Here is a 72,089-nt window from a genome sequence, read left to right as displayed (position 1 = left end):
AACGTGTAATGGAAATGGATTCAATATACAATTTTCCTCAGAAATAAGGTTTGTGACCATTTTATTCTAGAGTGAATGACGAATGAGTTCTCTGTCTGAATCATTGATGATTGTCTGGGCCCTGTAATTAATTGGGAAGTTTCAGCTGTGACGAAGAGCGCCTGCAATCTCTGAGTTTTTATAAATCGTCCAAAAAGGCTTCGTCCACATCTGAAATTTTAGATCTGTCGTAAACTGAACGAATTGTTCAAACGATCGATTTTCCCAACTGAATGCAGCGCTTAAGAATAATAACAAATGTAAAGATCTTTTCTAGCAAGCCAGCCGCTGAATATTAAGAGATTCTACTAGGCTGATTTCACGTAAATAATATATTTAAACTGTACACAGATAAATGACAGAGAGAGAGAGAGAGCGAATGAAATTCTAGAAATTACTCAGAATCCTCCATTAGCATAATTGTTTGTCTGTCTTTTCACGGATCAGCCTGATTATAAAACACGAAGCCCTGACTTTATTGTACCGATTTATGTGTGAGAGTGAAAGAGTAATAAAGGTGACAGATACACCTCTGTACAGACAAAACATTACACCAAGTTAGCGGCAAGCTGCATTCACATACTTTCATCATTTACAAAGTAGAGAGAATTCATTATAGGTCCTGTCGACTATGCTGTAAATGTTCAGCTCTGCTTTCATCTTGCAAGCAAGACTGGCAGCCTTTACCACTTCTGTTAGCCGATCTAGACTAGAGAGAATCTCTTCTGATCCGAAGTGACACACATAATTGGTACCGACGTGAGCAACCACCTGCAGTGGGCTGCATCCTGTGCACCTGTCTCGCCCATCCTATCAACCTTCCTTGAGTTATGCCTGGAAAAAATGTGTCATATATTTCCCAACATGATCTTCATAATATACGTTACGTATGTAGAGCGTTCCCCTATAGCAAAAGTGTAAAATGTTCTTAAAACTGCCTTTCTAGAATGTTTAAGCTATGCTTCTAGTTTCCACGTCGGAAAGACATCTTTTACCCGACTGATCACCATCAGTTTCCACTTCTACTCTGCGTATCTAGAAAGCGGTTTATGGTCACTCGCACTGGCAGCAACACGGAGACTGGTGAAACAGAGTTTCCTGAGGTCGATGATGACACAGTTCACGAAGAGGACGGATAACCAACAAGTCCAGAGTGTAGAACAGTCATCTTAAGCATATACCAACAGTCCAGCGAGCAATCCGGATCAAAAATGTAAAATAGGGAAAGTCAGACTCTACTCATGAATGACGCGCACTTAATGCTTCACTGAACTATGGAGACTGAGTGAGAAGTGTCGGGCAGTGGTATTTACTGGCAGTCTCCTGTCAGTGGACGCCTCCAAGCAAGCTGCGGCTGAAGTGTGAAGTCTCAGTATCTCTGACTTGTTCTCCGTGTCCATACTCGGGCTCTACGGAGAATCCGAATCACTGTGGGCTGCTAGAATCCTAGTGGCGGCATAAAGTTCGACTTCCTATTAACAGCCATAGTAACGTCTTCGTGGTATCGGTACCTGAAAAGAGACCTTACGGTAATCTTCAGCAGTCAATACACATGGTGCTAATGAGTAACTCATCCGCAAACTTCTTCCTTTGTGAACTGGTAACGCATTATACAATTATAAGAGTCAACCTGCACTATATCGACAATATTTCGTTCGTTGTTTGGGTACATTTTCTGAGTATCTCGTAATAGGGACCCGCACTCTCCGGCGATTTTTACAGAGTAATTACATTTCGTTTGATTTCCTCCTCTCACTTATTCTCTGAAGGACAAAAGAATCTGGTACACCTGCCTAATATCGGGTAGGACCCCGCGAGCACGCAGAAGTGCTCCAACACGACGTGGCATGGACTCCGTTAATGTCTGAAGTTGTGCTGGAGGGAATTGACACTGAATCTTGCAGGGCTGTCCATAAATCCGTAAGAGTACGAGAGGGTGGAGAGCTTTTCTGAACAGCACTTTACAAGGCGCCCCAGATATGCTCAATAATGTTCATGTCTGGGGAGTTTGGTGGCCAGCGGAACTGTTTAAACTCAGAAGAGTGTTCCTGGAGCCACTCTGTAGCAATTCTGGACGTGTGGGGTGTCGCATTGTCCTGTTGCAATTGGCCAAGTCCGTTGGAATGCACATTGGACGTGAATGGATTAAGTGATCAGACAGGTTGTTTACGTACGTGTCAACTGTCAGATCCGTATCTAGAAGTATAAGGGGCCCCATATCACTCCAACTGCAGACGCCCCACACTATTACAGAGCCTCCACCTGCTTCAACAGTCCCCTGCTGACATACAGGGCCATGAATTCATGAAGTTGTCTCCATATGCGTACACTCCCTTCCGCTCGACAGAATTTGAAACGCGACTCGTCCGAACAGGCAACGTGTTTCCAGTCATCAACAGTCCAATGTCGGTGCTGACGGGCCCAAGCGAGGCGTAAAGCTTTTCTTCGTGCTGTCATCAAGGGTACGCGAGGGGGCCATCGGTTCCGAAAACCAATATAGATGATATTTCGTTGAATGGTTTGCACGCTGACACTTGTTGATGGCCCAGCATTAAAATCTGCAGCAATTTGGGGAAGGGTTGCACTTTCGTCACATTGAACGATTCTCTTTAGTCGTCTTTGGTTCAGTTCTTGCAGGATCTTTTTCCGGCGGCAGCGGCGTCGGAGTTTTGATGTTTTACCGGATTCCTGATATCCACGGTACATTCTTGAAATGTTCGTACGGGAACATTCCCACTTCATCGCTACCTCCGAGACGCTGAGTCCCATCGCTCGAGAGCGGACTATTACACCATGCTCAAACTCACATAAATCTTGATAACCTGCAATTGTAGCAGCAGTAGCCGATCTAACAACTGCGTCAGACTCCTTTTATCTTGTACAGGCTTGGACCGCAGCGCCGTATTCTGCCTGTTTACACACCTCTGTATGTGAATACGCATACCGATACCAGCTACTTTAGCGTTTTAGTGTATTTGTAACACTACTGCACTTACACTGAGGTGATAAAAGTCATAGGATACCTCCAAATATCATGTCGGAATTATCTACTGCCCGGTGTAGTGCAGCATCTCGACGTGGAATGGACTCAAGAAGAGACTTGCAGAAATAGTGAACGATGCTGCCTCTAGACAAGTCCATAATTGAGAAAGTGTTGCCGGTGCTCGATTTTGTGCAGGAGAGAACTTCACGATTAAATGTTCGACGGGATTATTGTCGAGCCACCAGGGTGTCTAAATCATTCACTCATATAATACAAAATGTTCTTCAAACAAAATGCGAATAATTATGGCCCGCTGGCATGCCCACTGTCTTCCATAAAATTCCATCTTTTTTTGTGAACATGAAGTCCATGAATAGCTACAAAAGGTCTCCAAGAAGCCGAACACAGCCAGTCCCGGTCAATGAATGGTTCAGTTGGACACATCTGAACACAGCACACAGCGTTGTGGAGTCACAACCAGCTTGCCTTGTTGACAACTTGGGTCAATGGCTTCGCGAAGTCTGCGCCACACTCGAACGTTACCTTCATCTCTTATCAGCTGAAAACGGGACTCGTCTGACCAGTCTACTGTTCTACAGGCATCTAGGGTCCAGCCCATTGACGCCATATTCTACCGCACTATCCTAACGGACAAGTTCGACGTACGTCTAACATTGATTTCTGCGGTTATTTCACGCAGAGCTGGTTCCCTGTTAGCACTGGCAACTCTACACAAACGCCGCTGCTTTCGATGATTAAGTAAAGGCCGTCGGATACTGCGTTGTCCGTGGTGAGAGGTAATGTCGTAAATTTTGTGTTCTCGTCATAGTCTTGACACTGTGGATGTCGGAATATTGAATTCCCTAACGATTTCCGAACAAGAATAGCCCACGCGTCTAGCCCTAATCACAATTCGCGTTTAAACTCTTGTTACGTCCCATCGTTTGGACACCATAATCACGTGGGAAAGTGTTTCACAAGGATCACCTGAGTACAAACGACAGCTCCGCGTATTAAATGACTTTTATACACTGCGTACGCATTATACAACCGTTTGTATACGTGCATATCGCTATCCCATGGTTTCTTTTTGTTTTCATCTCAGTGTAAAATACCTGCACAACATTGCCTATGTTGATATTCTGCGCTGTATTTTGTTCCATTCATACACAGCACTTGCTATTGACAACAGCGATTCCCCAAGTTTGTATTTAATATATCTCGGTTCTATCTCGGGTTTGTTTTTATTTCGTGCGTTGCAGGGAAAGTCCATTCCAGCAGATACAAATACGTTACATAACGATAGAAACACAATATCTGTGTGATATTACAAAAGGTAAAAAATACATCATCACAATTTGAATAAAATCCGAATTTATCTATTAGCGTCGTTGAACATAATAAAAATATAGCACCTCGTTTGTGTGGATACACTACATGCAATGGAAGAGCGCTACGAGGAAGCTACTTTATTCTGCTGCCGGAGCAACGGCAACCATATCACAGTGCTTATGTATCTGTAGAGACCGCCATAGGCAATTTCCACCATTTTCTACAGATTTTGTTGTTGACAGAAATGTGGTTTAATTTTTTGATTATCCGTAAGTACACTCCTGGAAATTGAAATAAGAACACCGTGAATTCATTGTCCCAGGAAGGGGAAACTTTATTGACACATTCCTGAGGTCAGATACATCACATGATCACACTGACAGAACCACAGGCACATAGACACAGGCAACAGAGCATGCACAATGTCGGCACTAGTACAGTGTATATCCACCTTTCGCAGGAATGCAGGCTGCTATTCTCCCATGGAGACGATCGTAGAGATGCTGGATGTAGTCCTGTGGAACGGCTTGCCATGCCATTTCCACCTGGCGCCTCAGTTGGACCAGCGTTCGTGCTGGACGTGCAGACCGCGTGAGACGACGCTTCATCCAGTCCCAAACATGCTCAATGGGGGACAGATCCGGAGATCTTGCTGGACAGGGTAGTTGACTTACACCTTCTAGAGCACGTTGGGTGGCACGGGATACATGCGGACGTGCATTGTCCTGTTGGAACAGCAAGTTCCCTTGCCGGTCTAGGAATGGTAGAACGATGGGTTCGATGACGGTTTGGATGTACCGTGCACTATTCAGTATCCCCTCGACGATCACCAGTGGTGTACGGCCAGTGTAGGAGATCGCTCCCCACACCATGATGCCGGGTGTTGGCCCTGTGTGCCTCGGTCGTATGCAGTCCTGATTGTGGCGCTCACCTGCACGGCGCCAAACACGCATACGACCATCATTGGCACCAAGGCAGAAGCGACTCTCATCGCTGAAGACGACACGTCTCCATTCGTCCCTCCATTCACGCCTGTCGCGACACCACTGGAGGCGGGCTGCACGATGTTGGGGCGTGAGCGGAAGACGGCCTAACGGTGTGCGGGACCGTAGCCCAGCTTCATGGAGACGGTTGCGAATGGTCCTCGCCGATACCCCAGGAGCAACAGTGTCCCTAATTTGCTGGGAAGTGGCGGTGCGGTCCCCTACGGCACTGCGTAGGATCCTACGGTCTTGGCGTGCATCCGTGCGTCGCTGCGGTCCGGTCCCAGGTCGACGGGCACGTGCACCTTCCGCCGACCACTGGCGACAACATCGATGTACTGTGGAGACCTCACGCCCCACGTGTTGAGCAATTCGGCGGTACGACCACCCGGCCTCCCGCATGCCCACTATACGCCCTCGCTCAAAGTCCGTCAACCGCACATACGGTTCACGTCCACGCTGTCGCGGCATGCTACCAGTGTTAAAGACTGCGATGGAGCTCCGTATGCCACGGCAAACTGGCTGACACTGACGGCGGCGGTGCACAAATGCTGCGCAGCTAGCGCCATTCGACGGCCAACACCGCGGTTCCTGGTGTGTCCGCTGTGCCGTGCGTGTGATCATTGCTTGTACAGCCCTCTCGCAGTGTCCGGAGCAAGTATGGTGGGTCTGACACACCGGTGTCAATGTGTTCTTTTTTCCATTTCCAGGAGTGTATTTCGAGTTCTATACATGTAAGTGCTGTATAACATGTTAAAGCAATTTGGTGTACTTAGTAAATTCTTCGGCTACTGAATTTTATGGCAAATAAAATTTTATATATTTTTAAGACTGGTTACTCGTATATACTGAGTTGACGCTGAAGCCATACTTCGTCGGTTGCGCAGCATCTTCTACCTTGGAACAGAAGAATATCTTTTACCATGGAACATGGTATATCAGAAATTTATATGAGTTTCATTAACGTGTTAATAATTTTACCAATCTCTTGCAAATGGAAAGTCTTTGTTAAATTCAAATAGCTTCAATTTCAAAATGTGTTTAACTTGTAACTAGTTTTTGGTAATACTTTTGCCCAGTTTGATTTCACTTACTGATTATTAGCGTGTAGTAGAGTAATAGTGTAACACCTAGACGACTACATACACTATTGACGAGACTTTTTCGATTGAAGCGCTTTTAAATTCCAGTAGTAAATTTGTTCCTGGGAATGTGATGATGTTTTGCCTCGGAACACCTTTTTCAATTACGAAAAATGGTAATTTTTCGGAGCAATTTTTGTAATTTCTAAAGAAGACTGCAGCACATGAAAAGTGAACGCCATCATTTGAAAACGGGATGTGAAAAAGTATTAAACTTCAAGTACAGTGCTAGCTAAAGGATAAAGTCAGAAAGCGTCCCATAGTACATAACTCTTCCTTAATGCAATGGACATAACGAGGAAAATGTATAAGGGAGAATGTTGGTTCAAATCCCGGTCCAGTTATCCAAATCTAAGTTTTCCATAATTTCTCTGAAACGCTAAAGGATGGTTCCTTTGAAAGTGCGTGGCTGATTGCTTTCCCACGTTTCAACAGTAAGAACTTGTACTCAGTTCCTAATGACCTCATTGTCGACAGGACGTCGAGCCCTGATCTGCAATTTACAGCGAAGATGGATTTTCTTGAAACATTTAACACAAAAGTTGTATAAGTTTCGCCAGATTGGCCACATTTAATTTCCTTGTTCGTCCCTAAATGCGGAATTTTTCTCTGTCTCTACAGACACTGACATATGTGGCACAAATCCCTGTCTGGTTATCCAGATTTACGGTCAATAAAATTTTTCTGGGCTCTACCCACCTATTGCTACGTACGCTGTTAGTACGTGGCCTGGGAAATATACGGATGTCCACTCACCCACGATGAAATTAAAGACACGGTTCACCAGTACATTCTTTTTTGACCTCTTCGATAGTACTGCAACGGACATAACGCTAACGAAATACTGACAAGGCAGACCAGAGTAAACAAAATTAATGGCTGTTAAAGGGTCACACAGAAGGATATATGCTACTTGTACGTATTCGTACATGCCACGTACAGGACATGTCACTGAACAATTGAAGCGATTCAGATGGTACAACGCATACATGGACGTATAGTAGTACCAACAAAACAAACATACGTCTTCTCCCGAGTACACAAAATGTACGCCGATGTGCAGTCACGTGTCTTACAGCCAAAACACTACAACGTATGTTCGAAGCTATCACCATTTGCTTGGCAACACCGCTGTGCGAGCTCCATCACGGATCCACTCAAGGCTATCACTGTTTTGGTGTTACTGCAGCGCATGCAGCGTAAATACGGGTTGTGATGTTTCCCATTGTTGTTGGTACCTGGTGACACACTACATCTTTCCCATGTCCCCAGAGAAAAAAGTCTAGGAAGGGGGGGGGGGGAGGAGTGAAGGCTGACGACCGTGCTGAAGGGGTAGGTCTTCCATCAATTCAGGCAAGGTATAGGAACGGCTCGTACTATGGCCCGTTAAGAATGCCATGGATGAAATAAAGGTGAATAATGTATGGTCGCCGGCCGAGCGGTTCTAGGCGCATCAGTCTGGAACCGCGCGACCGCTACGGTCGCAGGTTCGAATCCTGCCTCGGGCATGGATGTGTGTGATGTACTTGGGTTAGTTAGGTTTAAGTAGTTCTAAGTTCTAGGGGACTGATGACCTGAGATGTTAAGTCCCATAGTGCTCAGAGCCATTTGAACCATTTTTGAACCAATGTTGTGTCCTACAATACCATATCATGCATCGACACTCCGCTGACGTTGATGTTAAACCCGGCGAATCTATTGTGGGTTTTTTGGTGACCAGTAGTGCACGTTGTGTATGTTGGCGTTCCTAAGGTTCGCAAATGTGGCCTCATCGGTAAACAGTACACTACGCATGAAGTCATGCCCTTGCTGCAGAACCCACTGGCAGTATTCCAAGCGATTGTCAACGTAGTTTCCATGGAGCGCCAAGTGATGTGGATGGTACCTATGCATGTGACGAATACGCATCATGCGTATTCGAAGGCTTTCCATCTGTCACTCCATTTCACGAATTCTTGCATGAGGGTTTACTGCAGCTGGCTCCAGAACAGCGACCTATGCTGCCTCCCTCATGTGTTTCGACTGTGCTCCGGATCCGCGTTCGTGAAGACAACTGCCCTGCCGCGTGAAGCATCCTAGCAATATTTATGAGCAACTTACCCACACGCGCGCGGGACACCGCGGTGGCCGTACGTACACAGAGCTCAGGCACGCCGCAGCTAGCACTTGGAAACAAGTAAACAGCGCTACGTCACAGTTATCGTCCATTTCTTATTCGCCCCTTTCCACCAGTGGCAAGAAATAATATAAAATCCAATAATGATGCTTAACACGCCTCATCTTATCCTCAAGTACCATAACAAATTCCTCCGCTACTACTAAGATCAACAATCTCTCTCAATCAGCAGTCACCTCAGCAATAAGCACTGAGGAAGGCCACTTGCAACTGTGGTCGAAACGTCGGAAAATTTTATATGCGGTCAACAGCCCACAAGAATTTTATTGACAACGAAAATGGCCGAGGAAGCCTACGCTTACATCCAGACTTATGTTTACTGTGTTTTTCCAAAATCTCTCCAAGAAAATGCCGAGATGGTTCCTTGAGAATTGCATGGCCAATTTCCTTCCTCATCTTTGCGTAATCCGAGCTTGTCCTCCGTCTCTAATCACCGTGCTGTCAGCTGGACGTTGAACTCCAGTCTTCCAAGAATACTGTTTCTCTACTTTATTGCCATTTTTTTCATATTGGAATAGGAGAATAGTTCTGTACAATGAAGATAAGCACTGTGAGTTATAATCAACGTTACCTTCGTCAAACTAATGCCATGACAGACTGTGGAGAGTAAGTTATGAGAACATTTTCTACATCTACATCTACATTCCGCAATCCACCATACGGTGCGTGGCGGAGGGTACCTCGTGCCACAACTAGCATCTTCTCTCCCTGTTCCACTCCCAAACAGAACGAGGGAAAAATGACTGCGTATATGCCTCTGAACGAGCCCTAATCTCTCTTATCTTATCTTTGTGGTCTTTTCGCGAAATATAAGTTGGCGGCAGTAAAATTGTACTGCAGTCAACCTCAAATGCTAGTTCTCTAAATTTCCTTAGTAGCGATTCATGAAAAGAACGCCTTCTTTGCTCCAGAGATTCCCACCCGAGTTCCTGAAGCATTTCCGTAACACTCGCGTGATGATCAAACCTGCCAGCAACAAACCTAGCAGCCCGTCTCTGAATTGCTTCTATGTCCTCCCTCAATCCGACCTGATAGGGATCCCAAACGCTCGAGCAATACTCAATAATAGGTCGTATTAGTGTTTTATAAGCGGTCTCCTTTAGAGACTGAGATGAACCACATCTTCCCAAAATTCTACCAATGAACCGAAGACGACTATCCGCCTTCCCCACAACTGCCATTACATGCTTGTCCCACATCTTATCGCTCTGCAATGTTACGCCCAAATATTTAATCGACGTGACTGTGTCAAGCGTTACACTACTAATGGAGTATTCAAACATTACGGGATTCTTTTTCCTGTTCATCTGCATTAATTTACATTTATCTATATTTAGAGTTAGCTGCCATTCTTTACACCAATCGCAAATCCTGTCCAAGTCATCTTGTATCCTCCTACAGTCACTCAACGACGACACCTTCCCGTACACCTCAGCATCACCAGCAAACAGCCGCACATTGCTATCCACCCTATCCAAAAGATCATTTATGTAGATAGAAAACAATAGCGGACCTACCAGACTTCCCTGGGGCACTACAGATGATACCCTCACCTCCGATGAACACTCACCATCGAGGACAACGTACTGGGTTCTATTACTTAAGAAGTCTTCGAGCCACTCACATATTTGGGAACCAATCCCATATGCTCGTACCTTAGTTAGGAGTCCGCAGTGGGGCAACGAGTCAAACGCTTTCCGGAAGTCAAGGAATATGGCATACGTCTGATACCCTTCATCCATGGTTCGCAAGATATCATGTGAAAAAAGGGCGAGCTGCGTTTCGCAGGAGCGATGCTTTCTAAAGCCGTGCTGATGCATGGACAGCAACTTCTGTGTCTCAAGGAAATTCATTACATTCAAACTGAGAATATCTTCGAGAATCCTGCAACAGACCGATGTTAAGGATATTGGTCTGTAATTTTGAGGATCCGTCCTTCTACCCTTCTTATATACAGGCGTCACCTGCCCTTTTCTCCAGTCGCTCGGGACTTTACGTTGGACAAGAGATTCGCGATAAATGCAAGCTAAGTAAGGAGCCAATGCAGTAGAGTACTCTCTGTAAAATCGAATTAGAATCCCATTAGGACCTGACGATTTATTTATTTTCAACCCATTCAGCTGCTTCACAACCCCAGGGATGTCTATCACTATGTCCTCCATACCGGAATCTGTACGAGACTCAAACGGCGATATGTTTGCACGATCCTCCTGCGTGAAAGATTTCTCCAATGCTAAATTTAAAATTGATAAAATTTGATATTTCGTTGAGGCTATTGCAATTAAATAATTCTTTTTTCAAAAAACCTTTTTCTCTGAATTTCTAATCCCTCTGATGTACACACGAAACCGATCATTTCTGAAGATGTGTGTATAACCAAAATATAAAAAGTGAATAGAACAGAAAACTTTCAAATCCATCTATCTATCCGAACTTCTCGCCCTCCATGATGGAGTCTGTGACTAATTTGGCGCAAGAACTGAGCTGCTGAAAACCCGTTCCGTGTCAGTGCTGCATAATAGCGACCTGTATTTTAGTCGGGACAGCGCCATCAACGATACTGCAGTCATTCGATAGCAATAGGTGTTCAGGCGAAAAGCTTCTGGGATTAAAGAACTTAACGTGGCTGCAGCCCCGAAATTATGAAATCATATTCCTGTGACTCTATGCTTCCATTCTTCTCCAAGCACTCAATGCAGCACGGGTAGTTTACTATGAACTAGGACACGTGTTAACTGTTAAGAACAACCCCTGGAAAAGTGTGAGTAATTTACGAACTGTGCAAGTACTAGGGGAAAACTCCGGAACGTTTCGTGGAGATGGTCCTTGGATTCAGTCTCCTGATAGAAGCCGCTGTGAGCACTCTCGCTGAGTGTGAAATCGAGTACGGTGCTGCAAGAAAGTGAATACGTATTGGGAACCTCGATAAACGGATCGGAAGCCAAAGTGGTTCGTGTCATATATCAGATCGTACGGCAGTCTCGGTGCCTCACCGAAAACCTCTGTAGAAAAAAAAAAACAGTGCAATTCAGGGCCCCAGGATAAGCTCCTCGCTAGAACAGTGATGGTCATTTTCTGCTTATTAAATTTATTTAATCTCCAAGTTCATGATTTCAGCTTAGAAAACCATTTCAGGCGACAGCTGTAAGAATATGAATCGCGTAAACACTATGTCAACAAGGAATACATTCTATTCTTAAGATATTTTATAACAACCTATTTGTTTTAACTGTAATTCTTCCAATCTCATGAAATCAGTCAGTGCAGTATTCCTTTTAAGAGGACACTGTCCTCGCGTAAACCATGTTTAAATATTCCATAAAAATACTTAGACAGCACTATGCCACTTCCATAACAGAACGTAGCACATCACTCAATCGCGAATTTGATGTCAAAATGGGTGCAGATCCATGAATTCACTTCGGCTCTTGTAAACACGTTACTCACTGCAAGATGTAAAGTGAATTCATGCGTTGACACCCGATCTGACGTAATGAGGTAAGCATATGTTACAATTTTTGTTATAAAATTTTATAGCCTTGAAAGATAATAAATTACACTCATTTTTAAATCCAAACACAACTCAGAGTTGGGTTCCTGAAATATGATTTCCCACTCCTGGCAAATAGAAGTTATCTTGTAAAAGGAGCAATGACTTCAATTCCAATGTCAAAATTGCAGAAGTTTGATTCAATCAGCGCAAAGAAAACTATCTGAGCAGGTATTTGCCACGGATAAGCGTATCGAAACAAATTTTCCGAACAGGGAGACGAAGGTAATTTGATACGTTTCATTTCAAAGACCATATCTGTAACCACTGGATATTTCTGTTTCTGAATCTCTGTAACATGTATTGTTGAATAAAAAATGCGTTCTTACTGTTGTCTTCAGTCCAAAGACTGGTTGCATGATTGCGTATTATGCAGTATTCAAAATAGTGAGGCTAATGTATATGGACAATAATAGTTTATAAAATGCTAAAAGTTCAAATTTTATAACAAGAGATAATGGACGAAGCAATAAGAAGATGAAGAGAAAGAACGTTCTATTTAGTTGTAATACTATACGATACAGAACCAATAGAACCGAAAGAATGGGATAATCGAAGAGTGGTTAATATAAACACAAGATAAATGATGGAAGCTCTGAAATCAATGAAACAGCAAATTACTTGCTTGTTTTCTATTTAAGGAGCGAATGGACCGCAGGAATAACGCTTGTTCATATGTTTCTGAGTGACACATAATTGATTCACAATTCACACAATACAACAGGTGTCTAAATACAGGTGTTAAAATTATTTAAATATAAAAGTGAAAATCTATTAGTCCGCTGTAGCTGTATTCAGTTAAGTCGATTACAGATCCACACAAGCGGTTTCGCAAATTTTAAGTTGCATCTTCAGATGTATATAAATGCTATCTCATATAATATAGGGAGTTACAGAAGGCCGCGGTGTGGGCTCGAATCTCTCTCATTTTACCTTTACGGTCTTTACGCGACGAACACGAGTATATAGGGGAACCTAATATATACACTGATTCGCCTAAGGACGGATCGACATACTCTCGGAATTTTAGCACTAAACTACAGCGTGATACGTAACCTCTCCCTCGTTTCGTCTGCCAGTGTATTCGGATGAGCTTCTCCGTGATGCTTTCGCGCTTACTAAATGAACATATATATATCTTCAGGTATTTAATGGACAGGACTGCTACATAACAGTGTAATTAATCCAATAATTTGTCCTTCTGCCTATTTATAAGCAACATCGCTTTATGTCCTGGCAACCGACTGTTCCTACACCACCCATCGATCCCCTGCAGATTTTACAGCATTTGGCTATCTGAGAACAACAGCAGCATCACCGGAAACTCTCGTTGAATATCCGATGTTATCTACCAGGTCGTGCATATACATGTAAACTCTTCCTTAGGTTATACTCAAATTTGCTTTCACCTCTACCTGCTACTTTCTGCGTTAGGTGTACAATGTTACAGTGTGAGTTGTCTATTTAGGTTTGTACGTTGGTAACGCCACTCTGTGCTCTGTATGAAAATCACTGACTGAGCTGCGTGCAGTCTGTGGCTGGTTGGACTCATTGTTGGAATATTTGCTTGTGTAGTGTTAGGAAATTGTATGTGAACAGCGTACAGCATCGGGCTCGGGCAGTTTTTTTTAAAGTGTTCATGATGATATCCATCTTCACAAATTTCCTTTTTCTGGCGGACACACGTCCAGATCGTCCGCTTATAGCAACCTCTCAAAACTCTGGCATCTCTCCCTCCACATCCACCACTGCCGGCGGCTCACCTCCAACTGCCCAACGCTACACGCTGTTCACACCCAACTGCCCAACACTACACAAGCGAATATTTCCAACAATGAGTCCAACCAGCCACAGACTGCACACAGCTCAGTCAGTGATTTTCATACAGAGCGCTACGTGGCGTAACCAACATAAAAACCTACAACCTAAATAGCCTACTTACAACAGTTATACCGTAAGATGTGTTGATGCTGTTTGTTTTGTATTGTTAAAATTTACAGTTCTGCTTCACTCATAGTACAACTTTCAGTTGCCAAAATGAGGGTACCGTGTATGGTCACATAAATTATTTCTTCACACGAGTAAATGCAGTTTTTTTCGTCTCTCGAATTCGTCTGAGTGGACAAGTGATGTTAAACATAAGGTATATATATATATATATATATATATATATATATATATATATATATATATATATATATATATATATATATATATATATATATATATATATATAGGGCGATTATAATTAAAGTTAAACTTTCAAACCACTGTACAAATAACACCACTGGTCATTATGACGTCAAACTGCAACGGAATATTATCGGAGAAGGCGGAAACGTATGGCAGAAGAACAATAAATAATTACAAAATGTAGCAATAGATGGTTCTGTAACCATCATAATTTAATAATGGTCGACTACAAGCGACAAATGAATCATACAGCAATGCCTAAGGTGACAAACTGCCTGTTGGTTTCTTTCTCGGTTTCTTCGGCCGACGTTCGAAGAACCCGAGACAGAAGCCAACAGGCAGTTTTTCAACAAGTGGCCACGAAAGTCCTGACAATTTTGTAATGCCTAAGGCGTACGTCTGACGTTAAACAAACAGTACTACTCGCAGTGCATGGATGTACAGGTGTAATACTGTTACTTACGTAAGCCCATCTACCACGGCATTTCATATCACATCGGATGGGCAAAATCGTTTTTAATTGTCTTGAGGCCAAAAACCGCATAAAAAGTATGAGTCAAAATCAAATCGGATTATTAACTTCCGTGTGACTGGCGCAAAACATCTTCCGTATGCCATCGAGAAACAGCATGTTCCACAACTGATCGAAGTGTTTCTCGGGTCACGTTCAGAACGTGTTGCGCAATGCGCGCCTTCAATGCAGCTAAGTTCGCAATCGGAACACCAGCACAACATCTTTCAGATAGCCCCTCAGCCAGAAATCATACCGATTAAGATCAGGTGATCGAGACGGCCAGGCTGTAGGGAAATGGCGGCTGATAATTCTAGCATTTCTGAAATGGCGCTTCAGCACCTGCTTAACTGGATTTGCAAAGTGCAGAGGTGCGCCATCTCGCATAAAAATGATCCCATCCACACATCCGCGCTGTTGGAGAGCTGGAATGACGTGGTTGCATAAAAGATACTCATGGCGCTTATCGCAGTACATGTATCAGGACCGGAAGCACCTGTGTCTTCAAAAAAATATGGTCCTATGATAAATGATGCCGTAAACCCGCACCACACATTGACCTTTTCAGGATATAGTGGTACTGGTTGATTTTCATGTGGATTTTCCGTTGCCCATATTCGACAATTCTGTGTATTGACATTTCCTGTCAGATGGGAGTGGGCTTCTTCTGTCCACAAAATCTTCCACGGCCAATCATTGTCCTCTTCAATGGGAGTAAGAAATTCTAATGAGAAGGTTACTCTTGCTCGCAGGTCAACAGGAAGCAACTGGTGCACATGGGTAATTTTGAATGGATAGCAAAGAACGATGTTTCGTAGGAGTTTGCGCACCGTGCTTCAATGTTCGGGCAATTCTCCGGGCACTACACATTTGCATATCACCACTCGTCTCCTCCTGCATTGCTGTGACCACTGCTTCCACTGACGTCGAATCAATTCGTTTCCTCCTTCTATAAGGTTGCACGCCAAAAGAACCCGTCTTTTCAAATTTCCGAATCACTTTCTCCAGACCCATGGCAGTCATCGGACCAACGCCTTCTTTCTAACCCCTCAGTGACCGGAACTTCTGCAGAGCGACGTGTGCACAGTCATCATTCTTGTAATACAGCTTTACAAGCAGAGCGAGATCCTGAATTGAGACAGTCATGGCGAACGTCGCAGACACCAAAGGAGGAAAAGCCGTGTACCCGGCGTATTTATACCAACTTCAATAGGTCGTGTGCATGACAGGTGTTTTCGTTTACGTATTGTGACACATACAGCGCCATCTATTGATCAATTTTCACAGTATTCTTTTTCTTCTGCCATCCGTTTTCCCCATTCTCCGATAATATTCCGTTGCAATTTGACGTCATTCTGACCAGTTGAGTTATTTCCACAGCGTTTTGAAAATTTGACTTTATGTGTATGTGTGTGTGTGTGTGTGTGTGTGTGTGTGTGGTGATGTCACCCTTACCTTGACCACCACAAATAACTTCTTCTTCAGGACAAAAATGTATGAAGCAAACGGTGTTTGTTTATCACTGGGACATATATTAATCACCGTAATTGTTGTTCGTATAATTTCGTTGGATACGAAAACATAAACAGCAGCACGTGTTTTTAAACAGCACCCTATATTTATTATTCGGTAATACACTTCCTCTCCTCAATACCTGCTCAAAAACTTTTCACATTGTACCCATTAATGCAAATATGGTGTTATTAATAACGAAATATAAAAGTCACTTTGATTCACCTGTACTAAAACGCATTCCAGGTATCCGGCGTAAATGCTACTCTTCTAACGAGAATGTAAGTTATCAGAACAGAAGTAGCAATACTGTTTCCTTTACAGTACTAGTACATGCAATACAGTACTTAAACATACACATACATACACACACATTTTCTACCTCTCTCTCTCTCTCCTCCTCTCTCTCTCTCTCTCTCTCTCTCTCTCTCTCTGTCCACACACTTCAAGAAAGGATAAATGTACTAAATTTTAATAAATAAAATCGTGAGTAAGAACACATACATCTGAATATGAAACGGCTCAGTATTTATTCTCAAGGCAATAGTTACATGATGCCGCAACCATGCACTTGTGTCCTGTGTGTGTACATCAAGGTAACCCCAAAGTTTTGTAGTTTTATTTACGTGTGAATTATATAATACTAAAGAAATTCACTGCATTCCTTCAGTATGACTCCCAAACATCAGCTCGAGCACTGTGTAAGGCTCCAAAACAAAAAATTTGAGAATTTATAAATAGTAGAATCAAGTACTGTTCGTAATTCTGTGTACAACGGCAACTAGGAAGTACATAGTGTTTAATACCCAGAAAGTCCTATTTAGATTACTGTAAATAAAATTCGCATTGTAAGCTGATAGAATAAAAAGCTGAAGACGTAAAATTTGGAGAATTATTTAGGAACATATAGAACAACGATAATCTCAGGAGAATACAATGCAATCGTTGGGGCCACCAAAATAAATTAGGCTGTTACATTTAGACAAGAAAATATGGATGTTTACGATAGGAGGCGGGTAATTTAATTAGCTTGGAAATGAAATTCAAATGGACGTGGAAAGAGATCACAACGGAACAGATTAACGAGCCATGTAGGAAAATGAAATACGACGCCCAGAACAAAAAACACAAATCGCACTGGTAGATTGAATGTCTTTTAGAGAATTAAAAACATTGTCTCAGCTACAACGTAAGAAGGATAATCTTATTGAAGTTCAGAAGGGTAGCTTTTAAGTTCAAGTATAATATAGGAAAGAAATTACACAGACATCTGTATGATGAAGAAGAGCTGTCATGTAGCGAGAAAGACGAGGAAATTGGAGTGAACTGAAAAGTTAATTCAGGAGTATCTTTAGAATCAGATCTGAACTCATTTTTAATGATTCGATGGGAGTGTAGAAACTGGAAAGCTATTTAATATGGCATCGAAAGTCTTTTAAACAGATGAGGTTTGCTAAAAAGTGTTACTACTTTACTGCTGTAGAGCCATGAGATCAAATTATGAACTCTGTGGAACGATGACTCTGAATTCTCCCGGTTGGAAATTGCTGACATGAGCTACACATGAAAAAGAAAAGTTGTAAAGTACATGGAAAACAATCCTACAAATCATTGTGAACTTCCTCTTGCTAATGTAACGAATAATAAGGAGACGTTTTTACACAATGGTGTTGCGTATACAGAAAAACCTTTCGTTGGTATAAGACGCATAGAGCGTACGTACGAATCTGGAAAAGCATGGCGAGAAAATACAACTATATCAAAATGGTGTGCCACAATAAAGGAGAAGTAACCGTAATTTCATATTACGAAGCGAGTTAAGAAGGGTAATAGGTTATTATGGCCCGTGTTTAGTTAATATGCGCAGTTTGCAGTAACGGAAATATAGGAGCCTTAGATGTCAGTGTCCATATCGGGAGAGGACAAAGGTCTTATGGCTGAAGTAGGCTCAGAAAAAACTGGTGAATAAAATGAATAGAAAGAATGTGGAGGTATCTAAAATATACTGGTGCAGGAAAGTAGTAAATAGCCAAAAGATAGGAACACAAAAGGTATTAAAAATAAAGGGTTAGGAACGAAATCTAGCAGAAGAAAGGACTAATTAGTGGAATATCTGCTAAAGCAAACAGTAACATTTAACTTCTGAACTGAAAGAACAATCATGGCGAAGAACAGTAGGGGCAGACGGAAATCAAATAAGTACACCCTCTTCATGAAATGGGGAGGACACCACAAAATGGAGAAGAATTATAGCTACGACAAGGCTGAGCCTTTAGGAAATAGCGATGAAATGAATAAGTGATTAATGATTCTATTTGCCGGCCGGTGTGGCCGTGCGGTTACAGGCGCTTCAGTCTGGAACCGCGTGACCGCTACGGTCGCAGGTTCGAATCCTGCCTCGGGCATGGATGTGTGTGATGTCCTTAGGTTAGTTAGGTTTAATTAGTTCTAAGTTCTAGGCGACTTATGACCTCAGAAGTTAAGTCGCATAGTGCTCAGAGCCATTTGAACCATTTGATTCTATCCCCCCCCAACGAACCACTGACCTTACCAATGGTGGGGAGGCTTGTGTGTCTCAGCGATACAGATAGCCGTACTGTATGTACAACCTCATCGGAAGTTCAAAAATGGCTCTGAGCACTATGGGACTTAACTTCTGAGCTCATCAGTCCCCTAGAACTTAGAACTACTTAAACCTAACTAACCTAAGGACATCACACACATCCATGCCCGAGGCAGGATTCGAACCTGCGACCGTAGCGGTCTCGCGGTTCCAGACTGTAGCGCCTAGAACCGCTCGGCCACTCCGGTCAACGGAAGTGGTACATGCTGAGAGACCAGACAAACGTGTGGTTCCTGAAGAGGTGCAGCAGACTTTTCAGTAATTACAGGGGCAACAGTCTGGATGATTGACTGATAACATCAACCAAAGCGGCCTTGCTGTGCTGGTACTGCGAAAGGCTGAAAGCAAGGGGAAACGACAGCCGTAGTTTTTCTCGAGGGCATGTAGCTCTACAGTATGTTTAAATGATGATAGCATCTTCTTGAGTGTAAAATTTTGGAGGTGAAATAATCCCCCATTCGGATCTCCGGGCGGGGACTACGTAGGAGGCCGTGGTTATCAGGAGAAACAAAACTGGCGTTCTACGTGTCCGAGTGTGGAATGTCAGGTTCCTTAATCGGACAGGTAGGTTAGAAAATTTAAAAAGGGAAATGGATAAGTTAAAGTTAGATGTAATGGGAATTTCTGAAGTTCGGTGGTCGGAGGTACAGAACTTCTGGTCAGGTGAATACAGGGTTATAAATAGTAAATTAAATAGGGGTAATGCAAGAGTAGGTTTAATAATGAGCAAAAAACAGAAAGCGGGTAAGCTACTATGAACAGCATCATGAACGCATTATTGTAGCCAAGATTGACACTAAGCCCATATCCACCACAGTAGTACAAGTTTATATGCCATCTAACTCCGCAGATGAGAAGGAGATTGAGGAAACGTATAATGAGATAAATGAAATTATTGAGCTAGTTAAGCGAGTCGAAACTTTAATACTCATGCGGGACTGGAATTCGATAGTAGGAAGAGAAGGAAAAGTAGTGGGTGAATATGGACTGGGAGAAAGGAATGAAAGAGGAAGCCACCTGGTAGAATTCTGCACAGAGCAAAATTTGATCATAGCTAACATTTGGTTTAAGAATCATGAGAGAAGATTGTATACGTGGAAGAAACCTGGATACACCGGGTGGTTTCGGATTGATTGTATAATGGTTATACAGAAATGTAGGAACCACATTTTAAATAGAATGAGTAGCTTTGAGAGACGAAATAGTGAAGGCAGCAGAGAATGAAATAGGTAAATAGACGAGGGCTAGTAAAAATCCTTGGGTAACATAAGAGATATTGAATTTAATCGATGAAAGGAGAAAATATAAAAATGCAATAAATGAAGTATGCGAAAGGGAATATGAACATCTAGAAAATTAGATTGAGAGCAAGTGCAAAATTTCTAAGCATCAATGGCTAGGGGACAAATGCAAGGATGTAGAAGCATATATCACTAGGGGTAAGGTACATAATGCCTACAAGAAAATTAAAGAGACTTTTGGAGAAAAAAGGGAACTATCTGTAAGAATATCAAGAGCACAGATGAAAAAGCAGTCCTACGCAAAGAAGGGAAAGCAGAATGGCGGAGGGAGTATATAGAAGGTCTATAGAATGGAGTCCGCCCCTGGTAGCTCTGAGTGGTCAGCGCGACGGAATGTCATACCTAACGGCCCAGGTTCGATTCCCGGCTGAGTCGGAGATTTTCTCCGCTCAGGGAGTAGGTGTTGTATTGTCCTTATCATCAACATTTAATCCCCATCGACACGCAAGTCGCCGAAGTGGCGTCAACTCGAAAGACTTGCACCAGGCGACCGGTCTGTCCGACGGGAGGCCCTAACCACAAAGCATTTCCATTTACAGAAGGGAGATGGACTTGAGGACAATATTATGGAAATGGAGGAGGACGTAAACGAAGATGAGAAGGGAGATATGATACTGCGTGAAGAATATGACAAAGCACTGAAAGACCAAAGTCGAAACAAGGCTCCACTAGTTGACCACTTTCCATTAAAACTACTGACAGTGTTGGAGAACCAGCCATGACAAAACTCTTCCGTCTTGTGAGCAAGATGTACTAGACAGGCGAAATACCCTCATACTTCAAGAAGAATATAATAATTCCAATCCCAAACAAAGGAGGTGCTGACAGGTGTGAAAATTACCTAACTACCAGTTTAATAAGTCACGGTTACAAAATACTAACACGAATTCTTTACAGACGAATGGAAAGTTTGGTAGAAACCGACCTTGGGGAAGATCAGTTTGGATTCCATAGAAAAATTGGAACCCGCGTGGCAGTAGTGACCCTACGACCTATCCTAGAACATAGGTTGAGGAAAGGCAAAACTAAATTCATAGCATTTGTAGACTTAGAGAAAGCTTTTGACAGTGTTAACTGGAACACTGTCTTTCAAATTCTAAAAGTGTAAGGGGTAAAATACAGGAAGCAAAAGGCTATTTACAGTTTCTACAGAAACCAGAGAGCAGTTATAAGAGTCGAGGGGCACGAAAGGGAAGCAGTGGTTGAAAAGGGAGAGAGACAGGGTTGTAGCCTATCCCAGGTGTTATTCAACCTATATATTGAGCAAGCAGTAAAGAAAAAAAAGAAAAATTTGGAGTATGAATTAAAGTCCACGGATAAATAAAAGCTTTGAGATTGCCGATGACATTGCAATTTTGGCAGAGACAGCAAAGGACTTGGAAGAGCAGTTGAACGGTATGAACAGTATATTGAAAGGAGGATTTAAGATGAACATCAACAAGAGCAAAACAAGGATAATGGAATGTAGTCGAATTAAATCAGTTGATGCTGAGGGTATTAGGTTAGGAAATAAAGCACTTAAAGCAATATAAGAGTTTTGGTATTTGGGAAGGAAAATAAATGATTGTCGAAGAAGGCAGGATATAAAATACAGAAGAACTGAAATTTGTTAACTTCGAGTTTACATTTAAGGGTCAGGAAGTCCTTTTTGAAAGTATTTCTATGGAGTGTAGGCATGTATGGAAGTGAAACATGGATGATAAATAGTTTAGACAAGAAGAGAACAGAAGCTTCTGAAACGTGGTGTTACAAAAGAATGGTGAAGATTAGATGGGTAGATCACGTGACTATTGAGCAGGTACTGAATAGAATTTGGGGAGAAGAGAAATTTGTGGTACAACCCGACCAAGAGAAGGGATCGGTTGGTAGGACACATTCCAGTCTTCGGACTGAAGACCACAACAACAATAACGGCAACAACAACAGTAATAATTCTACTTGTATCAAATATTCTGTTGGAACTTGGGGGAACCTATACATGTTAAAAACTGAAATACCCATGTTAATGTTACTCTACATTTCGCTGTGAACAGGCTTTCAGCTTTTTAGGCCAACTTAACGTTGAGCAGACAGTCCAAAACATCAGCAACACAGCACAACACAGTCAACATCACTATTTTTCGATGATATTGCAATGTTACTACGTAATACTGAATTATGAACTGCACTAAAATTACAAACGACCGTGTAGTCTGGGCATCCTCCGCTGTGGTATTACTTTTTATAGCAAGATCTCTGTAAACAGCTGTATCTCGAACAATATAATATTAAAGCTCTACAACCACATCACCAGGTGGTTATGTAAACAACGGTAAATTATGATAGCAGCTGAACCTGTATACATCTGACTGATAACAGAGCCATCAGCACCTAATAATAAAAACAGGTAAAAACGTAAGTGTGCTTATAAAAATTATAACATTGTAAACAACACGAAGGAGACACTACAAGGACCGATCGTAGTAGTCAAAACTGTAATGCCCATAGTGCGGATAGTCAGTGAATAAAATGTTGAATGACGGAAAACATCCTATCCGTGTAACAAGGACGCACTGTAACCGAAGAAACATGGACCACAGGCAACGTACAATCGATGCAAGAAGCAGAAGGCTCATCAGCGAGTCACAACACGGAGTCACGTGAGACGAGCAGCAACCACCGGCCGTACCGCAAGCGTGAAACGACGCAGTGAAGCGAAGTGTATGGCGAATGAGATGACAGAGCAAAGTATTTATTTCTTGTAGTTGAACAACTGTGAAAGGGAAAGATTGTTACACACCGTAAAGACGACACGTTTAGTTTCAGACGGGCACAACTGAACTTTCGGTCACAGCTTTCTTTATAAAAGAAAGGAAAACACAGTCACATTCTCACAAGCAGGCACATGTCACGGCCGCGTCACCGCTATCTTCTGCCCCTCTAGCCAGACTGCCGTCGGAGGTAGCGGTCAAGTGTGCACGAGGTGTGCCTGCATGTGTGAACGTCTGTGTGTTTTCTCATTTTTCTGAAGAAGGCTTTGGATGAAAGCTCAGTGTGTAGCAGTCATTTTGTTGTGACTGTCTGCAACAGACAGTGTAGTTTTTACGGCGAGTTGCAATCTATCCCTTTCACATTTCTTGTTATTTAGATATGCATCTGATGATGTGTCTATAAGCCGCGAAACTGGTAGTGTCTTAATGAAATTGGTTGCAGGTACAGCTGTTTGTGGAGTTCTAGCCGTAAAACTTAAATTTAAATTACTGATATAAAGTTGATATTACATAATGTCGGTGCTCATGAGCGTTAGTGTTGTGAGTGTTTTGTCAGTGTTGCGAAGTTCTGGTGAAATTACATGTTCAAAGTGCAATGAACAGTATTGTCAGTGAAGCTAATGTTTCTTATAAGAATACTTTACAAAAAGATCTTGATTGGCCATATTTTAAATATCTGCTCACAGTTATTTGTTCAAACCTGTAGAGGCTCAGAGAATTCAGATGCCGTTTGTCTTTCTTCTACTCAAGTCGATTGTGTACTGAAATGAGCAGCTATGGTAATGTTCCATATTTCCACATAATATATAGCATTAAATAATCAACCGCTGAACATTAGCCCGACTTCGACTGACGGCTGCCCTTTCTTTTTCATTCAAATGACTGTGTATGTTATTTTGACCACGCTGATCTCGCGTTTCACTGTATTTTTAACTTCGTGCACCATTATTGTTTTATCATACCATGACAAGTTAGGAGCACGTACTGGGGTACTCCAGTAGTGGCTAAACAAAATTTCTAGTCGATACGTGAAGTTTTTGTTAAAATTTCAAGGTCGTGAATCAACAATAGTCCCCAGATAGGAGAGGGAGGGACGTGTATCGTAACCACATTCGTACTAGAGGTTCCCTAGTGGCAGCGAAGTTCATTACAGTACCATGTAGTATAACTCGCTGTATCTGCAAAAACAGTGAGCGAACGTTGCCGCCCATTTAGAGCAAAGGATTTGACATTTCAAAGGTTCTACATTTTATAGACCTCGTTTACTTTTAAAGTGTTATACGTAAGCACTCTTTTCACATAAATCAAGTATCTTCACTACAACTATTGGCAATCGATTTTCCTGTAAAATAATGTTGCCCGACTTGTGGAATACACAAAACTGTATCTTATTACCAAATAAGTAACCTTCAACACTCAGCAAGCTTCCGAAAATTCTCAAAAATGTTTATTACCAACACTTCTAATTTCGAGCGTAATGACTAAACGACCATATCGCTGCATAGGTTTTTAGAAAGCATCGACGCAATTTACAAGCGACAATTTTGAACGAGTTTTACGCGACACTAGGAAGCGTTCGAAAATACACAATGTGGCCAATGTGGCAATAATATGGACAGTAAGTTATGATGTTATGCAAAGTTATTAAAATTTTGTATTTGTGGTGATCCACAGCCTCCAGATGCTTGATAAATGTAGACATGGTCCGCAGTAGGCTGTAATGCGATGTTTATTTAATCGTGCGATTAGCTAATTTCGACAAAAAGTCATTATTAAGCACATTAATATCATTTGTATTTCATGTCATTTTCAAATGTTACAAGTTAAAAGTAGGCAAATTTCGTCATTTCGTGGAATATGGCCACTTGTAACTTGTAATTATGAGTAATTTGAAAATGACATCAAATACAGATATTCCGTCATTTTACGAAATAACAGAATCTGGCTACTCTCAACTTGTAATTAAGAGTGTTTTGAAAATGATATTAAATACAGATGTTACAAATGTGCTTGACTATGACACTCAGTAGAAATTAGGTAGTCACACGATTGAATAAACATCGCATTACAGTCTACTAATGACCATGTTTGCGTTTATTAGGTGTGCAGAGTACTACAATCTGAAGTTCTGAAGTGTATCTATTGGCCCCACCCTTTGTCACACAAGGGAAAAACAGAAGTTAGTTTATATCTGTAATTAAGATTACCTACACCAGTGCGTCTTCTCCAAGTATTATCATCAAGGCATCCGAATACATGGCGCATGATTAGTTAGTTGAATACTCTACAATGGCTTATAAAAATTATAACATGGTAAACAACACGAAGGAGACACTAGAAGGACCGATCGTAGTAGTCAAAACTATAATGCCCATAGTGCGGATAGTCAGTGAATAAATTAATGTGACTCTCATTAATTAGGTTTTACGGAACATCACAGCCAACCATAACTGTACTTCTCGAACTCGGTAAAGTGTTTGCCACGGTGGAATTGTATATAGCTATTGCAAAAATGAAAAACTAAGAATTTTCTGTCACAGAAAATGGTTCAGAAGCCGATTTTCAATCTTCAAGTATCGTTTCTCTCTCCTATCATCTTAACCACACCTAAATTCCTATGTAACATGCATCAACACACAACTTTCATCTTTGATATGATTTCTGTTGGTGTAGATAGCGGTCCATATCCAAAGGGATTACAGAAAATACCACTGCAGTTTAAGAGAATATTTCTGATTAAACGCACTTTTAATATTAATTACCTTAAAAGCTGATTCACTGCTTTAATGTGATCGGATTTTAAGGCGATTAACAATATGAACGCAGTTTAAGCGAAATATTCCCTTAAATTGTTTAATTACAACCACGATATCACTTCCCTCGGGCTATGGATAAAATCAAAGTACAGAAACGGCTGCCGATCTGGTATTTAATAGTAAAAAAGGGCCTGTAGTAATCAGATTTAAAGGTGATTACTGTTACAAGTGCGCCTGAACCGAAATATACTCTTAAATTGTTATTTTACTATCTAGCTGCGGAAAAATTAAAGACAGTATGTCAGCGATGACATATGTGAGCTCCCGAATGGTAATAGCACAGCAGTGTCATATTTTAGTTACAATAAGGACAACTAGAACGAATGTTTAAAATAATAACTATGTGAAACATTACTTGCTCATCGCTAATGCGCTGCAGTGAAGATCAAAAAATAAAAGAATGATTTAATTGAACAAACGAAATCCAATACGGCAGATTGTTATCGTTCGAAAATAGCTTCTCAGCAGCTTTTTAGCTACTTTCATCGGAGATAGTTTACCATCCATCTCATGCAGGTCAGTTTCACTTGAAGCTGAGCAGTAACAGTTTCTAGCTTTCCGAGAGAAGTGGGCATACGCGCTGATATCTCACAACTAGGGTTGGGATACCTTTAAGGAAAACAAATGGAAAGTGGACCCACATGTTTCGTCATTTTTGTTTCATGTAATACACTTTATTACTTAACAAAAATATTATCATTACAATTTAAAAAAAATACTTATTGGAAGAATCAGCAATCTCACAATCAAAACGTGAACAGGCTCAATTCATCAGAAAGCAATTTTAACGATTATAAGAGCAAGGACTGAAACCGGAAGTATATGGTTCCCAAAAAACAAGAAAACGTCACACCAGCTAGCAATGACTGCAAGCAGGTTCAACAAATAATTTTATCAAACAAATGAATTACAACGATAGCCATTAAATGCTAACAATTTCCAAGCTTAGGTAACCGTTACACAATTAGAAAACATTCATCCAAATACAGGACTTCACAAGTCATGCCACTGGTTGTAGCTGCTGGAAGGCCGCTTAGCACTATATAAGCCTAAATAAAATCCCTTAAGCAATAAAATACGCAATCTCTCAAAACAGACAAAATGGCAAGACATAAAATTTAAATCCAAATCCCAACCGGTATATTTCAGTCAAACACTAAAAATGACTTAATAATACACAGATGCCAAAAATTCAAGAAAGTCGAGAGTACATGTAACTCAAATGTACTTCCAGCTGGTACAAACCAGTAGAAACGTTGGCAGTAACCTTTAACAAATGTACAATTACCCAAACATTCAAGATAAGCTGGTACAAACCAGCAGAAATGTTGATAATAACCTTTAATAAATATGCATCTGCCAAAAATTCAAAGTAAGCTGAGACGGCTATCACAGCCAACAAGGAACGAGCAGCTAAGTTTTACAATAAGTGGAGTTACCTAGTGACTATGGACCAAGATAAAGTTCGACAGTTTATATTGATAAGTAACAGGTATTAAACTCAATGCGCTAAGAAGAAGTAATAAGAGTGCAAGGTTTAAACGAGTAGTTAAAGAATTACAATGAGGAGGATCCTCGGACTTGGCAAACATGTCTTAAATTCATCAAATAGAGCTAACTACTGGTTCCCGCTTAACCGGCGACACTCCGCCGTGGCACGCATCAAACTTTGCTTGAGTCAACACGACGCCACTAGTAGGGGCACCGGACTGCCGGCCATTCCAGACGCCGCGCGACAACGGAAGTGCCTTAGCGGCAAAAAGCAAACACACCTCCACTCCGGGTCCAGGGAACAGAAATGCGACATTTGCCCCAAGACTACTCTGCAAACACACATCAAAAGTAATCTGCGCAAATAATGTTACACGCAAGAATGCCCAAGGAGTAGAAAATGTGAACTAATAGCGCAAGTGGCTGCTGATACAGGTTACAAGTTTAACATTCCTTAATGTCACTACTATTCAGAAGCGAAAATATCAACGTCTGCTGATGCAAGAACTCAAGCATACACGTGTTGCAAGATTGCTTTGCCTCCATCGCAGATTATGTTACAATTTAATTCCATTCATGGAACTTACAACAGGGAATACTTGTACACTTGTTCGCCATATGGCCTGGAACACAAATTGAAATTAGTAACACTGACCAATAATCATATAACAAGTAATTTGGAAATTTATAGTAAGTTCCTACGGGACCAAATTCCTGAGGTCGTCGGTCCCTAGGCTTACACACTACTTAATCTAACTTACTTACGCTAAGGACAACGCACACCCATGCCCGAGGGAGGACTCGAACCTCCGCCAAGGGAGCCGCGCGAACTGTGGCAAGGCACCTCGGACCACGCGGCAAATATAACAGGTCCATCTAACACAGAGATGGCCTTACAGTATCAAGTACTCGAAAATAACAAAACAACGCTTAACTACACTCAGCTGTGAAGGAGCCGTGGCTTACAGGATTCCGGCCGGGGTGTTGTTGCCTCCAACCCGTACAGGCGGTCGTCAAGTTGCCGTAAAATTCAAGCTTGCAGAGTAGGCCGAGAATTTGCCGACCAAGCTGCAAGCGACGTCCGTAGGCTCGTCACTGTTAGTCCTTATGCGAGTTGATAAGACTTACCCCCGGGGGACTTAACCTCTCGCGTCTTCTCGAGACCTGCGCCGAGTCCCCCAAAAGCAGCCACATGTCTTCCAGCCAGCTCACTCTCCCGGCCCCGCCAAATCAACAACATACGCATCTCGACCAAAGACCTAGCTCGCTACACACGATCAAGGCGATATTGACAATTGTCACTGCTGCTCAGAGTTTAGGTAACTGCCAAAAAGGATTCTCTCATCCAATTCGTGTCCTTTCAGAGGAATTGCAACTGTATCTTCCACTTGGCGCTGGTGTCAGGTAGTTCTAGAATCATAGCTGAAGGGTGCCCAGCCCGTGCTTCATGAACACACAAATGTTCACATAGAAGCAGTATAAACTGCAACCACAATCAATGAACTTAATTTGGTGACTCCATCTCGTCTTGTGTGTACATGAGTGTAACATAGTCTTCTTGACGCTAAAGTGATGTTCTTACATTCTCCACATTGCTACAAGACTTCTATCTACTTCTGAAATCAGGCTTAACACAGTAATTTTTAAGTAGAAAATTTTGTTCTATACGGTGCTGTGGGTGTAATATTTCTATCTACTTTTGAAATCGGGCTGGAAGCCGCATTTCGTAAGTAAAAAATTTTGTTATACACGGTGTTAGGGTTATAAGTGCAGATATTTTATTGGTGACTGAGGACAGTGTACTGAAGAACATTACATCTGTATTTACTTCATTTACAAGCTAATAATTGCAGCTATTAGCAGTAATATGTTTTTAGGTTGGTTAGTGCCTCCAAGCATATGTGGCAAAAGCAAGCCATTAATGCTTGTTTTGCCCTAGGCAGCAGGTCTTGTGTTGGAAATGTGAACGCTTGGGCACCAAATGGTTAGTAAACTGGCAGGTGTAGTCCACTTAGTGGTGCAGTAGTGATCACACAGAAAATTTGAGTGATGTGTTTACTGGAGACTGTTAGATGAAGAGAAAAAACAACTAACACATTGAAGTCGGTACATACAATCTAAGTAGTTGAAGAGGAGGAGGATATTATTGTTTAACGTCCCGTCGACAACGAGGTCATTAGAGACGGTGCGCAAGCTCGGGTGAGGGAAGGATGGAGAAGGAAATCGGCCGTGCCCTTTCAAAGGAACCATCCCGGCATTTGCCTGAAGCGATTTAGGGAAATCACGGAAAACCTAAATCAGGATGGCCGGAGACGGGATTGAACCGTCGTCCTTCCGAATGCGAGTCCAGTGTGCTAACCACTGCGCCACCTCGCTCGGTAATCTAAATAGTTAGTGGCGCCAGTGGAATGCCCTGTCGCCAAGATTACAGCCGCCACGCTCATCCGAAATGCGTAAATGCTTTCATAATACATTTCTATGAGATTATTTTTCACAGAAAATTTAGTCTAAGATCATTATACATGTTAAAAGAAACGTGTCTGCTTATCGCATATCGCAATGGGCGACTAAAACAATTCAATTCACATTTACAGGTTTTTGGTAGTATTCAATCATCAGTAGATGCTAAGGGTTGCATCTCTTAGATACAGTATACATCTTAAGTAACCATTCGCTTAGTAGGCCTACGTTCGAACAGTATGATCCGACGACAAATCGCCTTTGTAGAGTACAGCAAATATTTATCCAAATGGGACGGAAGGCGGTAGATGTGATGTACATGAACAGAGAAAAAAATGGCTACGATTTCGGAAATGTTGGATGATTGATAAGCATATACACTCCTGGAAATGGAAAAAAGAACACATTGACACCGGTGTGTCAGACCCACCATACTTGCTCCGGACACTGCGAGAGGGCTGTACAAGCAATGATCACACGCACGGCACAGCGGACACACCAGGAACCGCGGTGTTGGCCGTCGAATGGCGCTAGCTGCGCAGCATTTGTGCACCGCCGCCGTCAGTGTCAGCCAGTTTGCCGTGGCATACGGAGCTCCATCGCAGTCTTTAACACTGGTAGCATGCCGCGACAGCGTGGACGTGAACCGTATGTGCAGTTGATGGACTTTGAGCGAGGGCGTATAGTGGGCATGCGGGAGGCCGGGTGGACGTACCGCCGAATTGCTCAACACGTGGGGCGTGAGGTCTCCACAGTACATCGATGTTGTCGCCAGTGGTCGGCGGAAGGTGCACGTGCCCGTCGACCTGGGACCGGACAGCAGCGACGCACGGATGCACGCCAAGACCGTAGGATCCTACGCAGTGCCGTAGGGGACCGCACCGCCACTTCCCAGCAAATTAGGGACACTGTTGCTCCTGGGGTATCGGCGAGGACCATTCGCAACCGTCTCCATGAAGCTGGGCTACGGTCCCGCACACCGTTAGGCCGTCTTCCGCTCACGCCCCAACATCGTGCAGCCCGCCTCCAGTGGTGTCGCGACAGGCGTGAATGGAGGGACGAATGGAGACGTGTCGTCTTCAGCGATGAGAGTCGCTTCTGCCTTGGTGCCAATGATGGTCGTATGCGTGTTTGGCGCCGTGCAGGTGAGCGCCACAATCAGGACTGCATACGACCGAGGCACACAGGGCCAACACCCGGCATCATGGTGTGGGGAGCGATCTCCTACACTGGCCGTACACCACTGGTGATCGTCGAGGGGACACTGAATAGTGCACGGTACATCCAAACCGTCATCGAACCCATCGTTCTACCATTCCTAGACCGGCAAGGGAACTTGCTGTTCCAACAGGACAATGCACGTCCGCATGTATCCCGTGCCACCCAACGTGCTCTAGAAGGTGTAAGTCAACTACCCTGGCCAGCAAGATCTCCGGATCTGTCCCCCATTGAGCATGTTTGGGACTGGATGAAGCGTCGTCTCACGCGGTCTGCACGTCCAGCACGAACGCTGGTCCAACTGAGGCGCCAGGTGGAAATGGCATGGCAAGCCGTTCCACAGGACTACATCCAGCATCTCTACGATCGTCTCCATGGGAGAATAGCAGCCTGCATTGCTGCGAAAGGTGGATATACACTGTACTAGTGCCGACATTGTGCATGCTCTGTTGCCTGTGTCTATGTGCCTGTGATTCTGTCAGTGTGATCATGTGATGTATCTGACCCCAGGAATGTGTCAATAAAGTTTCCCCTTCCTGGGACAATGAATTCACGGTGTTCTTATTTCAATTTCCAGGAGTGTACGTGCAGAACAACACAGGCACCATATTTATCCGCCAACACCGGCGAAGCGACTTTCAAGTAAAATGTGTCCCCTTTACGGGAATAGACGTGATGCATGTACGAGTACAGACTGTAAACACATTCTTGATGAAATATGGAAGTTCGGATCTGTCCGTGAGTCGTGCTCGGATAGTCTAATGATGCCGGCACGGTAGCTCAGCGTTTGCGGTCAGAGGGTTAGCCGCCCTCTGTAATAAAAAAAAATAAAAAAGAAACTGAGTTAATGGAATGACGATGAAGTTGAACAAACGTCAAAGGACGTCCGCCACGAACTAATAGAACGAGAAAATGAGATTAAAAAATGGTATCATGACCGCTGGCTGTAAGTTAGAAATCAGCGTTCGATCCCCGGTTTGACACAAATTTTTGCTGTCGTTATTCCATTATACAGCTTATGGTTGTCCATATTCACAACTGCAAGCACATCTCAAGTGTTACATGTCCGTCTTGTGTGTTGCGACTTTCTTCATATTTTAAGGAAAGAAGCATGCCTGTTAAGGTAACAGAAATTTCAAAAATCACAGCAGTAATAAGCACTGAAGTGCATCTGTCCAGCACACAATATCAACAAAACCATGGTACGTGTAGGGAATCTTCTGGGTAGACATGTGAATACAACTGTACGAAAATTAAGCACATTTGTTACCCTTTCCACATGTACGAGTACAAGGTCGGGGCGACAGACTCTTCCAGATGCAGTGAACTTCTGTAAGATATAAACTATCTTATACTCTAACACGTCAGAATATCGTCAACAGTAACGAAATAAGTTGTGTAATATCACGTAGCCGGCAAGAAGCTGATATAAACCTACAAACAATCCCGTTGGAGGAACATCCGCAACTGAGCATTATACCAGAGGTTGAAAATACCGCTTCAGCTGTAAAGTTGTTTGCCGGCCGAAGTGGCCGTGCGGTTAAAGGCGCTGCAGTCTGGAACCGCAAGACCGCTACGGTCGCAGGTTCGAATCCTGCCTCGGGCATGGATGTTTGTGATGTCCTTAGGTTAGTTAGGTTTAACTAGTTCTAAGTTATAGGGGACTAATGACCTCAGCAGTTGAGTCCCATAGTGCTCAGAGCCATTTTGTAAAGTTGTTTTTATTATCACACGACGGGTTTCGAGCTCTTATAAGCCCATCTTCAGGTGTCGTAACTTGGTGCTCTGGCCCTCGAGCGTCACCGTGGACGTGTACTAGGAGAGGTGTGCTACCTATAAGAGCAGAATAGGATGCACACCGTGCCTAGTACACATCCATCGCAGCCCTCTGGGCCACAGCACCAAGTTACGACACCTGAAGATAGGCTTATAAGAGCTCGAAACCGGTCGTGCGATAATAAAAAGAACTTTACAACTGAAGCGGTATATTTAACCTCTGATATAAATCTCGAAGGTGATTTCCCTAAATCACTCCAGGCAAATGCCGGGATGGTTCCTCTGAAAGGGCACGGCCGACTTCCTTCCCCATCCTTCCCTAATCCGATGAGACCGATGACCACGCTGTCTGGTCTCCTTCCCCCAAAAAAACAACCAACCAAATCTCGAAGGCATCAGTTATTATACTTTGCAAATTTATCTGTGTATAAAACAATGGTATAGTTAACGTTATTATTTTAATGAATACTTCAAAAAGCAATGTCAAGAGGGAGACTGACATCATTAAAATTTTCGAAGCTTATATTTAATTAATTTCTCACCTCTCCTGTGGCTGTGGCTAGAATGCACTGTGTAACGACAATTGTACTGTATAAAAACTGTGACTTTGTACGGACGCTGATGACCGCGCAGTTGAGCGCCCCACAAACCAAACATCATCACCTCTCCCTAATTTCAAGTGCATTCTCTCAAAACGTCATAAAACTATACAAACTAGAAGTAACTTGCGTCTGATGATTTTTAACTACAAATTTTTACTTAGTGTTGTAATATGTACGTTCAGTGTACTTGTAAACTGTCAGTACTATGCTTAGGGAAAGTCAAATGAAATATCTACGCGTCCAAAACCCTCTTGATGATTTCTCGGCGGCCGTGTACAGCCCTACGGATTTGGCTTGGCCTATCTTCATGAACTTTTACCACAATAACTGTCGGTAGTGGTATTCCCGGCAGGGCATCAAAAGACGAAATCAAGATACAACATCACATTACATTAAAAGTAGCTACAGAGACAACTTGAAGAAGAAACTGTATTACCTCCAGTGATAACTACATGGTTAATTGGAAATTATAGGTAATAACGAAGGGATCTGTATGTGAAGTCTGATTTAGCACTGAAAGTTTAGACCACGGTGGCTCGCACACAGGGCGTACACGCTTATCCAACAGCACTGAGGATTTCTGTGATAAATAATAGGCAGTGTTTTTCTACGTGGGATTTTACCTGGATGTTTATTTTCTGTCTTGGATTATACCTCATTTCATAACGAGAGTTACTCTAAGGACTGCCGGCCGTGGTGGCCGAGCGGTTCTAGGCGCTTCGGTCCGGAAACGCGAGACTGCTACGGTCGCAGGTTCGAATCCTGCCTCGGGCATGGATGTGTGTGATGTTCTTACGTTAGTTAGGTTTAAGTAGTTCTCAGTTCTAGGGGACTGATGACCTCAGATGTTAAGTCCCATAGTGCTCAGAGCCGTTTGAACCATTTACTCTAAAGACTGCGTGTAGAGCCATGTATACATATGTAGGCTGAGGGTTTCGCTAGGTTCCATTTTGACCAATCCTTTGAATTCAAAGCAACTGCCGAAAGCCATTTTATTCATTTGAATTCTCTTATCTTCTTTTTGAAAAAAAAAATAGCTCATGAGCGCTATTAGATGATTTACCAGTCATTTTAGATCCATAACTTCACGTAACATCATCGCACGGGTATTACTAACGCTTCGTGAGGGACGCACAGTAAAGCTGATACCATCAGTTCCGTGTCTGTCAAGGAATTTTCTTGTAAATTGCCTGAATTACTGTAATTTACAAGACATTCAACGTAAGTCTTTTGTGGAATGGTTCAAATGTCTATGAGCACTACGGGACTTAATATCTGAGGTCATCAGTCTCCTAGAACTTATCACTACTTAAACCTAACTAACCTAAGGACATCACATACATCCATGCCGGAGGCAGGACTCGAACCTGCGACCGTAGTTGTCGCGCGGTTCCAGTCTGAAGCGCCTAGAACCGCTCGGCCACTCCGGCCGGCTTTTGTGGAATAATTTGGTTATTCTTTGCTACACGTGACTACCGTAGACAATATGCCTTTCACAGTCACTGTTTACTCATGCTTTACTATGGATAATCGTACTCCAAAAATCAACAACTTTTAACATCGTTGGCTGGGGCAAGTTTACTGGGTCTAGTTGACTGGTACCAGTTGGCGACCTCGTCGTATATCGAGCACTGCCCACTTCAAAGCACCTACAATTAGTAATGCAGTTAATGGGTTCAAAGAAAGTGAGACCTAATCCTATGATCTCCTGGTATGTACTGAGTGTGCTTTTACTGTGGCGAAAACTACAGATCCTGTTTATGGTAAGCATAATGCCAAAACTGAAAATAGTCCTCAGGCTGTATCACTTAAAAATTAACTCAGAAACTCCTAATTTACCTCCTGATGAACTTCCGATTGATAATACTCAAGGAAAAGGACCTAAAAAGACTTCCAAACAGTTTCGGAAGTATTTTCGACTTTAAACCATTGCCTAACCAAAAGGCCTAGTGGCAAAAAGTCACAATACGCGAAGTGCAAGTTGTTTTTTTTTCATGCTCATCTATAAAGCCAGCAATGATAAATAAAAAGTACACCAGATGGAACAATAACAGTTGAATCAACAAAGAAAAATTTCCAAAGAAAGTATAGTGCAGCGTCCTGCAAGTGATGAGATCTACACTGACAACCAGAAGAGTGGACAGAAAATGGTGAGAGCCGCTTCAACCTTGAAGGAAGAAAACTGATGTCTGATATTTGTTAGTGAAAAGCTATAATGTAGAGTTATATTTAATTTCAATACAGAAATCACTAAATTAACCACTATTTAACAAAAGTAGGTAGCTACATTTGTGGTCAAATTCATCTCGCCCCAGTACTGGTGCAAAATGAAATTTTTGCATTAGCTCCCAGAATTGTCGAAACAATCTTAACCGTATTAAAATAAAAATTTATCCAAAAACTTTCAATACTATAAAATTCCACTGCATAATACATACAAATAAAATCAAAATCTCCAAAAATGAATTTATTACAACTATTTAATTTTTGCCCCGGTTTCACCCATTTGCATTGCGACCTCTTAGCAGGTACAGATTAAATCACTTTTCATTTCACGCAGTAGTTTTTCTACACGTTCTTTCTTTAAAAAAATAAATAATTTCATTCACGCTTTCTTTTTGCTACCTCGTCCTTCGTGTCATTAACGTATGCACAACCTACTGAATTAACTTAATAGTTCTTGGAGATTATATCTTATCTTCGTTATCACATACAAGTTTCAGTGAATGTTCATTGAATTTTCGACGTCAGCCAAAGACTTCGGTGGTGTCAAGAGTGATTGTAATGTTATCTGAAATCTCTGTGATTAGACTTGATTGGCAATTAGCGCCGAGCGTCGACAAAATTCCAATTATAAGCTGCATTCCCAATCTGATGAAGCTCTGCTCGCTGTACATGAAACGAGTTACAGTCCTTTTGAAGCAATTTTCACCATACATCCTTATGCTGGACACCTACGAATACAGAAATTTTTCGCGGTCACACCGTAAAAGAATATCTGCAAGGTTAAATGTCGTGCTTCTGCTGCGTTTGGTTCACTTCAGAGCTCGTAATAAAGTCAACGAAAAGTAAGAATTTTGGGTCTTGTATTAACTCAGTAAATGTCTCAAACCTAGTTGTTCAGACATTTCTGGAGGCCAAAAATCTCTCAGGTAGGAATCAACATGAATTCCACAAACAACAGTCGTGTTAAACCCAGCTCGCTCTGGTCGTCCACGAGACCTGTAATGTAGTAAACACCGGCGCCCTGGTGGATGCTTCACTTTCAGAGGGTATTCGATACAGTGCCGCACTGTTGCATAATGAGCTTACGGAATGTCAGACCATCTTTTTGACTGGATTAAAGAATTCTTAGCAAACAGAATATAACATGTGATTCTTGACGGAGAGAAATCTTTACAAATAAAAGTAATTTTTGCGTACCTCAATGAAGTGTTACAGGACCATTACTTTTCACAGCATATATGAAATACCAATGGATAACGAGCATGTTTATCGAGATATTTGAAGTCGATCGACCACGGAGAACTTGTCGCGGGTAAGGTGGACGCCACAGTGACGGTGATATTAGTCCAAAGAATCCTCAGGAGATCGAGTCTACCCAGAAAGGAGGTAGTGCGAGCTAACGCCCCAAAGATATTCGGGTTCACGTGCGGTTCCCCTTCATCGAAATGTCTTGGCTCAAACTCGTCTAGGGGTTGATCCGCACGTGTCACGTTACACGCCCTAAATTAGACACCTGTGACCCTTTGGTTAAATTGTCTGGCTGAAGGCAAGTTTGCAATATACTATGAAACATACAACGTTAATATAACATATAACAACAGTATTAATAATATCGGCAGCTAAATTAACTACTCATAAATGATGTAAGCCACACAGTTGCGATTTGGTTAGAATAATGTTTATTCAGGAAGCAAACTAATACCGTAAGTGGTCCTATTTAGAATTACTATTACAGTCGAGCGCATATCCATTTGACACAGTTCGATCGTTCACAATCTCATCGCAAATTACAAGTCGAATACTCCACCTCGATATTTACACGAGAAGTTAAGAGTTCACACCAGCCGCGCAGCTGCTCATCGCTCAGAGACCAAGTCCCGCGATGCCACACAAGGCGACATTTTCTAAGTCGTTTCACTGCCTAGCTACCTAAAGGCCGACCGTATGCTTTCGCATCTCCGCCAGCACTGTCCCTCTGCCCGTCTACATCCGCGCTTCCCGCGCGCCGAACAGCCTCGCTAACTGACTAGTGCAGTTCCCTTTCCTGAAGCCGTCCATCTGACTGGCTACAGCTTATTCTACATTATTTTACTTTTTAATATGTTTAAATAATCAAAGCTTGACCACTTTCATTACATAATAAATATTAAATACTTATTTTGTAAATAAAGTGGTAGTGCGACCTCCAGACCAGATGCGAGGAAACGCAGATCAGCAAAAAAAATTCCCAGTGAACTGTTTAAAAATCTAGAACTTACAAAACTGTATCGTTATAGATCCCACTGATGATGCCTTAGAATAGGAGAAGGCGAAACGCGTCTGGGAAAAATAAGTAACTAGCAGCAGGAAAAGGCAGTTTTATTTACAAAAAAAGTATTTATATACTTGCTGCGAAGGATGGCCACACAAACAAACTTGACATTAAATTCGTTTACATAAAACTAATACAATTTCTTTTTTAACTTTGAATGTCACGGCCACTAGCTTTGCACCAATGTGCTTTCTGATAAATAAATAAACAACAAAAAATAACTATTACGCACTAAACTTTACAACAAATGTACTATTACCTAATGGTTCAATAAGGTCTCATGCTGTCATCGTTTAGTGTGTTTTGTGTGGAGGAAATGATGGTCTTATGCTTAACTGAAAACACTGATCATTTAAATTTACTATATCTTTTAAACAAATAAAGTTACAGAGTTGATATTTACAACATTTGTCATTTTAATGATGCGCTTCTATAGGAAATGTCGATCGATATGCTCGACCAAAGCGTTCAGATCTTAGCATTCAGGTCTTTGTTACAAAACTTGTTAATTTCACTTTAACAGTAAATCCTAAACTATTATAGATATGGTCAATATTCAGTTTTATTGGGATCACCATGAAAATTTACGAATGATGGTAGATTAAAGTTACCGTGGCTTCATTCCCTGAATTACTACAGAATTAAATAGTTTTCATAAACGTTTCCCTTTATGACCAATTTTAAGTCCGCCATTTTTTACACTTCTACGTCCCCCTGGCCGCCGGCCGCGGTGGCCGAGCGGTTCTATGGGACTGATGACCTTAGATGTTAAGTCCCATAGTGCTCAGAGCCATTTTCTCCCCGGCCACAAATACCTTCTACAGGGTTTCCCTATGACGTAGGTTCTCATCTGTCTCACTCGCACACTACAGCACTTAGGCCTCATTCGTCACAATAGATACCTGTGAATTTCCCCATCTCGTGGCGAATCTGCACTCTTTGTGGCACATGGTTCTGGACGACAGGGTTCGTTTCACAATTGCTGAAGGCTACCTCTTTCGGCCATATACTTAAATGGGAGCGAAAAGCTCGTAAACTCGTATAGGATACCGCATACCACACTAACGAGCAGCCGGCCGAAGTGGCCGCGCGGTTCTGGCGCTGCAGTCTGGAACCGCGAGACCCCTACGGTCGCAGGTTCGAATCCTGCCTCGGGCATGGGTGTGTGTGATGTCCTTAGGTTAGTTAGGTTTAACTAGTTCTAAGTTCTAGGGGACTAATGACCTCAGCAGTTGAGTCCCATAGTGCTCAGAGCCATTTGAACTAACGAGCAATAATCGAGCTTTGGTACCTCCTTTGTGAGTAGACTGCATCTCCTGAGCATTCTTTGGACTAATATCACCGTCACTCTGGCGTCTACCTTACCTGCGACAAGTTTTACATGTGATTCTTGATGGAGAGATATCTTTACGCATAAATCGGTGATTCAAGTGGATCGGTATCTACCAGGTTGGGTGATAATAATGGACGTTGTTCGGAGAGTAATGAGCTTGGGCCAGATGTACGGGGATGTATGAGACGTATCCGGAAAGTAAGGTCCGATTAGACGCTGAACCACATAGAAAATCCGATGGCACTTTGCACAGATGTGTTGTGCAGTGTCTTTAGTGTGCCTGTCGATCGCTTCACTTCGATCTTTTCAGTTAAGAGCGCAAAGCGATCACGTAGAAATGCCTAAAACAAGAGTGTCTCCCGCCAAGAACGTGGATCAGGTGAGAGATTTCGCCTGAAGCTATGAAGCCTACATAACATAAATGTCATGCCTTTTTTTCTTCAAGACATATTTCAGCCGTATCCTGCAGGGGCAATGAAGACGCTCCTGCAGCGTTTTCGTTGGGAATTGTTTGATCATCCACAATATAGTCCTTAGTTGATTCTCTCTGTTGTTCATCTCCGCTCACATGAACCGCTGGCTAAGAAGACAACATTCTGGAACAAACAGCGTAAGGCAGAGCAGCGCAGAGAAATGGCGAAAAGCACAGGCGGCTGCTTTCTGTGACGAGGGTACTGGGAAGTTTGTACAACGCCACGGCAAATGTGTACGTCGTAGCGGTAACTATTCAGAGAGGAAGTTGGAAGGTGTGGCTAATTGTTCTAAATAAAAATTTTTGATTTTCACCGTGGTTTTCATTTCGCAGCCGATCTGACCTTACTTTCCGAACTGCCCTCGTACATGTGCCACTAATTCTTGTATCGAGCAGAGTTGAATTGCAGACGATCACGTTATTGCAGACAATGCTCGGAAAAAACCAGATGTTGAGGGATAGTTGTGTTGCAGATCTAGTGGAAGAAGCGGTGCAGACGCATTTATTTCCGAATGACACAGATTGGCCAACACCTGTGGAAACGTCGGTTCCTGCAAAGTGTAGGAAAATGAAGAGGAGACGTGTTCGCAAAGTTGGTGATCGGGCCAGCAAGGCAGAATCTTTTGATCTTTTGAGTAGTGCGTGCCTGGTTCGGAATGTTACAATAGCATGAGCTCTAGGTCACAGACTAACTGAGCAAGTTGCCGAACGCACTGTGAGCTATTTACAATGCAGCTGTAGTCTAATGTGCATAAAGGGTGTAGTGTAGGTGAACGGTACGAAGCAAACCTGAGAGGAAAACTTTCTTTCCGAACATCATGCCAGAAAAAAATGGCTCTGAGCACTATGCGACTTAACTTCGGAGGTCATCAGTCGCCTAGAACTTAGAACCAATGAAACCTAACTAACCTAAGGACCTCACACACATCCATGCCCGAGGCAGGATTCGAACCTGCGACCGTAGCGGTCGCTCGGTTCCAGACTGTAGCGCCTAGAACCGCACGGCCACTCCGGCCGGCCATCATGCCAGAATTTACGTTCAGCGTTGCTGCATGTTGGAATCCAGTCGAAGTTCCCACTAGGGGAAGCTGTCGTTAGTGGACTACTGTCGTCCATCTTAGGGGAAAAATCGATTAGTCTGCGGAAAATGCTTCTAGGGCGTAATGATGCAGCGCCACTGGGCAAGAAGAAGTTACTTCAGGGAAAACGGGTACCAGCTTTTCGAGAGGAGTTCAGTCTGTGATTAGCTCTACGGTGAGAGAGATAAGTGGAACTACTTGTAGACGTATAACGTATGGTCTTACTATATGTGTTGTATGTGTCAGGATGTATGGGGTAATACGTTTTCTAGGAATGTGTGAGAGAACTTTTGTCACAGGGACAAAGCCTCGTACGATGTTCCAAAACAATATGTTAAAAGAACAATCGGATAGACAAATGAGTTGTTGAACGAAAGAGATTAACGAGTCAAATCATATGCTGTTAAAGAAGATACAGGTGACCCAGGAGGAATCGTCAACGTTCAGGGATCGACAGGAATACTCATTTGCTCTTTAGCGCCCTCCGCCATAAATCATCAGGAGCACTCACGTGAACCAAAAAACTTCATATGGACATACGTTGTATTCCGAATGGTTTCCGAAATGTCTTCGACGTCTTATTTGAGCCCAACCTACCTCATTCCTTTCAACCTATCTGCTGACGATGACTTTCTGCAAGTAAAACCAGTTGTCCACGGTGTTCTGTCGGGGAAGCAGTGCAACGGACGACAGTGTGTGAGAGAGAAGCGTCGGTTAACTGTGTTTGTACAAGCACTGGCTAAAGTCTCATACAACTACGCTAATGGAAAATGTGCTGATCTTGTGTATTTTCATTACTTTTATGATGCTAGTGTTCCTCCTGCTTTTGAAGCGTACAGTCGGCACTTTCCTTGTGTAAATAATTATCAAAGATGAATAATTTAGAAAAATTGAAACAAATACCTTTACTTATTTTTATCTTTTAAACACTGACCTACAGAATTTTCCTTCAGAATGACAACTCAAGCTTAACCTATTCATTTGTTACGCAAAATATACAGTCACAACGCAATCTGACTGCTATACAGCGACAAAATTACTTCCAATAATTAACACACAAAAATGGCCCTGAATTGCAATAAATCCTAACAACAATAAAATTCCAAAAAATATGAAATTTAAAGAAATATGAATCTACCTGCCACTCTGTAAATTGCCTAATCTCACTTCAGTCGAGAACCCCATTTTTTTAAAGTCACTTACCTCACAGAAAATCTTCTTAACACCGAACTACAGCAATTACAGCAAGCAAAGATTATAACTTCTATAGACTAAGTACTAGGAGGTATATGGTTAGCAAAAGAAAGATTTCGTTGAAGAGCAAACAACGTATTTAGAAAATTTTACCTTATTCACGTGACATACAATTCTAAAAATTATATAGTTGTCAAAAAATTCCACTATCCAAACATTACCAACAACATCCATCCTCATTTTCTTGCGTCTCACTTTACAATGCATGTCCTACCAACACAGAGTCTTCACTAAGAAAAACATGTCCATACACTTCCCTATCCACACGCTAACTCCTAGTTCGTACAACCACAGAATCTCTTGCCGAAGTCGCAGAGCACTGTCAGCGATATTAACGCAGTATATAGCGCTGCCAACATACAATACAGGCTGCTTGCACTACGTACATTTCAGTTGATACGTTGTAAAACTCATATTATTGTGTTTACATGTGTAAACCTGACAGTATATTGAATAATGTATAATATAAATAACAAGGTACATTGACTGTATTTTATCTCGGATACCGTTCGGAATGTGGCGTATGTCCATATGTCCACATGAAATGATCGTTCTTATCATATGCCTGAACACTGACTGTTCCTCCTGGGACACCCTTTGTAGAGGATAATTGATTAAGAAACAAGGAGGGGTTCAGTATCGTTCTTATCTGTAAGCGAAAAGTGAGAAGTAAAAGACAATGGTTGTGTGTGTGTGTGTGTGTGTGTGTGTGTGTGTGTGTGTGTGTGTGTGTGTGTGTGTGTGTGTGTGAACATTGCAGTGTGAGCAGTAGTAAGAATTATGTTTGCTAGTATGGTGGGTTCTATTGTAGGATGGTCCAGGGGCGGTATTGTAGCGACGTCATTTTTTTTGTGCGCACTTCGGAAAATATTAGTTTAGACACAAATTCATACGGAGCCGGCGGGAACCAGGGCGTCAGAATGCCGTCTGCAACAACAAGGGTGTTGTGAGTCAGGCCAGGCCAAGCACGCAATGCTATCAAGCAGGGGAAAAACGGGGCTCTTGCAGGACAGACCAAGCGGTTTCTTACCCATCAAACAGTGGATTCGTTATTCCATATGTGGCTAGAAGTAGTATTTCAGCACAACAAACGAATTTGTTGTGGTATCTTCCAAAGCTCGCGGTTGGTTGGTTGGTTGGTTTGGGGAAGGAGACCAGACAGCGTGGTCATCGGTCTCATCGGAGTAGGGAAGGATGGGGAAGGAAGTCGGCCGTGCCCTTTCAGAGGAACCATCCCGGCATTTGCCTGGAGTGATTTAGGGAAATCACGGAAAACCTAAATCAGGATGGCCAGACGCGGGATTGAACCGTCGTCCTCCCGAATGCGAGTCCAGTGTCTTACAAAGCTCGCGGTGGTGAAACAAAGTCGGCACCTCGCGTCCATATCACAGAAAGTAATAATGTCTCGCTGTCTACTGCAACGAAGAATGGGAGACAACCTCACCCAACTTCGCAGCACCACTGCACCGTCAGCTGATACATAACCGGGCAGAGTTAGCACAACCCCAGTTCGTGAACAACTGTTAAGACAACAGAATCGTCTTAGATAGTGCGCCAGAGTGTTTCATGTCTTAAACCGCACTTTTAACTGTGAGCTTTATGTCTATGTACTCCAAATGAAGAGTCTTGTAAGACTTTCAGTATCAGGCGCTACTTTAATATTCAGAGACCTTGTAAATATTCAGAACATTCCTGTGGAAACGTTTTATTCAAAGTTAAGTAAATCTTCATATCTACCTTTTAATGAAGTCGACTAGTATTTCATATGTTGTACTTCCATTCCACTAGCTCCCAGAGCATTCAAAGACCCCACATTAATATTGGACGTTTGCAGTTTGGTCGTGTCATAACATTCCTAACCGGTATAAACAACTGTCAATTCTGCCTGAATCATCAAATCAGGCAACAAGTAGTATGACGAGAGGGCTACGCTGGGCGCCAGCAATCAGCCACCACGAGTCTTGCCCATCTTGAAACAACAAGTCCACCTCCCTGACCTGGTGCCTTTCTACTGCCTTCGCGTTGCCTCCAGACTCATTTCAGCAGCAGCTGGACTCCTACAAGTGGTACTGGTGCGCTACAGCTGCGGTCCTCCTACACTTATGTGGCCGATCTGGCTCCTGGCGCATTCGCTCTCGGGCATTTTGCACTTCTGGAGGCTGTCATCCCCACCAAGAGCTCCGGCAGTTAGCTATCGCGAGCAGCCATGTTGCACCTAACTAGGCCATGTGGTGCTGACTGGGCTACTGGTTGTCTGCATTCCTCGGCAATGTATTGAAACGGAGTGACTTAACACCTGTTTGTTTAACCTTTAAATCTATAGGGGGTGGAAGGGCTGACCCAATAAAGTGAACATTTCAATTCCAGTGGGTTTATTAACTACCCAAATCAATCGCAGGTACAATTTGATAGGCGCCACTCGGGCAAGAGTATTTAAGAGACATTCATTACATAAATTATAAGCAAGTTAATAAATAACATTAAGAAACAACTATATTAAGACACATTATTTAAGATTCTTTCCATTTCTAACTTTAACATTACATGTAAAATAACAGTTGACACTCACCCTTAACTTTAACACGAAAGCTTAAAACGTATTTATTAAACTTAACTTGGGCAATCTTGCAGAGCTAATCAGATAATTATTCAAATTCCCATTGACTTGCGAGATGTACTTTTAGGTCATAGAAAGTTACTTAAATATTTTCAACATTTCGCGACCCTGTCAGCAACTGTATAAATAAAAATTCTAGGTAAACGGTGCAACTGAGGCCGTTGCTTATGAAAATTAAAATTCATAGAAAGTTATAACCTTGTACAATGATAAATGTGTAATAACGGAAGCAAAGTCCAAGCTTGTAAGGTCGAAGTACAACCACGAACGGTGGGACCGACTGAGCGAAGTATATTTAACTTCGAACAAAGACGTGGCTCCGTTTGCAACTCCCCGTCGAGTAGACCACCAAAATGTGAACCACCCAAACGCTACCGAAGAGGAACACCCGAGCTCAGGTGGAGTCCACCGCCGTAAGCCAAACTTGTAATCTGAAGGGAAGACCTGCGCTTCGTTTGCCGGCTGCCTCAGCTCACTGAAACGCAGACCACACCCGAGAACAGAAAGCAGAAAAACCTTTCTTAACCCTAACATTTAACATTGATCAGTAAACTAACTCTACAAAATCAAAGCTAAACAACAACTAATGTCATTAGGAAGTGTTTCCTTTAAGTAAAACAGTACTTGATAAACAGACACTAAGAGTTGGAAATGAATTGGCTCACGAGAACCGACACTCACTAGAACGTAATGACACACATCTGCAAATACATCAATATTATACGAAAGCAAAGCACACGCTTAGTAGGAGTCCTCAAATGAGATCGAACAAGCATCACATCACACGTCGTGCAACATCTTACTGTACCAAGAGCGCTCTTAGTATTTAGCGTACTTAACTGGGTGTCTTGATGCTGAGGTGATTTTGCGAAGATGCCAGACCATCACTTCGCAAGACCATAACAGCGTGTTCCTCCAAGGAGGCAGGCACATCCACAGCTCACGAGGTGGCCGGAGAATGCAGAGCGCCGGCCAACTCCCGCCGACTCCAGTACAACCACGTGACAACCGCCGCTCGGCCTCAGGCACGCCGTCTTTGCTTCTGTCTGCCAGCCAATCGCCGACTCCCGCACCGCCGCGTTCCTTTCTCAAGCGTTGTGTCCTGCCCATTACTCGCGGTCGGCACTCCCTTATATCTCGAGCTGGCCCAAGCCCAAAGTCTCTGCACTAGGAAATCGATCGTACTCATGTCATAGATACTACTGCCCAGTCCCGCCTCGGCTCGCGTATCACGGCCAGATGCTTGGCCGACAACTGGTCACTACGGCATTTTGCAGCAGGCATGGCCGCTCCTTGTAGGACGCGTGGCTGCTCTACCGCAGCAGTACGACTCTAGCAGCACGAACCTAAAAAAACTGTTTAACGTTATGACACGATTTTCCTGAGCACGCACCGTCGCCACGGCTCACTGCCGCAACCCCTCACCTGCACGGAGTTAGCTCTTTTCCTCGCTCCACTTCAGCTGTATGAATGTCGAGGACATCTTACCGAAACCATGACACATGCAGTGAATTCCAGAAAGGTAATACATTGGCAGCTGTACTGCCACATGATAGTGACTTATGGGTGACCCCAAATTGGGATGGGGAGGGGGGCGAGGGGAGAGGTTGTTATTCCTTCTCAACATCTCCAAGTATTTCATCCGCCTAATATTACCATATGACTGTGACTCCGAATTGGGGATCTTTTCTTCCCCTTCAACGTCTCCAGGTATTTCATCTGCCTAATACTCGTCAACATACCATGTCACACGGCGTTGACAGAGTTGTCTTCAGACTAACTGAATCTCCTTGTCCTTGACTCTCACTCATCACGAAACACCGTAAAGTTTGCACCGCCGGAGGGTAGCTGAGGAGAACTCTCATTAGCAATACCTTCGTCGTAAAGAGTGTTGGTAACAGTGGTGGACACGGTATAGGTCACGGCAGTAGTGAGTGATGCAATAGCTATAAATGTTGACGCCAAGTTCATAGAAGGGATTAAATAAGGCAGACGTTGACACTGCTGACAATGCATGGGAGCTGCTTACAGATGTGATGCAGCAAATTGATGTACAGATAATAAGAACTAGATACATTGTGGGAGATGACTGTAAAACATCATACTTCGTTGGGAAAATTTTTCAGAATGGCGAAAGTAATTCTTTGATCCTACGTAAAAAATCACAAAATCTCGAAAGTAGCCCCAAGGCATCAATGTAAATGTTGAGAAAATAGCTTGTTTACACTTTCCCTAGCCATCATGTCTTGTATGTGCTTTCAGTTCAAACACATGGATTTCAGCTAGAGACGTCTCGAAGTCAGCTATTTAGAATTTTATTTTTAGCATCTTTCCTCGCTTTTGAGAATAGTAAAAGTGTCTCATTACATCCACATCAGGTGATCTGTCTCCAGTGACGCTATTTTTTATTACTTTACTCTAATTTATCAAGCAAGTTAGTGTAAATTTATACACTATTAAGTATCACAATAAAACATTTCTGTAATCAGTAGGAGGGCAATAAATAAATCAGCCACTTTCCCGTGTCATGCCACAGTTGATGCGACGTGCTTGTTATATTCGAGGTCACTCCTAGGGAGGGAAGGGAACGGGAGGTGATGGGAGAGTGGCCAATCACGTTAAGCCGAAGTCACCGTCCTCTCAGTCAATCGCCAGGTGCCCCCACTGCTCTTGCCTAATAGATGTCATGCGAGGTCTGTGCACTGTAGTGAAACGATCACCTTGTTGCAACCAATAACAACAAATTAATGTTGTTATTATATCAATTATAGGAGTGTCGATGTCTACACACTGTAGTTGTCTACGGGCAGAGTCTTTCACTAGTAATGCCGAGAGGTTCTAGGCGCTACAGTCTGGAACCGCGCGACAGCTACGGTCGCAGGTTCGAATCCTGCCTCGGGCATGGATGTGTGTGATGTCCTTAGGTTAGTTAGGTTTAAGTAGTTCTAAGTTCTAGGGGACTGATGACCTCAGCAGTTAAGTCCCATAGTGCTCCGAGCCATTTTTTCACTAGTAATCAAAACGTCACAGGTCCTGGCTCTTAACCAGCCACTGCTTAAATTCTACATAAAAATCACAAGCAATGGCGGTCGAAAACTTCTGGCATCAGAAGACACCCATGTTCTGCCAACAGCCTTTTCAAAGTTGCCAGAGGAGTGGACAGAGACTCAGGACATTCTTCAGCTCTTGATATGGGGAAACTGCCCTAAGTCATCACCAGTATGAGGATGCAGAAGGCAATTGAGGACACTGCATTAAGAACAAAGAATGTATATGTATGTGCCAAGTGGCCTGTACTTCAAAAAGTGTCCTAATGACCGCTGCATTAGGAAAATATTCCGAATTAGTCCCTCATTCGTATCCCTGAGACCGAACTGCCAAGGGCAAGGTGACTAGCTGGAATATCCCACGAAATGGCAACATTCTATAAGTCAGAAGTGTGGACGTAGTAGGAAAGCTATAAGAAATAATGTGTTCTGCAATAAATTTCACATGCTAAATAGCGAATACTCTATGCACGAATCCCAAAAGGAGTAGATACACTTGTAAAACACTCGTAGACACTAATTTTTTCCAGATGAGTTACATCATGGTCAGACGGAGATTCCAGAATCACATACTGGATTGTAAGGCGTAGCCACAAGTAAATATAGACTCAGATCATAATTTAGTAATGATAAAGAGTAGACTGAAGTTGAAAAGAATCGTGCGGAAGAATCAAAGCGGAAGTATGAGGGACACAGAAGTACTGAGAAATTCACTAAGATTGTGGGTACTGCGATAAGGAATATCACAGTAGGCCATTCAGTTGAAGAGGAGAATACATCCCTAAAAAAGGCAATCATAGATTTTGGCAAGACAAACATTGTTACAAGGATGGTAGCTGTGAAGATGCGTAACAGATGAAATACTTCAGTAGATCGACGAAAGAAGAAAGTACAGAATGTCCGCGGCAGAACAGTAATACAAAAATATAAATCGCTTAGCAATGAAATAAATAGGAATTTCAGGACAGCTAAGAGACTCAGCATATAGAAAAAGTCAAACAACCTTCGGTGAAATTTGAAGCAAAAGTGGTAACTATGGGAATTCCACTGTTAAACGCAGAGGAAAAAGTGGATGTGTGGAAAGCGTACATTGACGGACTCTACGAGGTGGACGACTTGACTGATGACTTGTTAAAAGAAGAAACTTGAATCAGTAAGAAAGACATGGGGGATCCAGTGTAAGAGAGAACTGAAACAAGATCTGGAAGGCTTGAGAACAAATAAAGCAGAATGGGTAGGTAAGATCCACTGGAGGTTCTAAAATCATCGCGGGAATTTGCAACCAAATAAATGTCCAAGTTGGTATGTGTAGAATGTGTGAATCTGGCGACATTCCATCAGACTTTTTCAAAAATATCATCCACACAATTCCAAAAATAGCAAGTGCAGAGACGTGTGAAAACTTTCGTACAATCACCCTAACATCCCATGCATCCAATACGATAATATCATACTGCAGAAAGGATCTATCTGATGACGATCAGCTTCGCTTTAGGGAAGGTAAAGTAACCAGAGAGGCAGTTCTGACTTGGAGCTTGATAATGGGAGCAAGGCTGATGAAAAATCAAGATACACTCATAGGATTTGTTGAGCTACAAAAAGGATTGGACAATGTGAAAAGGTGCAAGATGTTCGAAATTTTTAAGAAAAATATGTGTAATCTAAACAGCCGTGTACCGCAAGTCTCTAGAGGAACGGAGGGTTCCAAATGATTGGAAAAGAGCACAGGTAGTCCCAGTCTTCAAGAAGGGTCGTCGAGCAGATGCGCAAAACTATAGACCTATATCTCTGACGTCCATCTGTTGTAGAATTTTAGAACATGTTTTTTGCTCGAGTATCATGTCGTTTTTGGAAACCCAGAATCTACTATGTAGGAATCAACATGGATTCCGGAAACAGCGATCGTGTGAGACCCAACTCGCGTTATTTGTTCATGAGACCCAGAAAATATTAGATACAGGCTCCCAGGTAGATGCTATTTTTCTTGACTTCCGGAAGGCGTTCGATACAGTTCCGCACTGTCGCCTGATAAACAAAGTAAGAGCCTGTGTGGCTGGATTGAAGAGTTTTTAGCAAACAGAACACAGCATGTTGTTATCAATGGAGAGATGTCTACAGACGTTAAAGTAACCTCTGGCGTGCCACAGGGGAGTGTTATGGGACCATTGCTTTTCACAATATAAATAAATGACATAGTAGAAAGTGTCGGAAGTTCCATGCGGCTTTTCGCGGATGATGCTGTAGTATACAGAGAAGTTGCAGCATTAGAAAATTGTAGCGAAATGCAGGAAGATCTGCAGCGGATAGGCACTTGGTGCAGGGAGTGGCAACTGTCCCTTAACATAGACAAATGTAATGTATTGCGAATACATAGAAAGAAGGATCCTTTATTGTATGATTATATGATAGCGGAACAAACACTGGTAGCAGTTACTTCTGTAAAATATCTGGGAGTATGCGTGCGGAACGATTTGAAGTGGAATGATCATATAAAATTAATTGTTGGTAAGGCGGGTACCAGGTTGAGATTCATTGGGAGAGTGCTTAGAAAATGTAGTCCATCAACAAAGGAGGTGGCTTACAAAACACTCGTTCGACCTATACTTGAGTATTGCTCATCAGTGTGGGATCCTTACCAGATCGGGTTGACGGAGGAGATAGAGAAGATCCAAAGAAGAGCGGCGCGTTTCATCACAGGGTTATTTGGTAACCGTGATAGCGTTACGGAGATGTTTAATAAACTCAAGTGGCAGACTCTGCAAGAGAGGCGCTCTGCATCGCGGTGTAGCTTGCTCGCCAGGTTTCGAGAGGGTGCGTTTCTGGATGAGGTATCGAATATATTGCTTCCCCCTACTTATACCTCCCGAGGAGATCACGAATGTAAAATTAGAGAGATTAGAGCGCGCACGGAGGCTTTCAGACAGTCGTTCTTCCCGCGAACCATACGCGACTGGAACAGGAAAGGGAGGTAATGACAGTGGCACGTAAAGTGCCCTCCGCCACACACCGTTGGGTGGCTTGCGGAGTATAAATGTAGATGTAGATGTAGATGTAGATACGCAATACGTACAAAAAACAAGAGGTAACAATATTTGGAGACCAAGAACGCAGTGGTCTGATTAAAATGGTTGTAAGGGATGTGCACTTTCGCCCTGACTGTTCAATCCAGACACCGAAGAAGCAATGACGATTTTGAAAGAAAGGTTCAAAAGTGGAATTAAAATTCAGCATGAAAGAGTATCAATTATAAGATTCGCCAATGAGTGCTATCTTCAGCGGAAGTGAAGAAGAATTATAAGGTCTGTTGAGCCCAATGAACAGTTTAATTATTACAGAGTATGGTCTGAGAGTACACTGGAAAAAGACAAAAGTATATGCGTGTATGAGAATAGCGAGGAACTTAACATTAAATTGATGGTCACGAATTACACGAAGTTAAGGAAGCAAAATGACCGTTGACGGAGGAAGCAAGGAGGACGTAAAATGCAGACTAGCACAGGCAAGAAGGGCATTCCTGGGCAAGAGAAGTTGCATCAAACATAGTCTTTAATTTGAGGAAGAATTGTATGGCAATGAATCATGGGCCCTAAGAAACCCAGAACAGAAGAAATTCCTTTTGAGATATGGTGTTACAGAAGATTGTTGAAAATTAGATGGTCTGATAAGGTGAGGAATACGAGATGGTCCGTGTATTTCTATTTCTTAGATATGTTTTAAGATACCTACGCATACGTACCTTAGAAGTACCCAGTGCTTGCGTTACCAGACAAGAGTGTATCGTGGCGCTTCCGGACTAGTGGGTGACGTCGGGGTTTCAGTCCTGTCTCCCGATATGTCGCTGGTCAACGAGTTATTGTATTGAAATAGCTGGTTTTTGCAATTTTATTGTCGTAATTGTTACCTTGTTAGCTGTTATCTATTTATCGCACCACAGGGAAATTTAATAAATCGCGTTATTATTACAAACTATGTTCAACTTACACACTGCGAGGTCTTTCCATTCCCCAAGCAACCACTGACAACTAGCCGTGTACCAAGTATTTTAAAAACGTGTTATAAGATTAATGTCAAACAAAATAAAACGATGGTAACGGAGGAAACTGAAACTGTCAGTTGCCGCTGTGGCCGTGAGATTAAGGAACTACACGCAAAAAGTAGTAGAGGGGTTTCGTTAACTGGCCAGAAAAAAAAAAGTGCACTACAAGAAAAAAAAAAGAGGACGTAAATGAAGACTGATAATGCTAAGAAAAACTCTTGGAAAAGAGACATATATCGACATCGAAATTACATGTAAACTCTTATCTGAATGAATATTTTCGTGGTATAGAACGATAAACAATGTAGATCACAAACAATGCTGCCAAGAAAAGTAATAGCAACCACTGATACGCATTACAGAAGAAAGCTGTTATTTAGATGGGTAAATATGAAAACCAAAACAAGTACCAAGTAAAAACAAAGGTGGAGATGTTTTAAGGAGACGATTTGACAAAAACTGGATAGTTTGATAAGACACATCCTGAAGCATCAAGAAATAACTGGTATTATAATGTAAAGAAATGTTTGTGGGGAGAGAGTGACAGTGGACGATATTAAAAATTGTAGAAGGGCACCAAAGTTGAATACAGCGAGCTGGGTCAAATCGATGTAGTTAGCAGCATTTTGTGTAGGTGAGCAGACTTATACACGGTAGATTAATCTGGAGAGCTTCGGATTGATAGTTATAATTAAAAGGAGTTTCTTTTTTTATTGACTTTATGCGAGAAACAGTTTAAATGTATAACTCTGCTGTTGAAGACATCTCAGTGTGACACAAGTCTGATGTTTTCCTACTTCATAAACACAGAGCGTGGCAGAAAGAGGGAGGCATCAAACAGACACGATCGCATGTTAATGTGTAAGTGACCACAATATTACTGCACCCGGAAGTGAGGCCGTTTTGGTCGGCTAATCGTGAGCCAGCACGTAATAGGGGTTGCTAGTACCCGCACAACAAACGTGAAAGCGCTCACAGTGAGACACCTTTGCATTAGTCACCACTGTATTGTTTAGTGTAACGTTACCGATCGTTTCCGATAACCACCAAGTGCAATGACATCGTCAATGAGTAGTAACTATGTACGCGTACACATCATCGGCGATTATCTAAATCACTGGACAGGTAGAATGGCCACTAAACAGTGTTATCAGCACCGGAGAGGGATTGAAAGGGGCCTTATTGCGAGACTCCCTGTGGTAGGCTGGCCGAATCGTACCATATACAGATTTGTGGCCAGTCAGATTTGTCATTGGCCCAATGACGGACTGCACTTACCCGTATTTTTCTCGGAATTTCTAACATCTTGCACTATTTTACATTGTCAAACGCTTTCTCTAGATTGACAAATCCTATGAACGTGTCGTGATTTTCCTACAGTCTTGTTTCCATAGAGATGCATACACTAAGCAGATTCAGAAGGATGTAGGTTGCAGTAAGTACTGGGAGATGAAGAAGCTTGCACAGGATAGAGTAGCATGGAGAGCTGCATCAAACCAGTCTCAGGACTGAAGACCACAACAACAACAACAACAACAACTTGTTTCCATTATCGATCGCAATGTTTGAATTGCACCTCTGGTGCCGTTACCCTTCCTAAAGCGAAACTGATCGTCGTCCAATAGCTCTTCAGTTTTCTTTTCCAGTCTACTGTGTACTATTCTTGTCAGCAATTTCAGTAATGTGGGTGCATGAGCTATTAAGCTGATTGTGCGATAATTCTCTGAATTGGGTGGATGATCATACAATCATACAATGTATGGACGATGTTTCTCCGAAAGTCAGATGGTATATCGCCAGACTCATACATTCTACACACCAACGAGATTTTTTTTTGTCGCTTCCCCCCAAAATTTTAGAAATTCTGTTGGAATATTATCTATTCCCCCTGCCTTATTCCATCTTAAGATTTCCAAACCTCTTTTAAATTCTGATTTTAACATTGGGTTCCCCATCTCTATCGTCTACTCTTTCTTCTCCCATCACGTCATCGGACAAATCTCCCCAACCCCGCCCCCCCACCCCCCTCCCCCGTCCCGGCCCTCTTAGAGGTCTTCGATGGACTCTTTCCGCCTATCTGCTCTCTCCTCTCCATTTAACAATGGAATTCCCATTGCGATCTTCATCTTACAGTCCTTGCTTTCAATTTTAGCAAAGGTTGTTTTGTCTTTTTTATATGCTGAGTCAGTCCTTCGGACAATCATTTCTTTTTCGAGTTCTTTACATTTTTCCTGCAGCCATTTCGCCTGAACTTTCTTGCACTTCCTATTTACTTCATTCCACAGCGACTTTAAATCTGTATTCCTGAATTTCCCTGAACAGTTTTGTCCTTCTGTCGTTCATCGACCAGCTGGAATATTTCTTGTGTTGGCTTCAAATGGTTCAAATGGCTCTGAGCGCTAAGGAACTTAACTTATTAGGTCATCAGTCCCCTAGAATTTATAACTACTTAAAACCTAACTAACCTAAGGACATCACACACATCCACACCCGAGCCCGAATTCGAACCTGCGACCGTAGAGGTCGCGCGGTTCGAGACTGTAGCGCCTAGAACCCCTCGGCCACCCCGGCCGGCTTCTTGTGTTGCCCTCGGTTTCTTCGCAGTTACCTTCTTTGTGCCTAAGTTTTTCTTTCCAGCTTCTGTGATTCCCCTATTTAGAGATGTCCATTCTTCTTCAACTGAACTGCCTACTGAGCTCTTCCCTAACGCAGTGTCTATAGCCTCAGAGAACTTCAGGAGTATCCCCTGATTCCTTAGAACTTCTGTATTCCGTTTGATTTTTCTTAACTAGCCCCTAAACTCTAATTTACTCTTCATCACCAATAATATGTGATTGGAGTCCGTATCGGTTCCAGGGTGCGCCTTGTAATCCAGTACCTGATTTGGGAATCTCTGCCTGGCATTGATGTAATCTAAAATCTCCCCGTATCTCCCAGCCTTTCCGAAGTATACATCCTACCCTCCTGTTCCTTGCACAAAATATTAGATATCACTACCTGAAATGTATTGCAAAACTTTCTCATCTCTCGTTCCTAATAACAAGTTTCACGGAACCTTCTCTTCTACTTCTTCCCCCTACCACCGCATTCCAATCCCGCTTGAGTACAATATTTTCATCGTCCTTTACGTACTGAATTACCCATCCATTGTCCTCACATACTTTCTATATCTCAACTTCGGTTTGCGACGTAGGCATCTACACCTGAACTATCGCTGCCGGTGTTGGTTTACTGCTGATTCGGATGAGAACAAACCCATCGCTGAACTATTCCCAGTAAGTGGCTCTCTGTCCGACCTTCCTCTTCATAACCAATCCAACTCTTGTTGCATCATTTTCTGCTGCTATTGGTATTACCCTATACTCATCTGAGCTGAAATCCTTGTCTTCCTCCCTGTTCACTTCACTTACCCCAACTTGATCTACATTGAGCCTTAACATTTCCTTTTCAGATTTCCTGGCTTACCTGCCACGTTTCAACTTCTGACATTCCAAACCCCTGCTCATACAACTGTATCCAGTCTTCGGCAGATACGAATCGGTGACTATTCCGGAATCTTTTGACAATGGAGAGGTCATTATGACACTTACAAGCCACATGTCCTGTGGATACACATTGTTGTTGTTGTTGTGGTCTTCAGTCCTGAGACTGGTTTGATGCAGCTCTCCATGCTACTCTATCCTGTGCAACTTATGTGTCTTTAATGCAATGGTTTGTGTTGCCTTCTGCATTCTCATGCCGTTGATCGTTGCTGATTCTTTCGCCTTAAGGAGTAATTCCCACTCCAAAGGCAGGAGAGTGCCTTGCACCTCTGTGCCCTCTCCTCCTCCCTCTTTGATAAGACCATTGGTTAAAATAGGGTGACTTCTTATGCCGGAAGTCTTCGTCCACCACTGCTGATCATTTTTATGTCATCTTGATTGGTAATAAAAGACTCTACCCCTAGACCAATGATGCAAACTCTCAGTCCTACCTGACCTTTCTTTCTGTATTCCTGAGCTTCCCTGAACATTTTTTTACTTTCTTCTTTCATCGACCAACTAAGTATTTCTTCTGTTATTCATCACTTCTTCGCAGTTACCTTCCTTGAACCTAAGTTTTTCTCTCCAACGTCTATATTGCTCTTTTTAGAGATGTCCATTCACCTTCAACTGAAGAGCCTGCTGAGCTACTCATTATCGCAGTACCCAAAGCCTCAGTGAATTTTAAGAGTGTCTCTTCATTCCTTAATAATTCTGTATCCCACGTCCTGTCTAGTCTCTTAAATTTTCCCCTGCTCTTCATCACAACTAAATTGTGATCTGTCTGAATCTGCATCTGATTTCGCAATCTCTGTGAGACCTGATGTAATCTAACTGTAGTCTTCTCGTATCTCCCGCTCTTTTCCAAGCATACTTCCACCTCCTTTAATTCTTTAACAGAGTGTTCGCTATTACTGATATTTATTGCAGAACTCTCTTTCTCCTCTCTCGTTCCTAGTACCAGGCCCATATTCTCCCATAACCCTTTCTTCTACTCCCTACAACCACATTCCAATCTGCCTTTACGTAATGGCTTTCCAGTTCAATATCCACATATATTTTGTCTACTTTCCATCCTCTGCTTGTGGCGTCGGCATGTTTACCTGAACTATTGTCGTCGGCGTTGATTTGCTGTTGATTGTGATGAGAACAACACTAGCACTGAACTGTTCTCAGTAATTCACTCTCTGTCCGATGTTCCTACTCACAACGAATCGTACTCCCGTTATACCATTTTCTGCTGCTGTTTATATTACCCTATATTCATCTGACCAGAAGTCCCTCTTTCCTATTCACTTCACTGATCCTTTTCAGACCAATAGCGTTTCCACAGCGTTCAAACTTATGACATTCCGAGCCCAAATTCGTAGAACGTTATATTTTCTTTGCTGATTCAATCTTTTTCTCATGATCACCTCCTCCTTTCCAGTCCCCTCCCGGAGGCCGGAATGAGGACTACTCCGGAATATTTTGCCAATGGAGAGATCATCATGACTTTTTTCCAGTTACAGGCCACATGTCCTATGGATACACGTTATGTGTCTTTAATACAGTAGTTTCCATTGCCTTCTGCATCCTCATGCCGGTGATCAGTGTTGATTCTTCCGCTTTTTAGTGGCGGTTTCCCACCCCCAAGTGCCTGAACTTCTGTCCGCTCCTCTGCCATCTTTGACAAGGCCATAGGATGAATGAGGCTGACTTTTTATGCCGGAAGTCTTCGGCAACAGTTGCTGATGATGATGGCCCTTTTTAAAGATGTCCGCTCCTCTTCAACTGCACAACTATTCATTATCGCAGTATCTATAGCCTCCTTTGCGCACTGATTCATCTTGACAAGCCTATTAAACTTCATCTTTTATCGTTAACAAATTGCGTTCAGAGTCTGTATGAACTATGATGAATTTAAACATCATGAAATTCCGTGGCCGCTTTGAAAACGATTGCATTGACATTTACCGGTACCGCCGCAATAACTCCCGGTAACAGTCAAGCGTAAAGAGAAATCGAGTCAGGTATGTGGTCTAATGGTAAAGCACGTGCCTGAAAACTAGAAGCTCACGGTGTCGATTCGCAGTCATAACATGATTTTTTCACTGCGCTATAACCTAGCATTCGTCTGTCAACGATGTGGGCATTCACCAGAAGCAAAATATGTTAACCCCTATGTGTCATTTTTAACAGTAGAATCGAAATCTGTCAACGACGTGTAGTAGCGCCGGAATGGTTGCTGAGAGTGTTCAGCCAGCGACTGGCACCCTCTATAACTGAAAAAAAAGTGAGTGAAGTTGTTATCGATGAAATCTGAATGGTGTCATGCAGCAACCACTCAGAACCAATGTCGAAAATAACTACGGAGAGAAAAGTCGAAAGAAAGAAAACAAAGAAAGTGGTAAAGTGCGTGCTTCGTAATACAAACGTCTTGAGATCTAGTCACGGCTGTGCCATAAATCTTATCTTTCTTTTTTAACTTACAAGGGAACCTCCCCATCGCACCACCCTCAGATTTAGTTATAAGTTGGTGCAGTGGATATGCCTTGAAAAACTGAACACAGATCAATCGAGAAAACAGGAAGACGTTGTGTGAAACTATGAAAAAATAAGCAAAATATACAAACTGAGTAGTCCATGCCCAAGATAGGCAAGAACAAAGAAAGAACAAGCATAGGAGTGCCGTGGTCCCGTGGTTAGCGTGAGCAGTTGTGGAAGGAGAAGTCCTTGGTTCAAGCCTCCCCTCGGGTGAAAAGTTTAACTTTTTATTTTCACTTTATGTGACAAACGCTTATGTTTTCATCACTTTTTTGGGAGTGATTATCACATCCACAAGAAAACCTAAATCGGGCAAGGTAGAAGAATCTTTTTACCCATTCGCCAAGTGTACAAGTTAGGTGGATCGGCAACATATTCCTGTCATGTGACGCACATGCCGTCACCAGTGTCGTATAGGATATATCAGACGTGTTTTCCTGTGGAGGAATCGGTTGACCTATGACCTTGCGATCAAATGTTTTCGGTTCCCACTGGAGAGGCACGTCCTTTCGTCTACTAATCGCACTGTTTTGCGGTGCGGTCGCAAAACACAGACACTAAACTTATTACAGTGAACAGAGACCTCAATGAACGAACGGAGAGATCATAACTTTGCGAAAATAAAGTAAGTAAACTTTTCTCCCGAGGGTAGACCTGAACCAAGGACGTCTCATTCCGCAGCTGCTCACGCTAACCACGGGACCACGGCGCTCCTGAGCTCACACCGTCCATTATGTTGCCTATCTTGCACATGGACTACTCATTGTGTATATTTTGCTTATTTTTTCAAAGTTCCACACAACTTCTTCCTGTTTTCTCGATTGATCTGTGTTTAGTTTTTCAAGGCCTATCCACTGTGCCAACTTATAACTAAATCTGACAGGGGTGCGTTGGGGAGGTTCCCTTGTTAGGAATCACGTCTCAGTGACTTGGATACACCCCTGAAACCAAACGCGTTTCGGATTCCGCGTTGGACTCCTGTGGCTAGACAACTGGCTAGCGAGACGAAGTTTTCCGAACTGACGTCCAACAAGAAGGAATCTGTGTTTGTATACATACATTCTCCTTCTATAAACATAGTAAATTAAAGCCCCCGCCGCATTTTTTGCCTATATATCAAGGCTAATGCCAGGAAGAACTATAGGAATTTTGGTAAAGTTTTCGCTGACGGATACTTTGTTTCGCAATTCGTGATGACTCATGACTATAATTTATAAATATTTAGTGTCTTTGGTTGAACTATGTTGAATTACAATCTGTATGTGAAACAAATGAGGACGTAGGTTGCAACTGCCACTCTAAGGTGGGAAGGTCGGCACAGGAGAGGAATTCGTGGCGGGTCGCATCAAACCAGTCAACAAAAGAAAAAGTGAAGTTTACTGTCAAGAACTAGTGTACGTAATTTGATACTCGCAGTGTACTAGCGCTGTCGCCCCATCGGCTAATGGGCGGTCGTGGAGTCTTTGAGCCAAGGCATGCATCGTTAGCGGGTTGTGGTCGGGCAGTGCGCTCACGCTTATGGGCGCTGCAGTGTACCAGGAAGTGGCGAGTACTGCTTACCTTACATGAAAGTGCTGACACCCAGTTACCTAACGTTGTTTTTAATCATAACTCTACACAACTCTCCTTAAACAAAATTCCCGGTGCGCCAGACAAGTGGTCCAGCTGCTGTTGCTATCCGTGCAAAGCCGGGGAGGGTCCCTAGTATCGTAGTATTATGTAGTATATTGTAAAAACGGATGAATGAATATCCCACAACTCCTCCTAAAACAGCGAATCAGTTTAACCAAACTTGTAACACATGTTGGTTGGCCGGTTGATTGGTTGATCTGGGGAGAGGGGACCAAACAGCGATGTTGTCGGTCCCATCGGGTTAGGGAAGGATGGGGAAGGAAATCGGCCGTGCCCTTTCAAAGGAACCATCACGACGTTTGCCTGAATCGATTTATGTAAATCACGGAAAATCTAAATCAGGTTGGCAGGACGCGGAATTGAACCGTCGTCCGCGAGTCCAGTGTGCTAACCACTGCGCCACCTCGCTCGGTGAACGTATGATATTTACTGTCCGGCAAGAAGCACTGTGTGAGTAAGACCCAGCTACACTTCATAGCAGTGGAATGGCGGTGAAAATATAGAGACATAGAAGCACAACACGAAGGTGAAGCTCAAGGAAGCTGACGTGGGGAACAGAAAAAAAACTACTATTTCCTTGGTGATTAGAAAGGAAAACTCTTTGCAAAGTTTCAGCTTCTGTGCTGCAGCGGTACTCATAGGAGGGGGAGGAGTAGGTGGCGCAGCAATAAGTTCTCATTCTCTACTAAAACCCTCCATTTACGTCTCGCTCTGCAAGCAGCACAGTGGTCACAATACATCGGATTGGTTTGTGTTACAGTTAGAATAGATCAGATTATCTTTGTCATATGGAGGTACGTTTACAGAGTTTTTGTTTCACCCTGGACCATGAAACAGGCTGGAATTTGGTTGGTAGGTTACATAGCGTACGTTGGTATTATGGAAGAAGTACTTACAGGAGAAGAGCGTTTTATTTGTGACTAAATATGGCAACAGTTGACAGAAGAGGATGATTTAATAGCAGACGTTACTAAACTTTTAATAGATGAAGAGCCATCAGATGAAGAGACGTCAGATAGTGCTATGACAGTGAGGAATGAAGCAATGTCATCAATGTCGGATTTCTAGGGACGCAGCGCTTCACCTTATCAGCCATCACCTCCCATAAAACGACGTTTCCAGATATGGACAAAACAACCAAGGTGAAAGATGGAGATATTGAGCCTCCCATTTTGTGTCGCCTTGGATGAGCAATTCATATGACACGCCCCTCAACATTGCAACAATGTTGACACAGAGAAGGAAAAAAAAAAACAGGACTGTGTTACAAAACTTTGAAAACAGACTAAAACCATGTCATTCGTCAAAGCCAAAAATATTGTAGGGTATGATAAATCTTGAACCATGTGATCATTTTCGTCTCTGAAAATAAATAAGTGAACTGGCCCTTACAATTCACTGTAGTTCAAATCCTTCAACTTGAGGGGATAATAAATTTAAATGTGCGAATAAGACTGTCTCTCGCAATAAACCCACAAAGTTAGCAAGCGATTGGTTCAAGAGGGTGTCGATATTAAACAAAACGCATATCAGTTCATAAGAGAAATCAGATCTATCGCTGAGGAAAAACTTCCGTCGAAGGATAAAGTAATTACTGCCGACCAATCTAGGTTTCATAAAAAGTTACAATCTGAACGAACTCTCCAGTGAAGGGTGTAAGTAGGCTGTTTAGGTTTTTATGTTGGTAACGTCACGTAGCGCTCTGTATGAAACTCATTGGCTGTGCTGTGTGTAGTCTGTGGCTGGTTGGCATTGTTGGAATATTCACTATTGTAGTGATGGGCAGTTGGATGTGAACAGCGCTTAGCGTTGCGCAGTTGGAGGTGAGCCGCCAGCAGTGGTGGATGTGGGGAAAGAGATGGCAGAGTTTTGAGAGCGGACGATCTGGACATTTGTCCGTCAGAAAAACGAAATTTGTAAGACTGGATGTCAAGAACTAATGACTTTTGAACACTATTAAGGTAAACACATTGTTTGTTCTCTATCAAAATCTTTCATTTGCTGACTATGCCTATCAGCAGTTAGTGCCTTCCGTAGTTAGAATGCTTTATTTAGCTGGCAATATTGGCGCTCGCCGTATTGCAGTAGTTCGAGTAACGAAGATTTTTGTAAGTGATTCATGAAAGGTATAGGTTATTGTTAGTCAGGGCCATTCTTTTGTAGAAATTATTGAAAGTCAGATTGCGTTGCGCTAAAAATTTTGTGTCAGTTTATTGATGATCAGTATAAGTAAAGAGAGAAATGTCTGAGCACGTTCAGTTTTGCTCAGCTGTTTGAAAATCAAATAACGTAAGGGGTTTACCATTACAGTAATTCATAAATATTTCTAAGGGGATGTTTCAAGGGAAGCTAGCACGTCTTTAGTGCGGCTGGGTCTAGCGGTAACCACACTCTCTTAACATGATAGTGTCTAGGAGTGTGGCGGATAGTACGCTGCTACCCCATTTGTTTTTTCTTTTAATTATGAATATAAATTTACCGAACATCAAGCGTTTGCCAGCAAATCAGCCAGTATGAAATAAGAGGGATTTAAAAGTCTTCCTAGAATAAGCAATGTGACCAGATATCCAAGAAAAAGACTTTTTCTGTCGTTTTCTTTTAAATTTTTAATTTAAATTTTGTGTCATGTTTATTAATCTTTATGTTATAGTAGCAGACATAATATGATCGATGCTTTATGCCCACATTCACACAAGTACTTTCCGGGACGAAACACGAAATTTCCACATGAGGTATTTTCAATTATTCTGCTTTCCCCACAGCCCATGATTCACTATCATACGAGTACAATGCTGTGCTCAAAACGCACATTCTCAGACATTTCTTCCCCAAATTAGGGCCTATGTTTGACACCAGAAGACCTCTCCTAGCCAGGAATGCCTTTTCGCCAGTGCTAGTCTCTAGTCTGCTTTTTATGTCCTCCTTCATAAGTCCGTTGCGGGTTTTTACGATGACTAAGTAGCAGAATTCCTTAATTAATGATCACCAATCCTGATGTTAAGTTTATTGCTGTCCTCATTTGTGTTACTCCTCATTACTTACGTCTTTCTTCGATTTCCTCTAAATCCATATTTTGCACTGATTAGACTGTTCATTCTATTCAGCAGATCTTTAAATTCTTATTCACTTTCGCTGAGGATAGAAATTTCGTCAGGACCCCTGTCATTGATATCGACTCGCCTTGAATTTTGATGCCACTCTTGAACCTTTCTTTTGTTTCCCTCAGTACTCCTTGGAGGTATAGATTGGACAGTAGGGACAAAATAATATATTCCTGTCTTACACACTTTTCAATCTGAGCACTTCGTTCTTGCTCTTCCACTCTTATAGTTCCCTCTTGGTTCTTGTACATATTGAATATTACTCGCCTCTCCCTATAGCATCCACCTACTTTTCTCAGAATTTCGAACACCTTCTACCCTTCTACACTGACGAATGTGTGTTGAGTTTTCTTCAGTCTTGTTCCTATTATCAATCAGAACGTCAGAATTGTCTCTCTGGTGCCTGTACCTTTCCTGAAACCAAACAGATCGTCATATAAGAGGTCTTCAAATTTCTTTTCCATTCTTCTGTATATTATTCTTGTCAGCAACTTGGATGCATGAGCTGTTAAGCTGTGTGCGATTATTCTGGCACTTGTCGGCTCTTGCAATCTTCGGAATTCTACGAATGATGTTTTCATAGTCTGATGGTATGTCACCAGACACATACATTCCACATACCGACTGAATAGTCGCTTCGTTGCCACTTACCCAAATGATTCTAGAAATTCTGATGGAATGTTATCCATTCCTTCTGCCTTATTCGATCTTAAGTCTTCCAAAGCACTTTTCAATTCTAATTCTGTCTTCCAAATCGAATCCTCTTTCCTATCACGTCGTCAGACAAGTCTTCCACGTCACAGAGGCCCTTATTGTACTCTGTCCACCTGTCTACTCTCTCCTCTGAACAGTGGAACTCCCATTGCACTCTTAATGTTACCTTCCTTGCTTTTAATTTCACCGAAGTTTGTTTTGAATTTCCTATATGCTGTGTCAGTCCTTCGGACAAACATTTGCCTTTCGATTTCTTCCCATTATTCCTGCAGCCATTTCGCCTTAGCTTCCTTGCATTTCTTGTTTATTTCATTCGTATGTGACCTGTATGTCTGTATTCCTGAATCTCCCTCAACGTTTTTGCACTTCGTTCTTTCATCGATTAGCTGGAGTATTTCTTGTGTTGCACATCGTTTCTTGGCAGTTACCTTCTTTTTACCTAGGTTTTTCTTTCCGACTTATGTGTTTCCTTTAGATATGTCCAATCTTTTTCCTTCTGAGCTGTTGTCTTCTGAGACACTGCTGGTAATTTCTATTCACTGACTATATTTTAGTATTTATTTACCTAATTTAAGTAACATAAGCAATAAGCAACGGCGATAATTCTAAATCAGGTTGGAAGGAAGTGCTATCATTGCACTATCTTGCAGTAGGCTGCCTAAACTAGTATGGCAAAACCTCTTGATGTAATATTGAACTGTAGACCTCAAAAAGAACTACGAAAATGTCTGCGAGAGTATATGTTTATCTTTTACAGCTGAGCCACAGTCGCACACTTTCTGCTTTGTAGGTGCTGAAATAGGCGACTTAGAAAGACAAAAATCGTCATTGTTCGTCAACCGTACAAGATAAACATATGTTCTCCTACAAATTGGTACTACGTAACTTGATGTAGCTCTTAAGTATTAGGTAACGTATATCAAAAGAGCGCGCTGGCGCAAAATATTTTTACCTCATTTAGCTGATGAAATTTAAATGTTTAAACAAACATTTACGGAACATGGGTAAGAAACATCCCCACTACCCAAGTTTTCAAAGAAGGACTTCATTAAAAGCGACCTTTTGTTTCGGAGCTACGATATCAGAGACAGATATACTCATTAAACTTATAACACCCCTCTGTTTCGGTCGGGGGGTAAAACTAACACCCTTCTCTTGCCTGACTCCTGGACAGCCAATATAATGATGAACTATACAACTCTACAGATCCTAAAGGCGCTGAATGCATCAAGAAGCTGATTTCAGCAAATTACAAAAGCATTCCGCCATCTGCCGATATTTTCTTCTTCCGTTCATACAAAATTTTTGTAACTTTTATGGCAAATACAGCTATGGTATCTGCTGATAATGACATCAACATATAACAGAGACCACTTCTTACGCCTTCAGTTGTTTGTGTATTCCCAGTTCTCGGCGGCACGATTCTCCAACTTAATCAAATTTGTATATTTTCATTGTGGTTGCAGCTGAGACTTTACTGGCGTATTTCAAATTCGCTTGGAGTACTGCTCCGAAGAAGGATTAACGGAAGAGTGTTTTCACGAGAACTCTGGCCACCTACTTTAATCAAAAGTGCACTCTTCGAGAACTGTCTACGCACTCCGATAATGAAGTCAAGTAAGTGAACTCTGTTAGAGTATGTCATATTATTGACTGCTTGTATCAAATAATACATTTGTATAATGCATCGTTCATACTTGGAGTATTCTCATCGTAACTTAGACGACTAATATCTCCTGTTTTAATAGTGCAGATTTTTATGGTTTGTGTATTTTCGTTGTCCGCAGCTCGTGGTCGTGCGGTAGCGTTCTCGCTTCTCACACACGGGTTTCCGGGTTCGATTCCCGGCGGGGTCAGGGATTTTCTCTGCCTCGAGATGACTGGGTGTTGTGTGTTGTCCTTAGGTTAGTTAGGTTTAAATAGTTCTATGTTCTAGGGGACTGATGACCATAGATGTTAAGTCCCATAGTGCTCAGAGCCATTTGAACCATTTGTATTTTCGTTGCTCTATTAACTGCGCTATGTATGAATATAATTTGCACGATAACATATCGTGACGTTCCCTTGTCAGCAGTATCTCTGATGACACTGCTATCTTCCGGATGTTAAATTCTAATCTTCCTTCTTCCTTCTGAAACGTCTGAGGCAATTTACAAATTTGAATACATCGCATGTTAAGTGTATTATTTGCATAAAGGTACTGTGGAGGTAATGTATCCTTAGCTACTACACCTAGGGATTGGCGCGAGAAAGAAAAGCCGTAACACGTAAAATCATTTAGTAACGGCGAATATTAGCATCGAAACTATGGTTTCTGGAGCTTCTAGGCTCATTTGTGACTGTCCTGATTATGATGCCCCCTAAGTGTACGAATGGGTTAGACAGAGTGGGTGCAATAACAGTGGCATATCAGCCAATCTCTGTGAGCCTTAAAGCAATTACTGATAAATTGGGCAAACATATCACTTGAAATCTGGAAAAAAATTACTATGACGGTAGCACCCTCCCCCGCCACCCATCACCACTGCAGCTGAGGTTAGGACCATACTTCAAAGACGCCTGGAGCAGTTTCAACCACGCACATAGTAGAATGTATGCATGTATATATTTTTCCAGCCCCTGATGTTCAGGATGCCCTGTTAGAAAGGCATGTTGTATGGGGATAGTAGCGCCCTGAGAAATCACAACCTTCTTTGCAGGGCAGCGCACATTTCAGAGGCAAGAAATGGTTGTCTGGGCTCTGACTTGCAGGCTGCTCTGCATGGCAGGACGGCTATGTTAGATTCTATTGCCCTCCTTTATCGCTCAGCTTTTTATGGCAGCCTGTACATGAAGAGCAAATAAATGATTTTCAGGTCCCTGATGTGTATCGTGCCCTGCACGACAGGCGCATTGTGGGAGTATTATCAGCCTGCAATCACTGTATTGAAGGGTTTACACATGCCGATGAGCTTGGCTGGGGCAAAGCAGGGGATGAATAGAGCGAGGGCGAGAAGGAAATAGAGAGAGGAGGATGGGGGTGTATTCTTCCATTGTCTCCACTTTTGTGATGTAACACTAGTAGTAGGGCAACAAGGACATCGACCCACATTACGGGTTGCCTACATCAGGGGCAGGTATGCGCTCAGGGGCAAACTTATTGTTCTGAATTCCTCTGCCATGCACTTCATTCTTCTTTGCAGAGTGCAGATGTAAATGTAGATGTATACATAGAATTTACAAATAAACCCTATCATGTATAAATGATTTGATGCACCGAACAGAGAACATGGCAACGTGTTTCCACGTACAATTAGGTGCATGAGGCAGGTGGAAGGCGTAGAGTGGTAATGGGCAGGAGGAAAAGGAAGAGGGGGGCGGGAGCAGAGATGAAAAGGGATATGGAAAGGAAGATGTGGTCAGAGGGATGGGAAGGAAGGTATGGTTAGGGAGAGTGATAGAGGAAATGAATATAGAGAGGAGGAGAAGAGATCAAGAGAAAGAGGGAGTGGGGAGGAGGCGATAAATAGACGTGGGAGGATGAGGTGGACAGACTGATGGAGGAAAAGATGAAAACAGTGTGGAAGGAGGAGGTGTGTGCTGTATATGTGCGATCACATATGCAACCAGTGCCATGGGAAACAGACTAGTTTTGTATATACGTGACTCAGTTTTTACATAACATTATAATGGGAATGAGATACTTCCACTATCCCAGGGACGAGGATTGGGTTGAGAATAAAGTAATATGTAAGAATCTAAGACGACCTGTAGATATTCCTTTCCTGTACTAATTTTTGCTACGAGGTTCGCGAACTGAAGCTGAATAGTACAGATCCTACCTGGACGTGTATGGTGTAAAACAGTAGGGAATCAGACATATACATGTGCAATATATGTCACAGACGCGTATGCGAGTGAGGCAATGAGTAAAAAGCTAGTATGTCATATTCGAAACGACTCTTAGTGGTAAAACTTACACTCCAAGTTCTTATGCATTTATTAAAGCAGGGTCGGGTTTCCAAAGAAGTCCATTTTGCCGCAGGTACATTTTCAGTAGCCTTGTCTGTATCAAGCGGACACGTCTATTGTGACACGTCCACGCAACGTGAGAGGCATCTGGAATAACAACGTTCGCGTAGGAGACAACTCCTTGTGCCGTTTTTTCCTCTGTCTTTGAAACACTGGCTCGTTTGTCGCCCATTGAACGAGCAGGACCGTCTCCGCTGGAGAGGAAATGGGGGCGCGGTGGCAGCGGGACTGCGGGGGTGGAGGAGGAGACGGAGCCGGCAACACGAGGTAGCGGGGGTCACCGGTCGCTGGGAACGACGAGCAGAGAGATAGCAAAGGAAGGAGCAACACCATGGCCGGCGGGTTGTCTGCGCAGGGCCGCGGTGCAGCGTGCGAAAATGCGGAGCAAACGAGACAGCGCGGAGGAGGTTAGCCTTAACAAACTGTGCGGCGCAGGGAGATAACGAGCACGCAGTTCTGTCATGTTCAAAACATATACGAAAAAAAAAACAGCCACCAGTTTCACAAGGTAGTAGTCAAAAGCTCTTGACATAGATTTCAACCCATATCAATTGGCCTTCTTCAGAAGTCTTGACGTGCTGATCCTGAAGTTCCGCCAGTAGATCTAGTCACAACAGAAACCGACAATCGTAAGAACAGCTGTCTGACGTTATACATACAATACGAGGGTGGCCTGAAAAGTTATCGGAATCACCACGAGAGGTCAGCGCTAGCTCAACGAGTTCCTCACTTAATATTCATTGGACTTCGCCTGTAAACACGTGCCACGTCACTGCTCCTGGAAGAGAGCCGTAGCGGTGACGTGGTTCTGTTGTTGTTCCCGCGTAATGAATTGCGAAGATGGAAAAAATCGAGATTCGAGCAGTGATTAAGTACTTCGTAAAGAAAGGTATGAAAACTATGGACATTCATGCCGATTTCCAGAATACACTGAGAGACTCTGCTCCTTCATATTCAACTGTTACCAAGTGGACAAATGAATTTAAATTCGGTCGGGAGAGCTTAGATGATCCGCGCAATGGTCGGCCAAGATGTGCCACTACTCCATAAATCATTCCAAACGTGCACAAAATGATCATGGGAGATCCCCGATTGAAAGTGCTTGAAATTATTCACGCTTGCCAGATGTCATCTGAAAGGGTATATCACATTTTAATTCGAGAATTACAAATGAAAAAAATATCTGCAAGATGAGTGCCGCGACTGTTGATGCGCGCCCGCACACATGTGCCGTCGCCTTGGCAAAATTGTACGAACTAAGATATGAATTGTTTCCACATCCGCCATATTCACCTGAAACGGCTCCGTCAGACTTCCATCTCTTCCCAAAACTGAATTTTTCTTGTTGGACGAAGATTCACTTCGGGAACCAAGGTCAACTTTGCAGACACTTTTCTCTCCCTGAAAACTTTGTGGTTAATATCTTGAACATCTGATTTAGAGAAGTTCCTGCATTGTGGTTTGACATACTACGACTGCACGTCCACTACTTAACACTGCCTGCTCACAACTGTCTGGACTAACACACATCTGTTGTTCAGAATTGTTTGTTCCATCTGCTACCACACTTACTGCGCTGACATCGCTTATACGGCAAGAATAAGATCGGTCTCAGAACTTATTGGATGGACTGTGTGTGTGTGTGTGTGTGTGTGTGTGTGTGTGTGTGTGTGTGTGTTTGTGTGTGTGTGTGTGTGTGTATGTTTCTGTGCTGATTCACCATGACAGTCGTTGTACGGCACGGCACCTCGTATTCTTCTGGAACAGTGGCCACTTTTCAGAATGACTCTTTCTTTCAGCGCTGGAGAGTGTACTGTTTTCAAACTTTCCAACGCATTAAAACTCTGGGTCCGACCAAGACTCGAATCCGGAAGCTTACTGAGTGAGCTCTCAGGGACCCGTATCAAGACACGCCCAACAGCTTCTGTGAAGTTTGCAATGCGAGAGAAAGAGATGTTGGCTAGAACTAAAGCTTCCGCGAGTGGGTAGCGCATTAGGTAGCAGCTCTGATTCCGAAAGGCAAGATTCTGTGTCCATTTCCCTTCTCCGCGTTATTCGTTCGGCTATAAGTCCCACGTCTTTTGAGAATTGTGTTTCTTTGATCCGTTACTGATCGCACACGCCATATTTAATATGAGTATTACGAGGGTGGTTTGGAAAGATCTCGGAATCGAATAGAAAAAAAACTACTTACATCACTGAAACTTATTTAAATTTTCAATTTAGTTTCCTTGTAGATCAATGCACTTGGTTGTACGATGTTCCAGTGCCTTGATCCCATCTCGAAAATGAGTTTCCTCCAGGCTTGCAAAATAGTTGTCAACTCCGGCTATCAATTCTTCAAATGGTTCAAATGGCTCTAAGCACTAGACTTAACATCTGAGCTCATCAGTCCCCTAGACGTAGAAGTACTTAAACCTAACTAACCTAAGGACATCACACACATCCATGCCCGAGGCAGCATTCGAACCTGCGACCGTAGCAGTCGCGTGGTTCCAGACTGAAGCGCCTATAACCGCTCGGCCACGGCGGCCGGCTCGTATTAAGACTGTTGGATTGATTTATCTGGATCAAACGGAATATAATTCCAGAGCACTTTTACCGACAGAGCTACTGGTGCACAAGTCGCGACCCTATTCGAAGTTTCAGTCCGTCAGGATCTCTCGTCTACTTCACTGAACTCCACAGAAAGACTGTCTCTGAGGAACTCCGCCAATAGTGTCCACATCGTTGTATGTTGAAAACCTAACTCTAGAAATAAAACCATGACTGTAGCTAAAGCGGTCTCTAAAGTGTGTTAGTACAGCAAGGTGTACAGGAGAACATGATTGTTGGAAATCTCGAGGGAAGAGTATGTAGATTAAAGCTTAGAACCCAATAGCTATGCTTGAATTGGTGATTTCTGTTTTTCGAATGTTTGCAATACGTTGATTATATCCAGCAACAACAAAAAATGGTTCAAATGGTTCTGAGTACTATGGGACTTAACTTCTAAGGTCATCAGTCCCCTAGAACTTAGAACTACTTAAACCTAACTAACCTAAGACATCACACACATCGATGCCCGAGGCAGGATTCGAACCTGCGACCGTAGCGGTCGCACGGTTCCAGATGTAGCGCCTAGAACCTCTCGGCCACCAAAGCCGGCCTATCGAGCAACAGTTCACACTCTGTAAAACTACATGTAGTACTGTATCCGCATAACATCATATGATGGAGGATACTTAACGCGGAATTTTAGTTTTCCCTTTCGCTGTTACGTCGGCAAATAACACGCGGGAACGTAAGCCGTAATATCACTTTTTTAATTTTAGCGTCGTGAACATTTCAAAAGATGGTTGTGTCAAGAGGCAAATACGTTGCTTGTTTCTTCATGGAAATTATGTCTCCTAATTTTAACGGTATACCTCTCCGTGGTGCACAACGTTATCATTTTTATGTCTGTGATTATAATTTGTTGAGCAAAAGCATGATCGTCTGACGATAACTTAAGAAGGAAGTAAGCCACATCTGATCTTCCCAATATTCATTAATCCTTTATGGTGAGAGTATAAGATTAATGACCGTTACATTAGGATAGGTCGAAACATGAAATTGTAAGCTATGTCTTTCGTGCTGAATTTCTTCTCCATTGAATATGTCTTGCATCTGTCTTTCCCACAAGTAGTTAAATCTCGTCGTTCCACTTGAAAGTCATGCCGTACCGGCTGTCGTTGCAAGTATTTTACGAAGGATAAACCGTGGCTAGTCATGTAATATAACGATAGTTGGTCTTTCTGCCAATTTATACGTAATACGCAGCATTTATTTACGTGGGAAATATTGAACAAATATGTCAACAAATATCGATCCATTGCCGTTTTTCCTGAATAATGCTGAAATTTTCTGATGCTGCTACTCTCCGATATACATCACTCGCGAAATATACGTTGGTACCTATGACGCTCCTTTCTTATCTGACGATTTCACCCCACTAAGGATGACGTATTGTTCTACTCCCATGGAAACTTCGACTCCAGCCACAAAGTTGTTCCCATAGTCCGTAAGCTCGTATTTTCCAGTGCGATTCCGATTACTGGTACGGCAAAATTCATAGTCAAGTTAACAGATGAGAATACTTGGGTGAATCATACACCGTGAAGGCATAAAAGGACGGAACAGCTTATGAATGCTGCTTCTTGTGGCTGTAAGTATTACTTGGAAATAGAGATGATCTCGCAAAGCATTTGACACAGTCAATCCGGAATATTTGTAGTCATTGTAAAGAAATGGGGTACAATGTAACACTTCACCTGCTTTCCACCTTCCATCGCGGGCAGGAATTATATCGTAAAGTTTTTAGTAAATGTCAAAACGTTAATTTAGCGATTAACCTCGGAGTGTGATTATGGTAAGTCGCAGATAAGACAGGATATACATTTCTACTTACTTTATAATCTTCTCCTTTCCGTAGCAGTAGACGAACATTATTAATTAGCATTTTTGATTAGCAGTCTGCAGAGAGCGGGAGTGTATAGAAGGTTCTGTTTGGCCTTTATGCAAAAGCATACGTAAGACGTCGTAGGTCGCCGTTACACTAATTTATTAAAGAAATAGCCCTAAGAGACATAACTGCAAATGAATCTGTAAACAGTATAAAAAGTTTTACAAGCCGCTTACTCGAATATTTTGTGTTAGTCTACAAAAGGCAACAAAACGCAGTACATTTAACATTTTATTTTCATTTCATAAATCGTTACACCATTCGTATT

This window comes from Schistocerca nitens, chromosome 4 (genome assembly GCF_023898315.1).
Source record: "Schistocerca nitens isolate TAMUIC-IGC-003100 chromosome 4, iqSchNite1.1, whole genome shotgun sequence".
Lineage (NCBI taxonomy): Eukaryota > Metazoa > Arthropoda > Insecta > Orthoptera > Acrididae > Schistocerca > Schistocerca nitens.
This window is presented reverse-complemented; position numbering follows the sequence as displayed.